Genomic DNA, 72089 nt, shown 5'->3' on the forward strand with positions numbered 1-72089 from the left:
TTGCCATAAGGGTTACTGAGTCTGACAAGCCATCTAAAGGAAGGCTATATTTCATTTGTGAGAAAAGAAATTGTCAATTTTGGAGGTGGTGTACCCAAAATCTGTGACGATGGTAGAGAGGCTGAGGAACTAGAGAATGCTTGATCAAAATCAAAATAAGGAGACTATAGGACTAAAAGTGACGAACCAAATGCTTAAGCAATCCAATGCTTTCATAAAGCAGCTTGTTATGGGTCTGCTCACATTTTGTATTGTTATGTCAGTTGCATTACTCTTCAAATGATGATAGGTGCCGTTTAGAGATATCTGGTGTTTTTATGCTAATGTAGTTTACCATGAACTATTGTACTAAGCTTTGTACCCAATGAATGTTTATATGTTTGACCTAGTTTCCATGTATGGTTATTTTGTACTAATCTAGCTGTTGTAATGCAAGCAATGATGAATGAGTTTGTTTTAAAGAATTTTTTTCTTTCATACAATGAGTACCCAAGAGGAAACACAATCTGAAAATAGGAATAACAAGGGAAAATCAAGTCAAAGTACCATTCGTTAAAGCTCACCGGGATGCAAAATCAAATAAAATTTTTATTAAGCTTTGTGTTGAGCAAGTGAAGGCTAGACACAGACCTGGTACACACTTAGATAGGGTCGGGTGGGAAAATGTGATAACTAAGTTTAAAAGTATGACTGGAAAAGCATACCAATGAATACAAATGAAAAATCATTGGGATGTGTTGAAAAAAGATTGGCTTTTATGGAATAATCTGTTAAGGGATGAGACAGGCTTAGGCCGTAATACATTGACTGGAGCTATATCTGCATCTGATGAGTGGTGGACCAAGAAATTGGAGGTAAGTGAATTGTGTAATGTACATATTCTTTTTTGTTTGTTTGTTTGTTTGTTTCAATAAACCAAATTTTGTTACTTGAAATTGTTAAATTTTCCTTTGTAATTGTTGCAGAGGTATCCTGATGCTGCTAAATTTCAGCATATGCCGTTGCAATTCACTGAAGACTTAGACATGCAGCTGCTACAGGAGAACGGGCATACACCCCTAGCTCAGGGGTTATGCCTTATGCTGATGAGACTCTGAAGGAATTTCATACCCCCACATAATGCTGCTTTGGAGGATGATGCTGCTTTGGAGGATGATGATGATTTGGAGGTGGTTCATCCTTCAGATTTAAATAAAAAACATCCATCAAACATTGATGGTTCATCAACCAAGATCAAGACAAAGAAGAAATTTACTAGTGCAGCTCTACTTAACAAGACACTTGATCGTATAGTCAATGTGGTTGAGTCATCTTTAGCAACTTCAACACAAACCTCATCAAGATATCCTTTAACTGTAGAATGTTTGCCGAAGTTGGAAAGCATCCCTGGTGTGTCCTCGGATGATGAGTTGTATTGGCTACCAGATTATTCTTAAGAGACAAGTGTCATGAGTGCTTCATGAGTCTTCCTACAGATGAAGTTCGGCTGAGATTTCTAAAGTTGGAGATTGAGATGGAGAAGACCACCACAGGTTATCGCAGATAATTGTTGTTGAAGTTAGATGTTTATGAATTTCCTAATTATTTCATGTTTAAGACATTTATTAAGACTTTTATTATTAATTGTGGATGGTTGTGTTGAACTCATTATTTTTTATTTTATTAATATTGAGTATGTTAGACTTTTCTGTTGGACTCGTTATTTGGACTTTTATTAATATTTTGTTGGACTTTTATTAATATTGTGTTGGACTTTTATTATGTTGGACTTTGTTAGTTCAATGGTTGAATGGTCGGTGGGTAGATGACATTTATTCTTATATGCAATTTTTATTAGGTAGATGCCATTTGAATGGTAGGTGGCATTGATTTCAATATTGAATATGAATGGTAGGTGAATGGTTAAGACTTTTATATATATGTAGATGTTCTCCAACTACTGCTATTGTGAGAAATGTTGAATCTCTTGTGAGATTTAGGTCCCATGTTCCCTGATTTGTTTGCCTTCCCTCTCATATAGCCTGATCTTATTTGCTGCTGCTGTACTGCATCTACTTGCTGTGGAGCATTGGCTTCACAAGTTAGTTCAAATTTTGAAGTTCAAGGTACCAAAATGTTTTCCTTTACATTTTTATCAGTTTCTCTGCATTCCATGGTTTTCTTCTGTATTTTTATCATTATCAGTTTCTTTGCCAAAGAACAAATTACCTTTAATTACAATTCTCAGATTTTAATCTTTTAGTTGTAGTAAATGTGCTGCCACCTACAAATAAGGGAGGGCATTGTTTTATTAAAGCACTAGAAACCTTTCACCAATATGTATGTTTTTGACCACTTGGTTCCAGGTCAGTCTGACCACTTGTAGGGTTGCTGAAGTGATTAATTAGTGCCTTGACTTGGATGTTGTTCTCATTTTACAAAGATGGTTCAATATTTCATTATTCCTTACTTTTTTACCCCTTACAAAATGATATTTTGTTCTTCATTTACACTATCTATAGATTTAGCAACATTGAATGTTTGCTATATTACTAAACAGAACTTGGTCCAAACATCTGAGGTTTTTTTTCCTTTTTATTTTGATCTTATATGTGCTTGTGACACCCTCTGATCAAAATCTCAGGAGGTTTGTTAAATCTATGTTTTGAGTGTTATTAAGTTTGTTACTTCTGTATGAGTAAATCCATTTTGTTGTTTTAGATCACTTTGATTATGTTATGAAAGTATGAAATTTTGCATTAGTCAGTAAGTACTATAAGTCCTTGAGATCACTAAGAGTTGTTAAGAAAGAAAAAAAAAATACCATGGTAAATATTTCAATTTATTTTATTGGAAACCTACAATACTATGAGTTATGTTGTGTTGAGGGTGGATGGCTTTCCTAAGCTTTTATTTCTTTCTCATTATTGTACTATTGTGTGTTAATTTCATTATTGTAATAGTAAATAAGAAGTCTTTAAATGACTAGGTATTTTGGAGATAAGTAACAATGGTGACGATGAATAGAATGATGATCATGATGATGAAGATGCTGAAGATGAGGATGAAGGCAACACATCGCAAACTCAACAAAATAATAATATGCTCTTAGCAACAGCGGCAACAGTTGCAATCACATATGCGACAAATTATTTGATAAAAGAACCATGTAAGGCATCTTCTCTAACAGGGTGGAAGTGGATGGTCGAATTACATGAAGGGAATCGAATAAGAATATTTGAAAATTTTCAAATGGAAAGAGAGGTATTTTATCAATTGTGTGATTTTTTACAGAATAACTATGGCATTTAAACTAGACGAAAAGTCTCGATTCAGGAGCAGGTTGCAATTTTTTTTTTGTATATTGTTGGCGGTGACATTCGAAACAGAAATGTTCAAGAAAGATTTCAACATTCCAGAGAGACAATTTAAAAATACTTCAAGCTGGTGTTAAAAGTTGTTACAATGATGTCTATTGATTGGGTAATGCCTCAATTGAGAAATGGTGTGCATTAATATATTAGAAGCAATCGCAGATACTATTGTCATTTCAAGATAATAATTAACTACAAGTAGAACTTGGGTGTTACATATAATTAATGTCGTTAGGATATTTCTAATAATGAATAAATATATTTTTATTCTCAATTTTGTAATAGGATTGTATTGGAGCAATTGACGGAACACACATCAAAGCATATATATCTCCAGATAAGCAACCTCATTTAATAGGTAGAAAGGGGTATGCGACTCAAAACATAATGGCCGCATGTGACTTCGATATGTGTTTCACATTTTGCTTGCCAGGATGGGAAGGAAGTGCACATGATACTCGGGTCTTCTTAAATATAATTAGGAATCCTAGTTATAACTTTCCAAAACCAGAAGGAGGTAACTATTTTATATTTGATTGCTACAGTATATGCACTGCACTCACATCTTCATATTTATTTTTACATTTCTAATTGCTTACTTTAATTTCATTTTGGAATTTTGAAATAGATGAGTTTTATTTGGTGGATGCTGGGTATACAAACATGAAAGGATATCTTGGACCTTACAAAGAAGAGAGATACCATATAGCTCAATTTAAACATGGCCAACCCCCTTAAAATGCACAAAAAAAATTCAACCAAGCACATTCATCACTTAGAAGTGTAATAGAAAGAACGTTTGGGGTTTGGAAAGTAAGATGACCGATGATAAAGGATATCCCACCAAGTGGCCGACCCAAGTCAAACTTGTTCGTGCAACAATGGCAATTCATAATTTCATCCGACGATGTCAATTCCGCAATATTGCATTTGACTCTTATGATAGATTCACGAATTATGTGCCTAATGAAGAGGAAGGATCTTCGTCTCAACAAACACGTCATGGAAATGATGTTGCAAGTGATGACAACGAGATGGAAGTGAGGAGACATAATATTTGTATGTCAATTTGCAAATGAAATTAGGAGTTCTTTAAATATCTAGGAAGTTTTATTTTTATTGTTTTAATAGTAATTTATTATATTTTTATTGCAATGACATTTTCTTGTTCCCTTGTGCACTCAATATTTTTTTTTTACAAAAAAAATATAAAAATAAAATAAGGTAATGGAAAAATGTACCAAATTAGGTACTAATATCAACTTCCAAAAATGAAATAACTTTTTCAAAATTTAAAGTGAAGAAAATGACAAAATTATAATTTTTATGTTCATAAGGACAAAAATGTTAATTACACAGTAAAAAGTTATTTTACAACTTATTTACCAAACATTACTCTGCTGCTTAAATCTATAATCACACAGCTGCACCATACAGGTTACCAGCTTATGTTCACAATTATAAGCTATAATTTACAATCACTTTCCCACAGCTCTATCAAACAAGGCTTTTGTAGTATACACACATTCGATGAGTGTATTATTAAAATTATAAAATGTATAAGATTTAAATTTAATTTGAGCAGTTATATGAGCCAAGAAAAAATAGGCAATTACCCGAAATTATTATTATTATTTTTAAAAGAAGTGACAATTTACACCAATTCAAATATAAAAATACAATGGATAGATATATAAATGAAAGGATAGATATACTCAATCAATTAGACACCAAATTTTCCATTGTGATCCACCAAATAGTGAGGGAGGCTAATAGTAAAAATAGAAGTTGAATTCGTGACCTTTTTAATACCTTGAGATCTAGTATTAATAGATGAGACAAAAATGATAACATGGGACCTCCATGGTAGTGATCAATCGACATCTATAACTCTAATAGTTGGCATGGTGGTTAATAAGGGTTAGCAGGAGGTTGAGCCATGTCAAGTTTGCCTATTCGTTAAGTCCAACATGTTTCTCTTACTAAGTTCATTTGAGTTTACTTTTTGAGTTTTTTCTTTTCTTTTTTCAATTTCTTGTCAAGATCATACATCGAGTTGGCAAGTCATCTCTCATGGGGCCAATCACCTAAGTTGGGCTTCAGGACTTGGACTTAGGCATAGTCCAAGCATTATTCGAGCCAAGTGAGCCCGTCTCAAATATGGATTTGGACCGGTTAAAAGAGCAGAGGATTATGATGGCCCGTAGTAGTTAAGGTGTTGAACATAAGAGATTTAGGGCCAATTTGGGAACATGGTTAAAAGTCAAAATTTGATTTTTAATCTATTTTGAATTACATTATCTCTCTACTTTTTTACACGTTTTTATGTTCAACTTTTACAAGTAGAAAACATTCGGGATTAACCAATACTTATATTTTATTGATTTTTATGCGCATCTCAAATTTATTTTAAATTTTTTTTTCTAAATCATATTGTGAATCGAAGTTTCGTGTCATTAAAAAAAATTGTTGTCATTGTTCCACTGCCAAGTATATCTTATGAGGTGTGAAAGGGGAGCATTGGTATATGAATTTGTTTAGAGAAAGTAAAAAATAAATAAATTACATACAAAATCATTATCCCCTGTTTGGTTACCGTAGAAATACAATGACAAAAAGAATGATGAAGATATTGGAAAATTTTAGTTCAATTCAAGACATAATTTCTCATCATTCTTTCATTATTTTCATTAGTTTTTAGCATTTTTTTAATTTAAAAAAAATTCTAAAAATCAAACCAAACCCACTTTTCGTTCCTTATTGTTCACTTTTTGAATTATAAAACAGCATTAGAAGCAAACCAGAGGCTCTAAAATGTTTTAAGAAAAAAAGGTGAGAGAGAGAGAGAGAGAGAGAGAGAGAGAGAGAGAGAAGGGAAGATCAGGAGTCTTTGAGAAACTTGGTAGGGAGACCCTTCTTTGGGACTGGAAATGGATCATACTCCACACCATTCTTTGGACCTACTACTTCCCACCTGCAATAAATTCAATTTCAATTCAAAACTAGCACATAGGGAACTATCCAATAAATATTGGTTTCAACCCAATTAACACATACATTCTATCCCCAGAAAAATTATCCCGAAGTCAAATACACTCCATTTGTTTTGGTAAAATCTATTTTACAAAAAATAGTTTTAACCTAAAAATTAATGTAATAGTGATTATATTAGTGGTGACGGTAATGGTAGTGTAGAAACCTGATAAGATTTTAATGTGGAAAACATTTTTCAAAGAAACATTTTCTTTTCAAATAGTATATTTTCTTGTTAATTGTGAAAAATGCTTTTCGTTCAATTTCATTTTCTGTAGTGTCAAGTGTTAAAAAACATGAAATCCTCCATATATTCTTAAGCTATCATCTTAAATTTATTATTATTATTTTTATTTTCAAATTTATTCAAGCCCACCCCCACATACCTGAATTTGTTGACAAGATGATGGATGAAAACAAGGAATTTCTAGCTTGGCAACTTCATTCCCTGGACATGAATGTACTCCATTGCCAAATGGCACAAATGAATAAATAAATCATAAAAATAAAATTAAAGCCTGCTTCTGGTTCTATTTTAGAATCATGATTCCAATAAAAAAAAACTATTTTCAAAACTTGTAATCAAACATACAATTCAAAACTCATAACCAAACTCTTTTCAAAACTCTATTTAAAAAAAAAAATATATATATATATTTTTTATTTTGTATTTTAAAATTATTTTTAGAATGATGATTTTGAGTGTAGAGTTGTATATTAAGATTTGAGTTTTGAAAAAAGAATTTGTTTAGTTATGAGTTTTGAGTTGTATTTTAAAAAAAAAAAAATCGGATTTATTTTTTTAAAATATTTAAAAATTTCCTTTATTTTATTTTTTTAGGGTAAATATTTTATATTGTAAATATTTATTTATTTATTTTAGGGTAAGTTACATTGACACCCCTGAGGTTTATGTTAATTGCAGTTTCTCCCCTCATCTTTTGGAAATTACACACCCCTCCCTGAGGTATAAAGTTTCATTACAGATTGCCCCCTGAGGTTTAAAGTTTCGTAACAGTTCCCCCCCTCATCGTAATGATCATCATATATAAAATTAAATTAACAGGGGGGGTCAGTGTAATTTTCTAAATGTGACGGGGTGAACTATAATAAACATAAACCTCAAGGGGTGTCAGTATAATTTACCTTTTATTTTAATGTGCACTGTATTTCATACATTTGTGCGCTGTATTTTTTTAATTTTTTAAAAAATATAAAAAAGTGTTATTTTATTCGAAATATATAATTTTTATTTTAAATATTTTATTTTATAAATATTTTTTTAATATTTTAAATTTGTTTACTTTTTTTAAATAATTAATTTTTTAAAAATTTTAAAAAATTTCGATCATCATATATAGCTAAATCATAACGAATTATTTGGCCAACACTTAAGAAAATAACAAAAATTATTTTTTGAAAATATATATATATATATATTTTTCTTCAAAAATAAAAATAAACAAAATATTTTTTGAAAAAATATTTTTTCAAAAAAATATAAAATAAGAAATAATTTTAAAGAACAGAATAAAAAATATTTTTAAATTTTTTTTAATAGTATTTTAAAAAGAGTTTCAATAAGAGTTTGGGTATGAATTTTAAAAAGAGTTTTTGAATTATGTATTTAGTTATGAGTTTTGAAAATAGTTTTTGAATTGAATTTTGAGTTATGTGTTTAATTATTTGAGTGTGAAGTTGTGTTTTGAGTTTAATAAAATATTTAAAATAATAAAAAATATTTAAAATAAAAAATAAAAACTTTATTAAACATTTTTAAATATTTAAAAAAATAAATCCAAAAATTTTAAAAATAAACCTCAAAATTCGAAAACTCAAAACTCAAAATACAACTTAAAACTCTTTGCAAAATTAGAAAAAATATAAAATAACAAATAATTTTAAAAAACAAAATAAAAAATATTTTTTGAATATTTTTAAAAGAATTTTGAAAAGAGTTTCGATAAAAGTTTGGTTATGAGTTTTGAAAAGATTTTTTTTAATTGAGTTTTGAGTTATGTGCTTGGTTATGATTTGAGTGGAGTTGTGTTTTAAGTTTAAAATATTACAAAAATTAAAATATTTAAAAAATAAAATAAAAAATATTAAAAATAAAAAAATAAAATTGTATTAAACATTTTTAAATATTTAAAAAAATAAATCCAAAAAATTTGAAAATACAACTCAAAACTCAAAATATAACTCAAAACTCTTTTCAAAATTCAAAACTCAAAATTCTTTTCAAAACTCATAACGAAACAAATTTTCTCTTTTCAAAATTCAACTCACAATTCCACTCTTAAATCACGACTAAACCAAACGTAGCTAAAAAAAAACTCCATAATTTAATATCTATGATTAAGATTTACTATTCCACAATAGGAACTATAGATCTAAAATTCTTAACAAATTTTTGAATTATTTATTGGTTCTATAGACTTCCTGATACTCAAATTGTAAGTATAGTCAATTAATTACGTAACTAATAATAATTAGGTTGTGAAACAGTGTCATACCTCAAATCTTGAAGGATTAAATTTTCTGGATCTATGAAGAAATTTGGATTCTGATGAATGATCCGAAACAAAGGCAAAACTTTCCAACCTTTTGGAATCAAGACCCCTGAGAAATATTTCTGATGTTACTACTTGTCCTTGAGGAACGGGTCGGGTTGATCCACGCCTCCCACACAGTTGTTCGATCGCTGGGCTCACTGAGAAACCTGCACAAGAGTCCAACGGGAAACGGGAGTCCCCTAGCGAACCCTCTGACAAGCAAGTTAGAGAAGAGAGACTAATGGAATATAAAGATAGGATGGTGATAAAGAACTTAACCTTCTTTTTATCTTAAAATCCTGCTTATATCATTTGTTCATTATATCCTTACCCACTTCGACCTGTCATGTTGGCCGAAAGTCTATGTTCTAGCTTGCCTTGTTCATGGTGAGGTCGTTCTGTTTTGACGTGAAGAGGTTATCGTATTAAATGTTGCGGGAACCGCATTAATGGCTGATGTGTGGTTGCAATAACTCTGCAGAATCTTTGTCTATTTATGTGGCTGGTTCTTCTCTTGACAGGTGTTTAGATGTCTTTGGTTCTTGGTGCAACGTTGAGTTGCAATGATGTTGGGCTTTAAGTGGTGGGCCAAAAGTCTCTATGGGTCCACCTATGTCAGTAGTCCTCAATTCCCGAGTGCAGCTTCAGTCCAACAAAGGGAATAAGGAAGAAGACAGGGGTTGTGGGTGGTCGAGTGAGAGAAGATCAACCGGGAGGTGGGTCGACCGCGAAGGATGACCGAGTAAAGAGGCCGATGTGGAGGAGGGCCGACCGCGAAGGGTGACCTAGTGAAAAGGCCGACGTGGAGGAGGGCCGACCGCGAAGGGTGACCGAGTGAAGAGGCTGACGGGGAGGAGGGCCGACCGTGAAGGGTGACCGAGTAAAGAGGCCAACGTGGAGGAGGGTTGAGCGCGAAGGGTGACCAAGTGAGGAGGCCGACGTGGAGGAGGGCCAACCGCGAAGGGTGACCGAGTAAGGAGGCTGACTGGGAGGAGGGCCGACCGCGAAGGGTGACTGAGTGAGGAGGTCGATGTGGAGGAAGGTTAACCGCAAAGGGTGACCGAGTAAGGAGGCTGACGAGGAGGAGAGCCGACCGCGAAGGGTGACCGAGTGAGGAGGAAATGGCGGCGCGCGGGGCTCGAGAAGTAGCGGGGCACGTGGTGATGTGAAGTGAAATAGACAGGGTAGGGGAAGAGGGTAGTGGATCGTGGTCATACACGTGGTGTAATCCTGCAATAGAGGAGGTTATGCGTCAGCAAGAAGCGAAATGATAGGGTAATATAGGGCGTTGAAAAGGCGGGGGCGGAAGTTTTTGAAAATTTTCAAACTGGCAAAATTTAATCTCGACCCTTGGAATATAGGCAAACCGTGGGCATTTGGAGTTATTCGCTTTACTTACCTTATCGCAAAAAACCAACACATCCCAGAAGTGAACTCATTTGTTTCGTGTGACACGCCTCTGTAACACTTTGCGAACTTCCTTGTGCCAACGTCTAAAACAATATGCAGACACGTAGGAGAAATGACTCGAGATAAAGTGCTAACCATAAGGCTAAACTCAATGGGAGAAGATGATGCAATGGAGTTGGCGGAACAGTACCGAGCAAAGTGGAGGGAGGAGAGGGGAGCTAGGTAAGCGACGTGGGCTCGCCCGACGACGATGATCATGCCCGCCAGGCCAATTAGCCAAGTGGAGCCGGACCACTGGCACACCAAGGCCGACAGGTCTACATTTACGGTAGAGGAGTTGGAGGAGGTACGAAGGAAGTACCAAATTTCGACGGAGATAGAGTTAAGGCGGCCCACATCTAAGGAGAGGGCGTCAAATGTACGACCGACAGAATTCACCATGTACGAGGAAGTATTGAGGGGAGACCTAAGGTTGCTGATCCCCCAAGTAGTGGTAGATGTATTAAACCGACTGGAGGCGGCGCTGGGGCAGCTGATGCCCAATGCATGGAAAATTATAATGGCCTGTGCGATCACATGGCCACAGGCGACCGATGAGGTGGTGATGACAGTGGAGGAATTCGTTTCTTGCTACAAAGCGTCTGGTCAACAAGAGACCTGGGTGACTTTGCAGGAGGTGGCATGCAGGGGGTTAGTAGCCAGGTTGCCCTCGTCGATGAAGGGGTAGAGGCCGAGATGGTTCTATGTATCGGCAAATGGTAGGAGGGGAGTGCGCACGACATGGAAAGTCCTCACGAAATCGGTGGAGTCGAAGTTGGGGCTGGAGGCAGAAGGTAGGGTGAAAAGGGTGAAGGAGTGGAGGGAGAAAGAGGATGTGTGGTGGAACGACCTTGTCCGTCCTTCAGCTTTGTATGCTTTAGGTTTAGGACCGTAGCTAATGGAAGAGGACCCCATCCTGGAGGAGTTGGAAACGAGACGAAAGGCAGAGAGGCGGAGGACCTTAGCCAGGGTAGAAAAGTATAAGGAGTCTCAGCTGGGGCCTGCTCCTAAGTTGGTGATGAGGGAGAGAGTCCGACCTCACCTGAAGCTGTTAGGAGGCAAAGAGCTGACCGACTTTTCCCCACTGCCGCCCCTAGTAGACTTGCTGAAGGAGAGGGGCAAATAAGAGTTGGAGGCAATGCTAAAGAAATGGAAGAAAAAGAGGGCGACGACAAAGCGTAGTAAGGATGCCCCTGCTCTAAAGAAAATGAAGGAGGGGAGTGCAGAGGAGGCGCTAGGAAGGGAAATTGCCCAAGTGGCGAAAGAAGGCATGAGCCTAAGAGCCCAGGTGCCAAAAGAAGATATAGTTCCAAGCACCCAAGTGCCAAAAGAAGACATGGGCCCAAGTGCCCAGGCGGAGACGACGGTGGGGCTTGTGGTAGAAGTATCTCCCAGTCCTGGTGAAGGGAAGATTAGGAGTAGCAAACCAGAGACAAGTGCCGCGTTAAAGACCGCCATGTACCACGCATACGTGTTGGCAAGTCGGTTAGCAGAACAAGAGTGGGAAGCCAGGGTAGCAGTCGACCGATTTGTTGGAGTGCTAGAGGATGCGGCCGTGCAATTAATGGCGTGGTTTACGGAGGCCGATCTTCTGAGAGGGGTCTGCTCGGCCTAGATGGAGGCAGCGACCTTGGCGGTTGCCCTGATGAATAAAGCAACGAGCACGAAAATGGAGGTAAAGCCACTGAGGGCCCAGCTAGAAGGGGTGAAGGCGCAACTATCGAAACTAAAGGTGGAGGCAGCGGGCTGGAAGAAAGCCGTTTGGAGTGCGTGCGCCAATGGGCTAGAGTGTGTGCAGAGAGCAAAGAATATCGAAGTATTAGTGGTGGTGCAGAGCTATGCAACAAAGCAAGCTGGTGCTAAGCTCCTCGTGACCAAATCAGAGCTGGAAGCGGAACGCCGCAAGGCAGTGTCACTAGAGTTCGAGCTGGTGGGCGAGAAGAAGCAGCTAGAGCTAGTCCAATAAGCCTACACCACCGCCAATAAGAGGTGGGAAGAGGCCCTCACCAACAATGAGGAATTGAAGGACCAGTCGATCAAAGACAAAGAAGAGGCGGATCGACGGATCGCAGAGTTGGAGAAGGCTCTGGCAGAAGAAAGGGCCAAGTTGGCATCTGAGAGGGCGGCGTACCCCAACTTATGCTTGGCGGCCGTGGAGTAGTTCAAGGGGTTCGCCGAATTCCAGATGGCCATTGATGCCGCTGTCGCAAGTAGCTTGGTGAAGGAGGAAGATAGGGGGCCTGGGCCGTCGAGAGCGGCCGCTGGAGTTAGGAGTGAGGAGGAAGTGATCCAAAGCTTCCAGCGGTCTGACTTATATAAGCACGAGATGAGCGAGTTCTGGGGCAGCGACTGGATGACCTTCAAGTTTAAGGTGCAAGAGTTGTTCCCCGACATGGACTTCAGCCTCGTGAAGGTAGGAGAAGACAACGTCGCCCAAACCCCCCTAGATGAGGGGGTTGAAGAGGAAGATCTCGTGTTGAGCGAGGGAGATTAACTGTATAAAACTATTTGTTTTTGTTTTTGTTTTTGTTTTTTTTTTGTAATAAAGGTAGTTTTTGTAATAAATTTGTGTAAAAATACAAGTTTGTTAATAAAACAACAAGTTTTCTTATGCATTGTTGTTGTCGTTATTGCTCTAATTTGTAAATTTGGGATGGTAAAAATGGGCAATCAGGCTGACTTGTATGGATGACTAGTGAAAATGTTAAAAATGGGTAAACCATGATGTACATTGAAATTTCGTAACAATTGAGTAATATGAAATTTCGTAAGTAAACCATGATGTAAAAATGTTAAAAATGGGCAAACAGGCTAACTTGTATGACTAGTGAAAATGGATGGTCATGAACTTGGATTTTAACTAAGTATGGCGACAGCTGAGACTAGCTTTGATTTAGACCGACCAAATTATTCATGTGAGTTCTGACTAAGACTTGGAGGGCTCAGTTGCGCTGAGGCTAAAGTTAACTCGGTGTGGTTGAGCTCCTCGTGCTGAATCTGGCTGAAGCTTAAGTTAACTCAGTCTGGCTGAGCTCTACATGCTCAGTCTGGCTGAGGCTTTAGTTAACAAGTTATTGAATCATGACGCAAATAATGGAGATATAAAGTCATTGTCATTTAAGGCACAACCTGTTGATCACAAGTTTACACCAATGGAATAGTACAAAAAGGAACATACAACAATAGAATGGTACAAAAACATGAGACACCATTTCACTAAAAATAACGTTTCAAGTGCTCGGCACTCCATGGATGAGGAGGTCTCTGCCTTCCATGTCTTGGAGTCGGTAAGTGCTTGGGCGAGGTCTAGCCTTAACAACGTAAGCTCCTTCCCATTTGGCTACTAGCCTGCCCTCGGTGTGATTTTTGGTGGCAAGAGTTGCTTCACGCAAAACTAGGTCCCCCACTGCGAACTCTCTCTGTCGGACTTTGCGGTTGTAGTGTGTTCTCATTTTCTGCTAATATGAGGCCTGTCTGACAGCAATGGTCTCTCGGAGCTCTTCAATCAGGTCCAAGTTAGCCCGACGCAATTCTTCTGTTAGTTTTGGATCCGGATGCAAAACCCTCGGGGTCGGGAGGTCGATTTCCATTGGGATGACTGCCTCAGCATCGTATGTTAAGCGAAAGGGGGTCTCCCCAGTAGGGGTTTGGGCGGTAGTTCGATAAGTCCAAAGTACGTTTGGTAGTTCCTCAGCCCACAGTCCCTTAGCAGCTTCCAACTTGGTTTTGATGATCTTCAGAAGAGAGCGATTGGTAACTTCGACTTGCCCATTGGCTAGGGGATGACCTGGGGAAGAGAAACATGGCTTAATGTGGAGCTCGGCATAGAATTTCTTGAAGTTGGCATTGTCAAATTATTTTCCGTTGTCTGAGACGATGGCTTGAGTGATTCCAAATCAGCATACGATCGACTGTCAGATGAATTTGGTTGTGTTCCGTTCAGTGATTGTGGCGAGGGGTTCCGCTTCCACCCATTTGGTGAAGTAATCAATGGCAACTACAGTGAACTTGGTTTGGCCCCTACCGGTGGGCAATGGACCAACTAAGTCGATGCCCCACTTGGCGAATGGGTAAGGACTGCAGAGTGTAATCAGTTCTGTAGGTGGAGCATGGGGGATGTTGGCAAAGCACTGGCATTTATCACGCTTAAGCACAAATTCAGCGGCATCTTGGTTGAAAGTAGGCCAGAAGTAGCCGGTGTGAAGGATTTTATGGGCCAGTAACCGGGAACCCGAATAATTACCACATACGCCCTCATGGACTTCCCTCATCACATAGGTCGCTTGAGTAGAACTGAGACACCTGAGGTATGGGCTTGAAAATCCATGTTTGTACAGTAGGCCGTTGATGAGGATGTAATTGGACGATCAGGCTCTGACTTTGGTGGCCTACTGTTTATCGTCTGGAAACTTCCCACTTATCAAAAATAGAAGGATGTCTACAACCCATGGAATAGGTTCGTTTTGGAGGAAGTGAACCTCCTGCTGGATTGGCGAAGTAGCCGAGCGGGCTAAGTATTCAAGACGGATGCCATGGCTGAGGTCTGACTGGTCGGCCGAGGCTAATTAGGCCATTTCATGTGCCGTGGAGTTTTCTGACCAAGGGATGTGTTTGATATGGAAAGTATTGAAAAGGCGAACAAGAGGGAGTGCATTATCCCTGTAGGCTAGCATCGTGTCTTCGTTCGCGTCGAATTCCCCCGTAATCTTCCCGACGATCAATTGGGAATCACTGAACACTTGGATATGGTTTACACCAATGTCTTTGGCTAGGCAAAGACCTGCTATCAAGGCTTCATATTTGGCTTCATTATTGCTGGCGTCGAACAGAAAACGGAGGGCATACTTAAAATAACCGCCCTTGGGAGCGGTGAGGATGAGACCAGCCCCACTACCTTCTTTGCGGGATGATCCATCGATATTGAGGGTCCAGGAATGGGGATCTTCTACCTCAGTATTGAATTGCTTTGGCAGAGAGGGCGTGGTTGGAGTGGAATTGGTGAATTCCAAGATAAAATCAGCGACAGCCTGTTCATTGATCGCTATTCGAGGTTAGTAAGAGATCTCAAATTGGCTGAGCTCGACAGACCATTGCATAAGCTTGCCGGACAGCTCTGGTTGTTGCATTACCTTCTTCAAAGGTTGATTAGTGAGGACCACTATGGAGTGAGCTTGGAAATAAGGTCGGAGTTGTCTTGAGGCTATGACCAAGGCAAGGGCCATTTTTTACAGCAGAGGGTAGTTCTGTTCTGCCCCCCTCAGAGCTTGGCTAATATAATAAACCGGACGCTGTACTGAGCCGTCCTCCCTGATAAGGGTTGCACTGACTGCGGTGTTTGATACAGCTAAGTAGAGAAAGAGGGTCTCGCCTGAGAGCGCCTGAGAGAATGGGGGGGTTGGCCATGCACTGCTTCAATTGTTGAAAGGCCTCTTCGGATTCGGTGGTCCACTTAAAGGCCTGTCGAAGGACTTTGAAAAAGAGAAAGCACTTGTCTGTTGCGCGGGAAATAAAACGATTGAGGGCAGCAACTCTGTCGGTGAGCCGTTGAACCTCTTTAACCGTTTTGGGAGACTGCATTTCTATTAGGGCCTTGATCTTTTCGGGTTTGGTCTCGATGCCCTGCTGACTGACTATAAAATCCAAGAACTTCCTAGATCCTACGCCGAAGGAACATTTCTCCGGATTCAGCTTCATTTGATACTTACGTAGGGTTTTGAAGGTCTCTCACAGGTCTGTCAGATGATTAGAGGAGAGTTTGCTCTTGATAAGCATGTCATCGACGTAGACTTCCATGTTCCGACCTATCTGATGGTGAAAGACAGCATTGACCAACTGTTGGTAAGTTGCTTCGGCATTTTTTAATCCGAATGGCATGACACGATAGTTGTAAGTTCCTCTATCTGTGATAAAGGAGGTGTGTTCCTAGTCAGCCGGGTGCATCAGAATTTGATTGTAACAGGAGAAGGTGTCCATGAAACTGAGCATCTGATGTTCTGCAGTGGCATCGACAAACAAATCTATGCGGGGGAAGGGATAACTATCTTTGGGGCAAGCTCAATTGAAGTCAGAGTAATCGACGCAGAGTCATCATTTATCGTTGTTTTTACGGACTAGAACCACATTTGACAGCTATTTGAGGTAGTCTACATTCTTGACAAACCATGCCTTCAGTAGTTTGTCTACCTCAGAAGTAATAAGGGCATTGCGTTCCGGATGAAAGATGCGCTGCTTCTGGCGAAAGGGTCGGAAATAGGGCTCAATGTTGAGACGATGAGTGATGAATGAGGGATCGATACTCGGCATGTCGGAATGGGTCCAGGCAAATACATCATTGTGCTCGGTTAGGAGGGCTGTAAGGTTGCCCTTGGCTTGGGAGGAGAGTTGGCTGCCGATCATGGCTGTTTTTGTTAGGTTGGCAGGGTCGATGGGGACTTCAACAAGTTCTTTCACTGGTTCCCCTCTGACTAACTCGTCTTCGTCTCTAACATCGAGCCCTTCGACGATCATGGCCTCCTTCAGCTTGACCTCTTTGAGTGAAGCGACGTAGCATTTTTTGGCTAACATATGTTCTCCCCTCACGGTGCCGACCCCGAGGTCGATAGGAAATTTCATGGCCAGATGGTATGTAGATGTGACAGCTTGAAAGGCGTTAAAGGCTGTGTGGTTGAGGATGCTGTTATAAACAGAGGGACAGTCGACGACAAGGAAAGTGAGTAACTTGGGGGTTTGCCGTGGATATTCTCTGATGGTAATGGAAAGATCGATGGAGCCTATGGAGGTCACCTAATCCCCTGTGAAGCTGACCAACGGGGTTTGGAGAGGGAACAAACTTTCGTCCCCGACCTTGAGCTGGCGATAGGCGTTCAGGAAGATGATGTGTGAAGAGCTGCCGTTGTCGACAAGCACTCGTCTGACTTTGTAATTGGACAGGAGAACAGAGATGACAAGGGGGTCGTCGTGACGGTAATGGATGCCTGTGCAATCGGCTTCCGTAAAGGTGATGGACTCCATCCACTGTTTGGGGTGTTTGAAGGGGCGATCCAATGTCGTGACTTCTTTGTCGGAGCCCTGTCTGATTTTTCTGAGTTCGGCTTGTTAGGCCGAACGAGATGGTCCTCTGCATGAAAGTTCGCCAGCAATGACTCTGATCTCTCCGACCGGGAGAGCAAGGTTGTCTTGTGCTCGGGGTTGTGGCGGGGCTGATCATTGCCTTGGTTAGGTTGCACGGGTTGTTAGGGAGGGGTGTGTTGGCGGTTGCCCCTAATAGGTTCGGTCCTTGGCCGTTGTTGGGGACGGGCTTCCGTGAACCGACTGAGGCGCCCTTGGCGTATCAAGCTCTCTACTTGGTCTTTAAGGTTAACATATTCCTCGGTGTTGTGGCCGTGGTTGTAACAACCCTCCTCTTGTTTTAGTCATGCTTACATGCATTTGCATGATCCTTGTCTTGAATAAGCTTGCCTATTTGCAGACTTTGGTTTGTTTTATCTAAGTGTTGTTTGCATGCTTTGTTCCTTGCTTGCGTGTGTTACGCCGAGGTCATCTTGAGCCTAGGTCGCACCTTTGAACCTCTTACACCTAGGACCATCTTGGAACCACTTTGGTTGACCTCCACCTTCGCCCTGGCATATTGGCCGAGATGTCATCATCTAGGCCGAGGTGTGCATCATCTAGGCCGAGTTGTTATCATCTAGGCATCCTAGATCCTTGATCCTTGCACCTAGTGATCTTGTTCCTAGACTGGTATGACCTAGACCGAGGTGTGGCACAGCTGGGTCAAGTGTTATCCTTCCTAGCTGAGATCATTAAGACCTTACTTGCCGAAGCCTTGTCCTAACCCGAGATCATTACCTGTAGGAGTGCCCATGTCACCTTACTTGTTGGATACACTTTGTCATGCACTTGTCTTGTCAGTCAGCCACCTTTTTGAGGTGAACCAACTGGTCGTTGCCACATGTCCCAACAAAGGGTTAAGTCTGCTGACAGTAGAGAAACCTACATCATTTTGTTATATCTTGTTCTAGGAAGAGAGAGAAGCTCTTGGAAGAGATGAAGAAGAGTTCTTAGAGTGATAATAGATTTCCAAGCTTGATCTTCACACTTTGAACCGTTAGATCCGTGCTTTGAGGTTAGAATCTTGATGTGCTCTTGTTATTCTTTATGTTCATCTAACTACATTGCATGATCTAGCATGATTCATGAGCCATGCATTGATTTTAAGTTTGTTTTAGAAAGAGAAAATGATGTTCTTGTATTCTTGAAATAAAACCATGTTTTGATCTGAAAGTTTGTATCAAGATCCATGTTTTCGTGTTTGTTTTCTTGAAACCTCCAAGTATGGGTACCCAGGTCCATGTTTTCGAACTCATCTCATGAAATCTCAGATTTTGTAATAACAAGTTAAGATTTTAATATTCATGTTCTTTATGTTCTTCATGTTCCTTGAAGGGAAACCCAGATTTTTCCGACTTCATTTCCTTGAATGTGGTCATCGGGACCACACCTCGGCCAAGACCTGGTTGGTACCCAGCATGTTTTCCAAGATGAGAAATAGTGATTTAACTCCCAACATATGTTTTGCTTTTCCTGGACTTAGTTTTGAAAGAGGTGCCGAGATCATTGACACACATGTAAAGCTTGTCTTAGGGATGCATTCACTACAACAAAAAGCATTTTTGGCGACGTTTTTTAGCATCCAAATTGAATTTAGTTGCCAATTGTATGTTTTTGGCAACAATATACGTGTTGGTCGCCAAAAAATACATTATTAGCAACAAATATCTCAATTGGTCGCCAAAAATGGTTGGCGCCAATTTAATTTTTTGCGCGGGAGTGCTAAAAAAGTTTTGGCGACAAAATTAATATATGGCGACGAAACTGTTTGTCGCCAATTGTGACTTTTTGGCGACGGAATTAAAATAGTCGCTAAAAGGTGAATAATATTTATGGCAACATAATGATTTTCGTCGCCAATAAATATCTTGTCAAAACGACGTCGTTTTGAATCTGTCTTTTTTTTTTTTTAATGACCTTTAGGTGAATAAACAAGATTGACCTAAAATGAGTCTTCTTCGTCTTCTCATTCCACAACTTGAAGCGGCACAACTGAAGTAAAAAAGGTATGTCTTCTCTCCCTCTTCTTCATCTCTCTTTCCCTCTCCCTCTCCTTCTGCTTCTCCCTCTCCCTCTCCTTCTCCTTCTCCTTCTCCTTCTCCCTCTCACTCTCACTCTCACTGTCTCATTTTCCTCTCTTTCTTCTTTATCATCAATTTCATTCTCTTGTTCGGCATTGCAGAACACAACACAACATTGATATTGGGACTGATTTTTCCCTCACTCTCTCACACTCTCTCATCTTCCTCTTTTTCTTCTTTGTCATCAATCTAATTTTTTGGACTGATATTGTGATTTTCGGGACTGATATATTCTAATTTTTGGACTGATTTTGGAACTAATTTTCGGGACTGGTATATTTTGAATTTCGGACTGATTTTGGAACTGATTTTTGGATTTTGGGACTGATATTCTGATTTTGTATTTTTTGGGGACTGATATTATAATTTGGGTATGGATCATCTGGTTTAGGAGGGTATAGTAGTTTCAGGCTCTGAATCTAAATGCGTAGGAGGATAGAATTGAGAGATAAGTTATGTATTCTATTCCATTCTAGTCTGAGTTGAGTTTCTTTTTCCCACCATTTAACCTGAAATTGCTGTTAGAATGAGTGTAGTCTGTGTAAAAGCTTATCTTTCAGTTTTTATTTTTTTGAACTGAATATATATCAGTAAAGTTGTTGAACTGATAGTATGATGTTAGTAAGTGGCTAAGCATTGAAGAATCCAAAAGTGCAACCAATAAGAAAAGCCCATTGTTGAATCCAAAAGTGGTTGGTTGCATTAGAAAAAGCCCTCTTCCAATGATCAGTTAAATTGGTTAGTTGCATTGGAAGAGGGCATACCACTCTGGAAATTTGTTGGTTGCAGTCCTATTAAGTGTTTATAATTAGTTCTTTTCTCGTCACATTGTCCAGGAGGTAATAACATTGAGGATCTGGCTTCTATTGATTCACTAAAATTTTCCTAACTTGATGGTAAGGTTTTGTAATGTGAGCTGTTTGGCGTGTTCTTAAACTTTTGATCAATTATTGGATTTGACAGAAATCTGTTTTGCAGTGGTGTAATGTTGAATCATATGAAAATTTAATAATGAACATTGTGTCCAAATTGTTGCCTGCTATATCTACTTGAATTATTCTTTTTGATCCAATGTGTTGCTACAGGACTATGTTATTTATTAATTACAAAACCATGTTTCCAATTCAGAGTAAAGTCTGTGACTAACTTTGTAATGTTTTCAAATCACCTTTTTCTTCTAGCAATCTATATGTTTTTTGATGACCCTTGGTTTTGTCTGCTGTAACAAATATTTGCCATGTCAGGTCCATCTGCAGGTTGATTACCCATTTAGTGGACTTTATCTTTTATTTGATTTTTTTTTCCCTCTTAAAGAAAGAAATGTATGATTTAAGAGGATAATGTTGAGTTTTACAACAATACTTGTTGTGGGGGTATGAGATGCTCTAGAGTTAAGTTGATTGGAAACTTAAAAAATACTGATTTTTTTTTTTTTTTGGGGGAATACTTACATCTAGTTAACAATATTTCTTCTTCTTTTATTTATTTGTTTTATATCATATATACAATCAACTGAGAATCCTGTTATAGGTCCAGTTAAAATTGATTAGATAAAGTCATAAAGGCACCAAGTAATAGTTATTGCCTGTAAGAAAGATTACTGTAAAATGTGTGTTTTTCTCATTTAGCCCAAATATTAACAATAGCCACTAATGATGATATTCCTTTTCCTTCAACCATCGAATCGCTTAGAAAAGCCCGTTGGTTGCATTGGAAGAATCCGAAAGTGAATCCAAAAGTGCAGATTTATTTACTTTTTATGAGGGCATACCATTGTTGCTCCAAAAAGTTTAGGAGCACAGAAAATTTTCACAAAATCAAACATAGATATCTGAGGTTGATTTTGTGAGTAATGAATGCTACACTTGTCACTTTTTTATACCACATTAATGTGCCACTTCATGGTTCAATACTGTATTGAAAATAAACATGAGTGGTGAGTAGTGGCAAAGTCAGAATTTCAACTTAGAAGAGGCACAATTGAATTAAAATCTTGGTAAAAATTGCAATCTAACTTGATTTTTATTTGACGGTAAGACTAAAAATTAATGAGATTGAAAAGATATATTTAAATATAAATTTAGGTTAACTGGTCATTATCTGTATTATTATATTTAAATATAAGTTTAAGTTAACTGATCATTATTTGTATTATTAATAATTTGATCATATAACATTCATTTCATGTCCACTCTCCATTAATTTCATGTATAGTGCGATTTTAATTTAAACTTTGATTTACAATTCAAATGTTATAGGTTATTGGCTAATGCAAAGAGATAAAAAAAGCTGCAATCATTCGTTGGGGGCAATTGCTACATCAAATAAGCTTTGACTATATTTTAGGGCATTTTTAATTTATTTATCAAGTTAGTCATTTTAGTTTCTAATATCATTCACTGAGTATCCAAGCTCACCCTCTCTACATATATATGTAGGTGACGAGCAAAAAGGCGGTGACGCCTAGATGATTAATTGCAAATTGTTGGATCTATATTTTGTAGCATCTTGAAGATTATGCTTCTTGACTTGGCCATTGTAGTTCGTTTTGCATATGTTGGCTTGAGAAGCCTTTTGATCAAGATGTAATACGTATTTGTTTTATTTGTACTCAAGTTGTAAAATCACGTTTTGTATGACATTTCATTTGATCTATGCACAACTCTTGTGGACTATTTAAATTTAAATTTATTGCTTCCGCACATGTGAGCCCCATATGTATACTCTGATTGTGTGTGACTTTGTAAGTTGGCCTTTGGTAATCTTGGATTACTGGCCATCATGGCACCATTCTACTAGGGGTGGAATGAGGTCGTGACAGATTGGTATCAGAGCACCGGTTCCTTATAGTACGTTATCCACACACTTTGAGTCCTAAAGAGCTTAGGATTTCCCTTAGAATGATATTAGGATTGCATCATATTGCTTGCTACTTGACAAGGTGTGCATTATCTCAGCATAATTGTGTGTTACTTGCATACATGTCTATTTGCTCATTTTGTTTTAAAGTCATATTTTGCATACTCTTAGCATCATGAGAAGGGGTGGACCTCCAGTTGGCCGAGATCATTCCAAGGACAGATTGGACAAACTAGAAAGGTTGGTCGAAGGTTTGGTCCATGAGTTGAGACAACCTAGGCCACAAGGCACTAGTACTACCTCTACCCAGGCCGAGCAGACAAACGACCGACATGCAGTTCCGCCTCCGCCTCCTCCAGTGCCGCAAGTGCCTCCACAGCCAACTTTATATGGGAACGGCATGATAACTTTGATCAAGGAGTTCAAGAAAATGAACCCGCTGAGATTCGAAGGGGGTATCGAGCCGATGAAAGCCGAAGCATGGGTTTTGGAAATGGAGAAGTTGTTCGAGATTTTTCCCAGCACCGACGCCCAGAACGTGTCATTAGCAGCATTCACGTTGACGACGATGCTCAAAGATGGTGGATGATGATCCGAGAAGGCAATCCAGGTTTAACTTGGGCCAGATTTTTAGAGTTGTTTTACAACAAGAATTTTTCCCTTAGTGTCCGAGATCGCAAGACCACGGAGTTCCAGACTTTGACACAAGGCAACAAGACAGTGGCAGAATACGACCGTGCTTTTACCGAATTGGCGAGATATGCGCCTCATATGGTCGATGACGAATATAGAAAAGCTAGGAAGTTTGAAAGTGGGTTGCGTGGACCGATACAGGATCGAGTTAACATGCTCAACTTGCCGACTTATGCCGGAGTGTTAGACAAGGCCATCCTAGCAAAAGCTAACTTGAACTGATACCAGAGTTCAGCAGAGAGCCAGAGGAAGAGACAAAACTATGAGAATCACCGAGTATTGTTTAATGCCAAGAAGAAGGCGAATATGGGCAGTTCCAGCAACTCGAATCAAGAAGGTGATACTAAGCCGACGTGTGCAAGTTGTGGGAAGCCACATTTTGGGGTCTGTCGTTGGGCGTCAGGAGCTTGCTTTGAATGTGGCGAGATAGGTCATCGTGTGAAGGACTGCCCGAAGACAAAGGCTAACGATGGTAAGAAGAATGGGAACACTTCGGTCTCTACACAGAAAAACAACGTCAGAAGGGCGCAAGCGAGGCAGGGCAGAGTTTTTGCATTAGTGCCAGGAGACACCCAGAGTGCCGAGACAGTAATGTCAGGTACCCTTCCAATTTGCTCTCAAGATGCATACATATTGATTGATTCAGGTTCTACTCATTCATTTGTATCTGCTAAATTTGTCGAGAAGTTGAATAGGAAACTAGAACCCCTTGGTTATGTGTTATTTGTGTCTACTCCATCTGGGAGAACTATGACTGTTGCATCCATTTATAGGGCATGTGTTGTTGTGATCGAGGATGTAAAATTATTAGTTGATTTGATGCCGTTAAACATAACTCACTTTGATGTCATATTGGGAATGGATTGGTTAGTAGGAAATCATGCATCCATTAACTGTGTTTCCAAAAGTGTCACATTGAAACCCCCAAACCAAGCCGAAGTTACATTTCAGGGTAAAGAAGTAGTATCCCCACCTTACTTGATCTCATCCATGAAGGCCTATAAGTTGATTCAAAAAAGGTGTCAAGGTTATTTGTGTAGTATACTAAGCAATCTGAATGGAAATGTTGAATTGGCCGACATCCCAGTTGTTAAGGAATTCCTCGATGTATTTCCAAATGACTTGCCCAGCTACTTAGTCGATAAAGAAATAGAGTTTACTGTTGACGTCATGTCGGGAACCCAGCCTATCTCCAAAACACCCTATAGAATGGCCCCAGCCGAGCTTAAGGAGTTGAAATTGCAATTACAAGAGTTATTAGATAAGGGCTTTATTAGGCCGAGCACTTCACCTTGGGGAGCACCAGTCCTATTTGTGAAGAAAAAGGGTGGTGCACTCCGTCTCTGTATTGATTACCGAGAACTGAACAAGGTGACCATTAAGAATAAGTACCCATTGCCGAGGATCGATGATTTACTTGATCAACTACAAAGAGCACGAGTCTTTTCTAAACTTGATCTCAGGTTGGGATACCATCAGCTGAAGGTTAAAGCCGAAGATGTTGAAAAGAATGCTTTTCGGACAAGATATGGCCACTATGAATTTTTGGTAATGCCTTTTGGAGTGACTAATGCTTCTGCAACATTCATGGATTTAATGAACAGAGTCTTTAAGCTATACCTAGATGAGTTCGTGGTTGTTTTCATCGACGATATATTGATCTATTCCAAGGGTAGTGATGAGCATGAGAGACATCTGAGACTTGCCTTACAAATTCTGAGAGATAGAAAATTATATGCCAAGCTTAGCAAGTGTGAGTTTTGGCTTTCCAGCATTTCATTTTTGGGACATGTGATTAATGAAGAAGGTATTTTGGTTGATCCTAGCAAAATTGAAGCCATTGTGAATTGGCCGACACCGACTAATGTGTCTGAGGTTCGTAGTTTTCTGGGTTTGGTAGGTTATTACAGAAAATTTGTGAAGGATTTCTCGAAGATCGCAGTACCATTGACACAGTTGACTCAGAAGGGAGTGACATATGAATGGACCGAGATTAGAAAATCAGCCTTCCAGGAGCTCAAGACGAGGTTAGTTACAGCACCAGTTCTTGTACTACCATCAGGTAATGAGGAATTTCAGATTTATAGTGATGCTTCACATAAGGGTTTGGGTTGTGTATTAATGCAAGAGGGTAAAATCATAGCATATGCATCTCGTCAATTGAAACCTCATGAAAAGAATTATCCTACCCATGATTTAGAACTAGCAGCCGTAGTGTTTGCCTTGAAAATTTGAAGCCATTACTTGTATGGAGCTTCTTGCCAAGTTTTCACCGACCACAAGAGTCTGAAGTACTTGTTCACTTAGAAAGAATTGAATATGAGGCAGAGAAGATGGCTTGAGTTATTGAAGGACTACGACATGTAGATCCAATATCATCTAGGTAAAGTAAACTTGGTAGCCGACGCATTGAGCAGGAAGATAGATGGGAATTTGGCATGTCTAGCAATGATTTCAGTGGAGCCGACTATTATCGAGGAGGTGAAGACCAGGCAGATGGAGGATGAATTCTTCAAGAAAGTGATTGATGAGTTTGTCACCAAGCCAAGGTTAGGGTACACCATTGAGAATCAGGTACTTAAGTTTGAAGGAAGGTTGTGTGTGGCCAACGTCTCGGAGTTAAAAAGGAGAATTTTGCAGGAATCTCATGGTTCCAGATTTGCAGTACATCTAGGAAACACCAAGATGTATCAAGATGTGAAGCAGACTTTTTGGTAGCCAAATATGAAGAGAGAAATAGCCGAGTTTGTATCTCAGTGTCTATATTGTCAACAAGTGAAAGCAGAGCATCAGAGGCCAGCAGGACTTCTTCAACCTTTGTTAATTCCTGAGTGGAAATGGAAACATATCTCCATGGATTTTTTGATTGGCTTGCCGAGGACACAAAAGGGTATGGATTCGATTTGGGTTATAGTTGACAGATTAACCAAGTCAGCACACTTCTTGCCTGTTAAAACTACATTTAATGCCGACCGAGTCGGCGTTCCATGAGATTGTTAGACTTCATGGAACGCCGATGTCCATCGTGTCAGACCGAGATCCAAAGTTTGTTTCTAGATTTTGGCAGAGTCTACAAGGAGCTTTGGGAGCTGAATTGAGGTTTAGCACAGCTTTTCATCTCCAGACCGATGGGCAAACAGAAAGAACAATTCAGACACTTGAAGATATGCTTAGATTATATGTATTGGATCTCAAGGGAAGTTGGGAAGAGCATTTTCCATTGGTAGAATTTGCCTACAACAATAGTTATCAAGCTAGCATTGGCATGGTGCCGTATGAAGCTCTGTATGGAAGGAAGTGCAGATCGCCGATATGTTGGACCAAAGTAGGAGACAAAGCTTTGATTGGTCCCGAACTGGTTTAAGTGACGACCGAGAAGATTAAGCTCATTCAGCAAAGAATTAAAACTGCTTAGAGTCGACAGAAGAGCTATGCCGACTAGAGAAGAAGAGAGTTAGAATTTGAAGATGGGGATCATGTATTCCTGAAGATTTCGCCGATGAAAGGGGTTGCAAGATTTGGGAAGAAAGGTAAATTAGCACCTCGTTATATTAGACCGTTTGAAATTCTTGAAAGAGTTAACCCCGTTACTTACAGACTTGCTTTGCCGCCAGAACTAAGTCAAGTCCACAATGTGTTTCATATTTCGATGTTGAGGAAGTATATTCAGGATCCATTGCATGTGATTGATCATTTTGAGATTGTGATTAATGAAGATTTGGGTTATGAGGAGAAGTCGATACAGATTCTTGATAGGCAAATGAAACAATTGAGGAACAAGTCGATACCGATGGTGAAGGTTGAATGGAAAGAGCATTATGGCGAGGATGCTACATGGGAAATGGAAGAAGAAATGAAAATCCGTTATCCGGAGTTGTTTTCGGGGCAAAGTAACTTAAGTTTGGGGACCAAACTTCTTTAAGGGGGGTAGGATGTAATAACCCTCCCCATGTCTTAGTCATGCTTGCATGCATTTGCATGATCCTTGTCTTGAATAAGCTTGCTTATTTGCAGACTTTGATTTGTTTTATCTAAGTGTTGTTTGCATGCTTTGTTCCTTGCTTGCGTGTGTTAGGCCGAGGTCATCTTGAGCCTAGGTCGCACCTTTGAACCTCTTACACCTAGGACCATCTTGGAACCACTTTGGTTGACCTCCACCTTCGCCCTGGCATATTGGCCGAGATGTCATCATCTAGGCTGTGGTGTGCATCACCTAGGCCGAGATGTTATCATCTAGGCATCCTAGATCCTTGATCCTTGCACCTAGTGATCTTGTTCTTGGACTGGTATGACTTAGACTGAGGTGTGACATATCTAGGCCGAGGTATGGCATAGCTGGGCCGAGTGCTATCCTTCCTAACCGAGATCATTGAGACCTTACTTGCCGAAGCTTTGTCCTAACCCGAGATCATTACCTGCAGGAGTGCCCATGTCACCTTACTTGTTGGATACACTTTGTCATGCACTTGTCTTGTCAGTCAGCCACCTTTTTCAGTTGAACCAACCGGTCATTGCCACGTGTCCCAGCAAAGGGTTAAGTCTGTTGACAGTAGAGAAACCTACATCATTTTGTTATATCTTGTTCTAGGAAGAGAGAGAAGCTCTAGGAAAAGAGGAAGAAGAGTTCTTAGGGTGAGAATAGATTTCCAAGCTTGATCTTCACACCTTGAACCGTTAGATCCGTGCTTTGAGATTAGAATCTTGATGTGCTCTTGTTATTCTTTATGTTCATCTAACTACATTGCATGATCTAGCATGATTCATGAGCCATGCATTGATTTGAAGTTTGTTTTAGAAAGAGAAAATGATGTTCTTGTATTCTTGAAATAAAACCATGTTTTGATCCGAAAGTTTGTATCAAGATCCATGTTTTCGTGTTTGTTTTCTTGAAATCTCCAAGTATGGGTACCCAGGTCCATGTTTTCAAACTCATCTCATGAAATCTCAGATTTTGTAATAACAAATTAAGATTTTAACATTCATGTTCTTTATGTTCTTCATGTTCCTCGAAGGGAAACCCAGATTTTCCCGACTTCATTTCCTTGAATGTGGTCATCGGGACAACACCTTGGCCAAGAGGTGTGAGACCTCGGCCAAGACCTGGTTGGTACCCAGCATATTTTCCGAGATGAGAAACAGTGATTTAACTCCCAATATATGTTTTGCTTTGCCTTGACTTAGTTTTGAAAGAGGTGCCGAGATCATTTACTCACATGCAAAGCTTGTCTTAGGGATGCATTCCATATCCATCTTTGAGCATCTCTTCTTGTCTTCTTGAAATGCATTCAATGGGATTTGTTATGTGCTTGTAGGCCTTGGATCCTTACTTGTAATCCCCACACCCGAAGAGCTATGTGAGTGGTATTTTTAATAAAGCTATATTATAAAGTTTTGATTAAGCTTTGCTTTACTTTGGAAAAGTATTTGATCAAGCATGAATGACTATCCCTAGTTTCGTATCAAGTATTATATTTGTTTTGATGACATTTTTGGAAAGTCCTTAGTGCTAGGGGACTATAATGCAACTAGTACCCTTGTTTTGAAAATCCTTAGTGCTAGGGGACTATAATGCAACTAGTACCCTTGTTTGAGATATCTCCCTTGTCTTGCCACCGGCGGTTTACCTTCGTGGGTTTGTCCGAAATGTCATCCCTTGTATTATATTGATGCTAGTAAGCATCCCTTAATGTTTTGAAAGACTTGATAGATGAACTTGATTCATCCCTTGATTTTTTACAAGTTATGATACGTATTGTTTTGATAAAGATCTCAGATATCATTCATTTTAAACCTTTATTTCTAATATCATTCACTAAGTATCCAAGCTCACCCTCTCTACATATATATGTAGGTGACGAGCAAGAAGGCGATGACACCTAGATGATTAATTGCAAATTATTGGATCCATATTTTGTAGCATCTTGAAGATTATGCTTCTTGACTTAGCCATTGTAGTTCGTTTTGTATATGTCGGCTTGAGAAGCCTTTTGATCAAGATGTAATATGTATTTGTTTTATTCGTACTCAAGTTATAAAACCACGTTTTGTATGACATTTCATTTGATCTATGCACAGCTCTTGTGGACTATTTAGATTTAAATTTATTGCTTCCGCACATGTGAGCCCCGTATGTATACTCTGATTGTGTGTGACTTTGTAAGTTGGCCTTTGGTAATCTCAGATTACTGACCATCATGGCACCATTCTACTAGGGGCGGAATGGGGTCGTGATAGTGGTCTTGATGGAAACGGCAGTATTTGGATTGGTCTCACTAGTTTGAAGGAGACCGCGAGGGTTGTGGCCATTTCAAGTTGTAATCTCGTTGGATCTGGTTCAAGACTTGTTCCATGGAGAAATTGAGGGGTGTGTACCGTTCGAACCGACCAGAAGGTCGGGTCGGTGCCGATAGGTTAGCTCGAGCAGTTCGGTTGATATATTGAGGTGTTTGTTGTGTGTATTGAGTGGTTTTGGTTTCAGATTCCTTTCTCTTTTCTCTGAGGGTTGGGTTTTTGGTTGTGGAATCCTTGTGGGCGGCCAGAGAATCTTCGGCATTCATGTATTTTTAGGCTTTGGAAAGGAGGGTTGCCATGGAGGTTGGAGGGTTTTTGAAGAGGGAAAAAAGGAAGTCGGATGATCCTAAACCAGCCATGAAAGCCGTGAAAATGACCTTGTCGTCGTTTTCCGCCACCTGCAAGGCTTTGGTGTTGAAACGGGTGACGAAGCTACGTAACGACTCCCCCTTCGTCTAACGGATATTATGGAGTTGGGTCGTCGAACACCGCTGGCGCTGGGCACCAATGAAATGGCAAAGAAAGGAATCACTTAGGTGCTGGAAAGTAGAGACGGAGTCCGTCAGCAACTGACTAAACCACAGTCGGGCCAACCCCTTAAGCGTTACGGGGAAAGTCCGACACGTGATCTCATCAGGGAATGCATGGAGGACCATTAGGGTCCTGTAAGTCTCCAAGTGGTCGACTGGGTCTGTTGTGCCATCGAAAAAGTCGATCGAGGGCATTTTGAACTTAGAAGGTAGGGGTTTATCCCTGATGGAGGCGACAAACAGTGAATCGACTGTTGTGGAGGGTTTATTCTACATGTTCTGCATGACTCCTTGATGCTGAAGTTTCATGGCTCGGAGTTCCGCATCCTAGATAGGAACGTTGTCACCACCAGAATGCAATGGAGACTGAACACTACTGGCCTCTCCCTCGGGAGCAGGTGCTTGGGTTGATTGATGTAGGCCCCGAGGTGGCGGGTTCATGTCTTGGGGAGGAGGTCGCAAACCCTCCAAGTTGGAGGAGTGGGCTTGTTGGAAGAGATGGCTCGGGGTTCGTTCTTGGTTAGGTGGGATATCTTGTGGTGGTGGAGGAGGCACATGGAGGTCTCACTGAAGCAAAGCATTGATCAAGGCTTGGTTTTGTTCGGCTAGGTGGTTAATGCTGTTGGTGAGTTCAGTGAAATACTGAGATGGGTTGTTTGGGTTAGGAGGGTCGGCTTAGGGGTCGGCAACGCTGAGTTGAGAAGCCATAGATCTCGTTGTGACCATCCACCTTGGTGGGTGGCAAGGAGCAATTATCAGGAATGGGTCTCTTGCAACAATAAGCACAATTGTCACACGGAGTGAAAGATTCCCACAGATGGCACCAACTGATGTTACTACTTGTCCCTGAGAAACGGGTCAGGCTGATCCACGCCTCCCACACCGTTGTTCGATCGCTGGGCCCACGAGAAACATGCACAAGAGTCCAACGGGGAACGAGAGTCCCCCAGCGAACCTTCTGACGAGCAAGTTAGAGAAGAGAGACTAATGGAATATAGAGATAGGATGGTGATAAATAACTTAACCTTCTTTTTGTCTTAGAAACCTGCTTATATCCTTTGTTCATTATTTCCTTGTCCACTCCGACCTGTCATGTTGGCCGAAAGTCTATGTTCTAGCTTGCTTTGTTCATGGTGAGGCCGTTCTGTTTTGACGTGAAGGGGTTATCGTATTAAATGCTGCAGGGAACCTCATTAATGGCTGATGTGTGGTGCAATAACTCTGCAGGATCTTTGTCTGCTTATGTGGCTGGTTCTTTTCTTAACAGGTGTTTAGATGTCATTGGTTCTTGGTGCAACGTTAGATTGCAATGATGTTGGGCTTTAAGTGGTGGGCCAAAAGCCCCTATGGGCCCACCTATGTCAATTTCCAATACCAATCAATCAATTCAAAAATTTGACTAATTTTTTCTTAGATTTCCATTAGATCATGTTAGTTTAATGCTTTTCGTGACAGCTCTAGAAATTTTTATTAATGGGTTGTGCAAAAATTTAAATAATAATTCTCAAATCAATATTATAAATAAATAAAAATTTAATATAATATTGATTTTGTCAAATATATATATATATATATATTATTGTATATGTAGAGCATAATAACCTCATTATTGAAAAAAGAAAATGACTTTTGGATGTAAATTCTTGAGAAACCAAACTTTAATTCAACCAAAAAATTCACAATTGAACCAAAAAAATCCATTGATATTGTAATATGTTTTGAATACTTTGAATAAACTAAGTGGTTGTTTGGAATGTCCTAAATAAGTGTATTTTTTGACTTTTTTGACTAAAGTAGAGGAAAAAAACATGGTTGTTTGAGATAACTTTATGACATTTTACGAAAAAATGTATATTAAAATATTGTATAAAATAGCAAAATTACCATTTTACCCCTAAATATATACTTGCCTACTGACAGTGAAGGTACCGTCATGTATACGGTTGGCAGCAGGATATATAGGACCAGATTGTCTACAGTGTTGTTTCGACTGGACGGTGCTGTTCGGCCCACCACTAGTCCCGTTTTGATAATCGGAACCAATCAATGTGTAGAACTCGTCGAGTACTATATTCTTATAAAAAATCATGTTGATCGGATATCGATAGCTATCTGACCGGATTAGTTTTTTTGTCAAGCGTTACTTTGTGCACCGTCCATTTTTTTATACAAACTGATTTGATTATATAGCTATCGATATCCGATCAACATGACTTTTTACAGGCATATAGTAATCGACGAGTTCTACACATTGAACGGTTCAGATTATCAAAACGAGACCCGTGATAGGCCCCCACGGGCCGAATAGTGATAACTTTTTGACTTGCACTTTTTTGTACCAGTAGTACTGCAGACAGCAACACATCACTTCAGACCATCTTTTTGACTGGTACTTTTTTTTGTAAATTTATTTATTTATTTATTTATTTATTTTGTGAATAATGATAACTTTTTGACTTTTTAATAATTTTTTGACTTTTTATCTTTTTTCATAAATGTCAAACCAACCCTAAGAAGTTGTGGATTTTTTTCCCTTCCAACTACTAAAAAAAATTGTGGGATTAGAGTAGGAGACTGCAGAGATGAGTACAATAACAACGACTAATGGGTGCAAAACAAGTAAGTGCAAATAATTATTAAATAATACTATTTAATTAATTTTTTTATCAACTTTTATTGGCTAATGTGTTAATTAATACTTCTCATTGTCCCTAAATGCCTTGTTTTCAAGTGTAAAAAATAAAATAAAAAGTACTTTTGGATTTAATAAGATTGAGCCTTATTAGGGTAGGATAATGCTATATCCAAGAAGTAATATCTATACAGAATTTTTTAGTTGGTTTGAAACATTTTACTTCAAAATAAAAAGCTTATCAAAATGACTCATAATTATAAAAATGTCATCAACATATCTGTGGGGATATATTTTCTAAGTCCCAACACGTGGCCAAAGTGACGCCGACGTGTCAGCCGAGGTGCCACGTGTCCAGGTTATGACACCGAGGTGATCTCAGTTAGGCTGAGGATATCTCCGAAGATATTGAAATCTGAGATAAGCGGATAAGTCACAAGAGTCCTAGAATGAGGAAGGACTTTAGCATGGATAAGGATAACACTCTTAGGGAGTTTATCTTTATCTATTAGAGAGTCCAGGATAAGCACTAAGCAGAAGTCCATTGAAGCTAGGCTTTTATGGGGACTAGGATTGAGGTAACTATAAAAGAAAGGCACCCCCGATGGGTCTAAGGTACGCAATTTATATTTTGAACAGTGAGTTTAGCACTATTAATTATCTTTGAGAGATATATTGACTTGATCGTCGAAGTGCCCCCGGGTGGACGAACCACCGCCAAAATCTTATCTTTCTGTTTTAGGTCAAACAGATGCCATCTATTCTGCCAGTGCTCTCCAGCTGAATACTGAGTTGGAAGTGTGATCGGAAAATCACTCACACAATTTGACGCTGTTTGTGGGAAAGAAAGGAGAATAGATGGCCAGCGACGGACAGAAGGATAAGGTTGGGGACGAAATCCCTGCTGGGAGTGGAAAACACGTTGACTCAAACGTGGAGGAAGATGGTTGCAATGAGGAGACTCAGAACCAGAATCACGGCAAAAAAGACGTCGGCTAGGACGGCGGCGTGCTAAAGAAACCAGATCGAAGTGGATACCACAACAAGGACGACCTCCAGGTATAGAAGGATAGATGCCTACGGAGGAATGAAGAAGTAAAAGAGATGGCGAACAAATTGGCGGACCTACAATCGGTCGTCAATTTCATGATGCAAAATAATGTCATGCAGCCACCATTCCCGCTGCAGGATACGCCGATACCAGCGGCCAGTGCCTAGAAGGGAGGACAAAAAACTATCCTTATAGCCCCCCAGCACCCTAGAAGCGAAAGACATTCTCACCGGCCTTCAAGGGAGGTCGGGCGTGAGGAGCCAGGAAGGGAAGAGTCACGAAGGACACATCGAACTAAAGAAGCAGACCCCAAACTGTGCTTCGACACAACTCATGGAGAAAGGTCGAAAAGGGCCCACAACAAAGCTGAGAGTAGTATGCCGAAAAGACTGAAGTCGGGAGATAGCCGAGCTCCTGGGTGGAGCAAGGAAGACCTGAGAGATTACCTCAAGAGGAAACAACATAATGCCGATGCCGAAGTAACTTCACCTGTTAAGTCGAGAACACCATTCTCGGTAGAATTGGACAAATTTGAGGCACCGAAGAGATTCAGTATGCCGAGATTCCAAATATACGATGGTAAGTCAGACCCCAACTTTCATGTTGGATTATACTTGAACTCAATGGCATTGTATAGCGGGAACGAGCCGTTGCTCTGCAAAGTGTTCCCCTCATCCTTCGAAGAGATTGCATCAGATTGGTTTCACAAACTACCGAAGGGAAGCGTGAAGACCTGGAAAGGCCTGGCCGAGATGTTCGTGGCCAGGTTCGTGACAAACAAGCTGCAGCCATTAAGGGTGGATGCATTGATGGCCCTGAAGATCAGTAAGGATGAAGGCCTTAGGGCCTATGCAAAAAGGTACTATGAGGTGTTCAACCAAATACCAAAGTGTAATCAAGAGGTGGCGGTCGTATCTTTCAAGAATGGCCTAAAAGACGACTGTCCACTACGAAAATCTTTGGCAAAGACATTGCCAAAAAGCATGGAAAAGCTCATGGCTAGAATCGAGAAGTATGCCAGAGCTGAGGAAGATACATCAGGGACTAAGGAGACAAAGCAAGAAAAAGGAAACGGCTCGTCAAAACGAGGTCGAGGTAACAACGGATCCAGCAAGCAAGAGATAGGATTGAGGGCTACACAGGCAGTTACGACTGTGGTCCGAATCCTAATCCAGAAAGTCCTGGACAAAATTTAGAACCAACCCTATTTCAGAGCACCAGCAAGGGCACCGGGAGAGTTTATGGGAAGAAACCTTGGTAGACATTGTGCTTACCACAATGAAGATGGGCACATGACTTAGGGTTGTAGAGCCCTGAAAACACACTTGGAAGACCTGGTGAGGCAAGGACATCTGAGAGACCTTGTCGATGAGGCCAGGACAAGGGAAGAACATGCAAGATTGCCTTAGGCGACAGCAGCTCCACCTGCCCCAACACAGCAACCTCATGCAGGAGGACCTCAGGTAATTAATGTAATTCACTCAAAGGTCAACAAAAATGAGATTCGGGGGGAGACCCAGAAGGTAAAACACCTACAGCATGTTTACCAAGTCGGGGAGAAGAGACATCGGGTAGAAGAGTGCCAAGGACTAGTAGTGTCCTTTACTGAAGCCGACCTTGAGATAGTGCAACATCCACATAACGATGCCTTGGTAGTATTCCTCCAGGTTGGGGAATGCCAAGTGAAGCGCATCTTAATCGACCAAGGCGGCTTTTGTGACATCATGTACGTCAGATGTTACAAGGAGCTTAGCCTTCACCCAGACGATATGGAGCAATCCAATAGACCAATGGTTGGGTTCAATGGAACGCCGACATGGCCACTGAGAACGACGAGCTTGGAGGTGCAGGCTGGCACCAAGAAGATAAAGACAGAGTTCACCATAATCGACACACCCTCCCCTTACAATATCATCTTGGGAAGGCCATGGTTGCATGCGATGGGGGCTGTTCCCTTAACATTGCATCAACTATTGCGGTTCCCAACAGAACATGGGATTGAGGAGGTCAGGGAAGATCAGCTACAGGAAAAAAATTGCTCCATGGCAGCAATGAAATCCACCTGCAGCATAAAAGAACCAGAGAAGGAAGAGATCTAAGACGAAGACGTAGAGGTCTTAGAGGATGTCAGGAAGGAGCCAACCGAGAAGAGTGAAGAAGCACTAAAGAAAGTCCTCGTCCAGGAGGGGGATAAAGAACGTTTCTTTCTTCTCGGCTCGGGCATAATTGAAGAAGAGAAAAAAGAGATGGAAACTTTTTTTAGAGCAAATATTGAGGTGTTTGGTTAGACGCCTTACGAAATGCCTGGCATTGACCCCGATGTCACTTGCCATAAATTGAATGTTGATAGATCGGCAAAACCTATAATCCAACAAGCAAGAAGACCGACGTTGATACACGTCGAAGCAGTGGAAGAGGAAGTAGACAAACTTCCAGAGGCAAGGGCCATTCGAGAGGTAAATTACCCGACATGGCTATCAAACACAGTGGTGGTGAAGAAAAAGAATGGTAAATGGAGGGTCTGCGTGGACTTTACCAGCCTGAACAAGGCTTGTCCCAAAGACAGTTTTCCTCTACCCAAGATTGACCAGCTGGTAGACGCCACTTCGGGGCATGAAAGGATGAGCTTCCTGGATGCCTACAAGGGATACCATCAGATAGCCATGCATCTCCCAGATGAGGAGAAGACTGCGTTTATCACCCCAAAAGGTCTGTATTGCTACAGAGTGATGCCTTTTGGGTTGAAAAACGTAGGAGCAACTTACCAAAGACTGCTAACCAAGATGTTCAAACACCGATGACCTGAAAGTAGTCTTTGACATCTTTAAAACATATCGGCTCTGACTCAATGCAGCGAAGTGTGCATTTGGAGTGGGATCTGGTAAGTTTTTAGGATACCTGGTGACTAGAAGGGGCATTGAGGCCAGCCTAGATCAGATTAAGGCCATCCTGGAATTGAAGGGCCCACGTCGGCAAAACAGGTACAAATGTTGACTGGAAAGGCCGCAGCCCTAAATAGGTTCATAAGCAGAAGCTCGAACAAGTGCAAACCTTTCTTTAACTTAGTGAAGAAAGCCACGAATTTTTTATGGACAGAAGAATGTGAGGTCGCCCTAGCCGACTTGAAGAAGTATTTGACCACAGCTCCAGTTCTTTCAAATCCAGAACCTGAGGAGGAGTTTTTTTTGTACTTAGCAGTCTCAAAACACGCAGTAAGCGCAGTAGTAATCCGAGAAGAAAAAGGGGAACAAAAGGCCGTTTACTATGTAAGCAAAACCCTGGCCGACGCAGAAACAAGGTATCTACCCTTAGAGAAACTGGCACTGGCTTTAGTAATGGCTTCAAAGAAATTGAACCATTACTTCCAGGCCCATAAAATTGTGGTGCTAACTGAACACCCCTTGAAGTCCTTGCTGCAACAAGGAGACCTGACAAGAAGAATAGCCAGATGGGCAGTGGCCTTAGGACAGTATGATTTGGAGTACAGACCCAGAACAGCAATCAAAGGCCAAGTTCTGGCCGACTTCGTGGCCGAGTTCACACCAGAATCCATCATACATCGGGCTCCGTTGAGCCGAGGTGAACGATGTCCAAGCAAGCAAGGAGAAGCCCAGCCAAATGCGACAGAACAAAGGAAAAAGGAAAAACTCAGACCCTGCAGCATTTACATCGGCGACTCCTTTCGACTGTTTGTCGATGGGAGCTCAAACCGACAAGGAGCGAGGGCAGGAGTAGTACTGGTATCTCTAGATTGAGAGATATTGGAACAGTCCATTCGATTAGGGTTCAAGGCCTCAAACAATGAAGCAGAATATGAATCATTGATTGCAGGACTAAAGCTGGCGGTAGCAGCAGAAGCAGATGAAATGATAGCCTTCTGTGACTCCCAGCTCATAGTCAACCAGACAGCGGGCGAGTTTGCAGCCCGAGATGAAAGGATGTCAGCCTACACAAAAAAAGTTAATAGGTTAGTGGCCTTGTTTTAGAATTGCCGACTACATCAGGTTAGCCGAGATGATAACAGTCACACTGATGCACTGGCCAATCTGGCTAGTGCAATACAACCAGGAAAAGCAAGGACGATAATGGTCAAATACCTGTCGGGCCCGAGCATTGAACCACCAATCGCAGAGCACGAAGCAATGTGTGTGGATATGGGACCAAGCTGGATGGATGCAATTGTAGCCTTCTTAAAGGAATGGAAGCTACCAGATGACCACAATGAGGCGCACAAGATCAGATTGAAGTCAACAAGATTCAGTCTGACAGCAGAAGGACATCTCTACAAAAGATCCTTCACTGGACCTCTTTTGAGCTGTGTATATCCTTCACAAGTTGAAGATTTTTTATATGAAATACATGAAGGAATTTGTGGAAGCCATTCTGAGGGCAGATCATTTGCCCATAGGGCCATTACGCAGGGGTATTGGTGGCCCTACATGCAGAGAGATGCAGAAGCCTATGTGAAAAAGTATGAAAAGTGCCAAAGGTTTGCACCCCTGATACACCAACCAGCAGCAGACCTGAACCCAGTATCCAGTCCTTGGCCGTTTGCCCAATGGGTCATGGATCTCGTTGGGCAATTGCCCCAAGCAACTGGACAAAGGAAGTACTTGCTGGTAGCAACAGATTACTTCACCAAATGGATAGAAGCTGAGTCCCTGGCCAAGATCCGAGATGTGGACGTGAAGAACGTCATATGGAGAAATATCATTACCAGATTTGGGATTCCAAGAGCAATAGTTACCGACAATGGAACACAATTTGACAGCAAGCTAATCAAAAACTTCTGTGCAAAATTCAAGATCAAGAATTATTTTTCAACCCCAAGCTTTCCTCAAAGCAATGGACAAGCAGAAGCATCCAAAAAAGTTATCCTGGATGGAATAAAGAAGAGGCTACAAGCAGCGAAAGGAAAATGGGTGGATGAGTTGCCCAGTGTACTTTGGGCATATCGGACTACGCCGAGAAGATCAACAGGGGAATCCCCCTTTGCCATGGCTTATGGCACAGAAGCTATCATTCCACTGGAGGTCGGCATCCCAGGGATTAGAACTCAGGGAGTAGAGAATGGGACTAATGATGTACTCTTAGCTTGAGATCTAGATCTTTTAGAAGAAAGAAGGGAGAAAGTTGCAATTCAGCTCGCAGCATACCAATAGCAGTTTGCCAGGGCCTATAATAAGAAAGTCAACCCAAGGGAGTTTCAAGTCGGCGACTTGGTCTTGAGAAAAGTCGTCGGTAACAAGAAGGATCCCAGAGAGGGCAAGCTTGGCCCAAACTGGGAAGGACCCTACAGAATCACTTTGGTATTGGGCAATGGGACATATTAGCTTGAAGATAATAAGGGCAAAGAGTTGCCAAGACCTTGGAACACTTGCAATTTGAAATTTTTCTATCATTAGAATTTTTTTTTTCTTTTGTCATTTGCCGAAGTACATAAATAAAGTTCTCGCTTGTTTATATGTTTATACACTTGTGACTGATAAAGATACATAACGCTGTTTCTGGAATACATGTATAATGAGAACCCAAGTGGAACTTAGATTCACATTAGGGGGCAGAGAGAAGAAAAATGGTTTTAACACTTGTTGAAACTTGAGAAAAGTTTACAAGTTGAAGTTAAACCGAGATGATGTTTAACACTTGTTGAAACTTGAGAAAAGTTTATAAGTTGAAGTTAAACCGAGATTATGTTTAACACTTGTTAAAACTTGAGAAAAGGTTACAAGTTGAAGTTAGACTAAGGTGAAACACTTGTTGAAATTTTATGAAAAAATTTACAAGTTGAAACCAAGGTTATGCTAAGAAAGATACTTGGGTACTTGCCGAGGTTAATCGTTAGTTTGTATAGCCGAGGTGTTCCACCTCGAGAAGGTTGCACAAAGATTGAAGTGTATATTAAAGATATGCAAAATATTCTAAGTATGGAATAACACAAGAGCAATACAGAGAAGACAAAGATACAAGCATTCAAAAAAGAGAGTTATATTAAAAAGCTGACATATCGGCCAGAGCTTACACTGTTTTAAAGGAAAAACAAAAGTACAGAACACAGAAGAAAGAGAAAAACATGAAATTAAGACTCTTTAGCATCATTAGCAGGCTGGGTTTGGACCTCGGAGGACTGCTGAGAAGACATCTCGGTGGCCTTCTCAGCTGCAAGCTCAGCATCAATTTCTTGAAGGGTTACATCAAGGCTCTTATCGGCGAAAGACGCATCAGATAATGCTTTCTCAGGAATGATATCCTTAGGAACTTCTTCACCCTCCTCATCTTAAGTCAAGTCTAGGACTTGCTCATTTAGAGAAGGGGACTTGGTCCCAGCAGCCTCCTTTGATTTCCTCACCAAGGTCTCCTCCTTAGACTCAGATTCGTCGTCGGGTTGACTAGGAGTTGGAGGGAATGGAAGAGGAATGACGTCAGCATTTCTGAGGGGCGAGTCCTCAGGGACTTCAAGCTTTTTTAGCAATGTCATCCAACCAGGGGTAAAACCCTTGTTGCATGCTTGCTTTACTTGCTTTTCATAATCTACCGTGACATCGGCCACCCTTTCGATATAACCCTTCTCATCGGCGGCCTTGACTTCGGCCTCTTTTGTTGCCAGGGCTTCTTGAAGTTCCTTCTGGGCCTGGGTCATTTTTTCTTCGGCGTCTCTCTTTTCTGACTCGAGAACCTTCTTAATGGCCTCGGCGGATTCTGTCTTTTCTTCGGCAACATTTTGGGCCTTGACAGCAGCCTCGGCCTGGTCTTCCAACTTCTTCATTTTTGATTGCAAGCTTTTGTTGGCCTTTTACAAACTGGCAACTTCTCTCTTCTTATCAGCCAGTTCTTTTCGGTTCTCAAATGATTGTATTGAGAAGGAATGAGCGTGTTGGATGGCCTGAAAGTGGACAAGACAAAAGTTATTAGAAAATTTTCTAAGTGCAAGAAAGAAAGAAAAATGACCAAATGAAGACACTCACTTGGACAGAGCGCTGAAGCATCAGAGCATAGTTCTCATATTCACTCAACTCGGCGTTTCTGTCGAGATCGCCGGGAAGAAGTAGAGCGGTACTAAGGGCAACACCAACATTAATATCATCGGCGCTATCGCTGGCCATAATTGGCTTATCTTCCAAAGTGATTTGGGGAGCCCAGGGGGAATCTTGCTTTCGAGACCCCGATGTGGTTGTATTGGATGACCTGACTTCTTTGATTTTGGGGATTCAGGTGGTTGGGCCTCGGCACGCCTCTTCTCAGCAGCAGATTGGGACTTATCGCTCTCAGTTAATTTAAAAATTGACAAAGTATCCTCAGTATCAACCTGAGTCACCTTCACCTTTGGTTGAGCCTTCTTTATTCTTTTCGGCTTCGGAGCGGGCTGAGATTGCGCTGGTAGAGCGTCAATGGTTGATAGGATACTGGCCAAGAGATCTTTGGCAACTGCTTTTTGACAGCCCATCTCGGCAGAAAAAACGGTTCGTCGCCGGCGTTGGCGTTGGGATATCGGGATCAGATATGGAGTCGAGGTTGACGGCTGCTCGGCTGGATCAGAAGTTGATCCTTGATCTTGCCAAGATGTGGAGGCAGCTTGAGGAGTTGTGACGAAAGGAGGAGACAGACTTTTCTTCTTCTTTTTCTTGGGGACGTCGGGAAGAGCTGACTTGTACGTAGGAATGAAATTGAGCAGAAGAGTGGCCTTTCGTTTGAGAACTGGCAGATCCAAAAGTTTCCTCAAGTCTTTGCTGGGAAAGAAAGACTGACGGGAGCCCTTTGGTGGCTGAGGAAGAGCTGCAAGAAAAACAGACGTTAGAAACAGATAAAGTATTGAAGACTTTGAAAACAAATAAGTATGAACGCAGGGCTCTTACCATTGCCCTCTACAAAAACTGTTCGAGGAAGAGGATAGAGATGGAGGTCCTCGTCTAGAGCAAACTCCCAGTTCCCCGAGGTAATGATGTAATCGTCTCCAGCTCCCTTGTTGGAGTCTGGGAGGTCGGCTACGATTTTATACTCTATAGAACTCGGCTTCAGGTAGTAAACGTAGCCCGTATCTCTTTTGAGGCCACACATGGTATAGCAAAACTGGATATCGGCTAAGGTAACCCTAACATTTTCTTGTTTGGCTAAGGCTATGATGTCATTAATAACTCGGTAGGAGTTGATGGCAAGCTGCATTGGGTTCAACTTATAGTAGTGAATGATCTCATGAAAAAGGATATTGAGTGGGAGCTGAAGTCCCCACTCAATGAAAGCTACAACAGGAAAGGGCATGGAATCAGTTGTGGGCATGATGGAGTCATCCTCCCCAGCCAACCTCAGATGAACGTTGGCCGGGATATCAAACTCCTGCCTAAAGTGCTCTAATTTGCTCGGGGTATCTACCCTATGTTTTCACATACCCATGATATCGGCCTTACTAGGAGGAACTAGGTTTCAGAATGAAGATGTTTTAAAAGGGTTATTGGGACCTCGGCAAAAACCTAAAAATTTGTGGGGTAAGAAATTGTGGGGATCGTTCTCAGTTTTTCCTAATAATCGTGGGTTCTACAAGCAAATCCCAAACCTAGATCTATGGAAATGAAGATTGAAGGCGCAAAATCTGGAAAAATAGAAAAGCAAAAATGCGCTTCAGAATCAAGAACAAATATGGACTATCAAGAACATTGTAAGTACGAGGGGTATAAGGTCAAGAACAGTGGCAAAAGTGCAGAAAAGTTGTGAGCAGTACGAGTATTCAAGACATGGGCAAAGAACAAAATCGTGAAATAAATACGCTCAGATGCATGATTCATGAATCAAATACTTGAATAAAACGACAATGGCGATTAAAAATAAGGCAGAACTCCTTGGAGAGCAACAAAAAACTGAAAGCAAAAGGAACAGTGGCTTACCAGAGAATGTCAGACCGATGTGGGGATCACCGAAGTCGAACAAACGATTGCAAAAGTGACGGAACGGAAAAAACCTCACCGGAGGAGACGAATGAAAACGGTTATAGAGCTTGCAAGACTGAAACAATGGCGTATTCAGAAGCTAGTGAGAATTGAGAGCTTGGGGATACAAAAGTGAGAAGACGGAGAGAGAGGAATTGATTTTTGTTAAAACACAGAAACGGCGGCAAAGAGGACATTAATGAGCCTAGAAGAACGTATGCGTCAGACGGCGCACGCGAAAATGATTCGATTTACAGGTGCGTATCTAGTACGATCTAGTGAGAGAAAGACGCGTGGCTGAAACAATTGGGTTGTTATGCACGACAGCTCATACGCATAAAAGAGCACTTGGAAATTCTTAAAAAGGCATGTCGGCCTGAATGACGATCTCGGCTGAGAGACTTTAAACCGATGTATTTCTGGTATAGGTTCCATCACCTCAAAATGCCGAGGTAATAGAACCTAGGGGGCAGTTATGGGGATATATTTTCTGAGTCCCAACACATGGCCAAGGTGACGCCGACGTGTCAGCCGAGGTGCCACGTGTCCAGGTTATGACGCCGAGGTGATCTCGGTTAGGCCGAGGATATCTCTAAAGATATCGGAATCCGAGATAAGTGGATAAGACACAAGAGTCCTAGAATGAGGAAGGACTTTAGCATGGATAAGGATAACACTCTTAGGGAGTTTATCTTTATCTATTGGAGAGTCCAGGATAAGCACTGAGCAGAAGTCCATTGAAGCTAGACTTCTATGGGGACTAGGATTGAGGTAACTATAAAAGAAAGGCTCCCCCGATGGGTCTAAGGTACGCAATTTATATTATGAACAGTGAGTTTAGCACTATTGATTATCTTTGAAAGATATACTGACTTGATCATCGGAGTGCCCCCGGGTGGACGAACCACCGCCAAAATCTTCTCTTTCTGTTTCAGGTTAGATAGGTGCCATCTATTCTGCCAGTGCTCTCCAGCTGAATACTGAGTTGGTAGTGTGATCAGAAAATCACTCACACAATATCATTTTAAGACTTATGTTGTAAGATTGTACCGTATTCAAGAATTATTATTAGTGTTTGATCTTTGGATTGGGACATAGGTTGTACTTGATAGTCTCCAATAATGAATATGAAACTCTTTGATTGTCCTGTGATGTGAGGTGGAATGAATATAGTAGTATTGTGTACTCTTTGCCTCCATTATATGCATTGTGTTGGTGCCCAATCAAACAGATATATAGGTTATCTATAGTTTGGTGTAGTGTAGTGTAGAGCTTACCATTATATATGACATCTTCAACAGCTTCCCTGTAAGTGTAGGATATGATACTTGCCATCCTCAGGCTCTCCATTACCATACCACCTGGTATCCACACTAACCAACAATTAGTCCTTTTGCAGACTATGTGTAAATGAAATACCCAAAAAATGATATGTCATAAAAGCATATCCCAAGGTTAATGTCAAAATCGAATTTTGATTTTTTAATATTATCACAAATAAGAAATTTGTTAATGAAACCAAAAGAATTATATTAATAAAGGCAAAAGAAGTGTGAAAATTGCATTATTTATTACTCGACTCATCTAAACTAGTTTGATACAAGAAGGATCGGAAAATGATATATAAATGCCTCCAACAGAAGAAATAAAGGTTGGCAAGAATTCAACAAAAAAAAAATGAAAATTTTCGACATGTTGTACACCAAAATTTTTGGTTGGTAAAATATTGTTTGTTTTATTTTGCTCACAAAATCAAATAAAACATTTATGAGTCCATCATGAGAAAGTAAAGAAAGAATTGTGCCAAATTTGTCAAATTTTTTTACACACAATTGTAAAAGAATTTTTTTAGAGAACTTGTCAAATTTTAATTTTGGCATAGATTATAGCATGTCATTATAGATGTTTAAGGATATATATTTATTTATTTGATTAGAGAAAATAAAAGTTGTTGGTTGATGTTGGGAATACTTTATAAGTGTACGGTATATTTCTAGTTTGAGCCCATGTTAGTGGTTGGTTTTCTCCATCATTTGATTCATATATTGTCTTCTGCTCTTTCTAAAATACCAAAATATTGGATTAAAAATACACTCACTATACATCCAAGCAAATTATTTAAATCCCACATTAATCCCTTATTATAAATATCAACATTTAGAACAAATTATAATATCAATTTTTTACAGGTTCTCGTTTCATGACATGACAAAACCAGTTAAAAATAAATCATTTTAATAATATAGAAATTAATCACATAAATAAATATGATGCTCTCATACGAGATGAATCCTATATTTTTTTTGTAGATTCTACACCAATGTAAAAAGATTGTGCTTTATTTTATAATTAGTTTATGTACATGTAGAAAAAAAGGGGAGAGTATCCTGTCAAACACTTTTTTCATCCAGCAGTTGATCTAAAGGCGACAGTTTGAATTAACTGCTATATGATAATTAGATGAAGAAAGTGCTAAAGATGATTTAGATCCCAAAAAAAATACTGAAAATGGATGAAATCTTACCCTAATAGCATCTCGAAGGAATGGGTAATCGTGAATGTACTTCATAACCCTAGTTAGGGCACTAGCAGTGGTGTCTTGAGCTGCAAACAAAACTCCGATGTTGTTGTCGGCGATTTGATCGGCAGTCAGGATTTGTCCGTTTTGATGATCATGGTAGTTCAGTAGAGAACTTATAAGATTCTTTTCTGTTAATCTCTTCTCCCTCTTTTCACTCACTATCTCTCTTTAGTATCTTCCCCAGCCGCCTTCTTGCCTTCATCCATTCATTTATCATAAAACAGATTATAAATTAAGCAGATTTAATTAACAAGTAAATTTAATAAAATTAAAATAAAAAAAATATTTCCAACGGTTACATAATGTAACACAAATGAAAAATAATACTACCCCGTCCCACAATAATAGTCTCTTTTAGGATTTTAACTTTTGAAGAATTTGAGATTTTAATTATGACTTTTTTTTAATTTTTTTAGTTATAACTCATCAAGTATAAAATTATGTTATTTTCTTTTGTAACTATAAGATGTATATGGTATATATACCATTTGAGGGGTAAGTACCATAGTCTTTCCCCTTTTAGTGGGGGAAATGGGATCACTGTTGTGCCTCAATTTGAAGTGTATTATAGGCTTATTTTTATAATCTAAACAGTTCATTTTGTAGGGTTTGTTGAGTGTTTTATGCCTACCAAAAATCATATTAATCGGATATCAATAACTATATGATCGATAACTAAAAAAATAAACAATAAATTTTTCTTTTGAGAAATAGCATAAAAAATAAACAATAAGTTTTTCTTTACTTTTTTGCACGTTTTTTCATAATAAACCCAAAAATAAATCACTTTCCAAAATAGGCCTAAGTTCAATCATTTTGTCTTTTATTTTTTGATTTTTTTCCATATACATAGCACAACTAATTTAGGCTTCTATACGAAAAATTATCACATATGTCTGCTCTATATTCTACGTGGTATGTCCTTGTAATTCTATTGACTACATATCTACTATTTCCTATTTTTTCTCTTATGTATTATATAAAGCAAGGGATTTTTCTTGATAAATCCATTTTGGAGTTGTTATAACCCATTAGGTCCACAAAAAATATTATAACCTGATTAGTCTCATATACTTTTCTTTTTATTCTATAAGGTCCATTTTGCTAATTTTATATTTGTACCTGGACTATTATGCCCTTATATATATATATATATATATATTGTGTTAATACACATAACACGTTGCCTCTTTTTTCGTTGATTCAATATTGGTAGTTTCTATCTTTATCATCATTTTAATTCAGATGGATACGTTTCTATTTTGCATGCTTGTTCGAAGGCTTTGATGTGCTAGGGTTTCATTGTTGCTGTTGTAGTATGGTTCGGTGATTTTCGAGTGAAGACGACAAATTGGACGGTGTTCAGTTTTCACATTTTCTGGAGTATAACTAGTTCAAATCAGTTGTTTTTTAGTTACAGGACGATTGTAGGATTGCATGATTAATGTTAGTATAATTTTGATTATGAATACATGTTCAGTTTATGTTTTGATTCGTATGATGGATCAGATGCTCTATTTTTTTATTTATGTGGATCGGATGCTTTGTTTGTTTAATTATATGCATTTTACGTGGTCCCGTAGATGGGAGGTCATTCAGATTATTTGAAGAATGTGGATTTTCCCATTTTACTTCGTTGTTTGCGTAATGAGGCTCTGTGTGGGTGATATAATTCAGAGTATATGTATCAATGTGAATGTGCACATCTTGTTAATATTATGTGAAGAATATGGATATTCTCATTTTACTTTGATGTTTGCGTAATGAGGCTCTGTGTTGGTGATATAATTCAGAGTATATGTATCAATGTGAATGTGCACATCTTGTTAATATTATGTGAAAAATGTGGATGTTCTTATTTTACTTTGATGTTTGCTCAATGAGGCTCTGTGTGGGTGATATAATTCAGAGTATATGTATCAATGTGAATGTTCACATCTTGTTAATGTGAAGTTATAGAGGGTTGCTTGCATGTTGTGTACTGTCACCTTAATGTGGTGGTGTCATTTTGATATTGTTAAATGTTTTATGTTGTGTAAAGATAGTAGTGATAGTTTTCATTATGGATTTAGCACTTGCACTATACACATAGGCATCTAATTTTGCACAATGTAAATTTTCATATCGTTTTGGATTATTGTTATTTGTTGTATTGTTGTGTTTTTACAGAAGATGGATACCTTTATGATGTTGGTGTGTACATATGGTTGCAGTACAACTATAATAAATATTACCCGCGCATTGTGTTATTCGCATTTGATGGAGTGTTTGTGTGAAAAATGGGTTGAGTTGTCTGCTGGTTCTATTTCATTGTTCTGTCGGCTACCTGGGATTAATAGGTGTGATTTAGACAATGAGGAAGAATTTCAGAAAATGTTATTGCTTGCTAAATTAATGGGGGTACAACATGTAGAAGTTGTCGTTGAGTTGAAAAGTGATATTGGTCAGTCGAGTAGCTCTAGTCACTGCGTGTGGGGGGTGAGGAAGAAATTGATGCACTACGGAGATTTTGCCATCATAAGGAGAAGGTGTTATTGTCAACCTCTTGGGCAAATGGTATTACGCATATGGGACAATGGTTTGTTGGAGGTGCACAAGAACTTCGTGATGTTTTATGTAAGTATGCCATCTAATGTAGGTTTCAGTTTATGTATGTCAAGAACGAGACAACAAGGGTTACTGTTGTGTGTGTGATGCGTGAGGAAAGAGGCTGCTTGTGGGCTATACATTATAGAGCACAACGAGCAAATAGTTTTTTCTACCTCAAGAGTTTTAGTGATGTGCATAATTGTGGTACAGATGTCCGAACATCGAAGAATGCACGAGTTAGTTCTGATTTGGTGTTGAGTACCATATCTGAAATTGTGAGGGACAAGCCGTTGACTCGGCTATGTGAGGTAATAACTATTTTGAAGAGGGATTGTGGGCTAGATATGAGTTACCACGTGGTATGGTTGGGCGTGGAGAAAGCAAATGCTGTTATTCATGGTGATCACTCATTATCGTTTGACCAGTTGCAGTGGTATTGAGATGCTGTGATGCGTTACAATCTGAGGAGTTATGTCAATATTAACTATAATGCGAATAGTCAACAGTTTTGTCGTTTCTTTGTATCATTCGCTGCGTGTATGTCTGGGTTCAATTCTTGTCGGCCTTTATTATTCCTAGATGGAACATTCCTCAAAGGAAAGTACAAAGGTCAGCTACTTGCGGCAACGGTGAAAAATGGAAAAAATGTTTAGTATTTTTTTTAGCTGTCTATTTATGTAAATATTCACATTAAGCGGCATAGTGTGGAGATATGACAGACGATTACACAGTGTGTTCCACATTTACACTGGTGTCAATGTTTACATTAATACAAATTGATGTGAACAACAACATAATATGAGTGATTTAGAAATTAACACTGATGTGAACATTCATATTAGTATACACTGATGTGAAAATGTTAGTTTATCCATTAATGGACATTAATGTGAATGTTCACATCATTGATGTTTACGAATCCAAATCCAAAAACAATAATAGTAACAGGGCAATGTAGATATAAACATCCACATGACCTGTTTCCTTTGTATTGTTTTTTATTCACTTTGGAATATTGTGAACAGTTGTTTAATGGTGTTGTGTTGTAGATCTATTTCCTGTTGCATTTGCGATTGTTGATTCAGAGACCACGGCCAATTGGTCATGGTTCTTGCACGAACTTGGGAAGGTTGTCGATGGTAAGCACCTGATTACTTTTATTTCGGATCGTAATCTTAGTCTGTTAGAATCTATGCCAAAGGTGTTCCCATCGACTCGCCACAGCTATTGCTTACAACACTTGAAGAGCAATTTAAGAGACCGGATGAAAGGAATTGATAATGGATTTAGGGATCGCCTAGTTAGTAGTTTGAGTGGCTGTACTTACGAGCCAACTGTGGTAGGGTTCCATGAAAAGCTTGCGAAATTAAAAGAGGAGGGTAAACAACGAGCACACAATTTTTTCAAGGACTTAGCACCTGAGCACTGGGCAAATTCATACTTCAGGTAATAGTAGTTTCCTAATGCATTCCATTTCTCAAGCTTAGAATGGTAGCGATGTGAATTTTCATTTATGTTTTGTGGCAATGTGAAATTTCATATTCAGTTTCGAAGAAATTAAATTCCGTATTGTACAATGTTTGTGATGTTGTGCAGGGGCATGCGTTATGAGGAGATGACATTCAATATGGCGAAGTTATTTAATAATTGGATTAAGAAGCACGCAATCTTCCTATCACTCAAATGATGGACACAATTCGCACGCAGTTGATGAGGCAAATGTCTGCACGGCGTGACCAAGCAAACAAATTGAATGAGCTTATTTGTCCTACATTTGAAACAATGCTTATGCATTCGTTCAACGACAGTAGGTCTTGGCAAGTTAGCAAAGCCAATGAGGATGTATTTGAAGTTCATTCGATACCATCTGTTACAGTTGATATTGCAAGGCGTACATGTTCTTGCTTCAAATGGCGAATCAACCAATTCTCATGTGATCATGCTGTGATTGCTATTCAAAAGAGTCGCTACAATCTCAATGATTATGTGGAACATTATTTTCATGTAGACACATATCGTGCAGCCTATTCGGGTGCCATATTCCATATAACATCGGTGGAAAAGCCGCCTTTTGATCCCACGAACTTCATTATATACCCGCCAACTGTGAAAAGACCACCCGGAAGGCCGAAAAAGAATAGAATCCCATCAAAGGGTGAGAAACTGAAGCAAATAAGGTGCAGGAGATGTGATAAGTTAGGAAGCCATAATCTGAAATCATGCAAGGAGCCGATATAGGATGTACATTTTTCATTTCAACATTGTGTTTTACATTGGATTCTTATATTGATTTTTGAAATAAGATTGTGTTGTATTGGCAAACATTGTGTTGTAATAAGATTACGTTGTATTGGCAAGCAGAATAATGGTTTGGCAAACTTAGTATTTGATTTGTGTTTTTTCTTTTTCTTTTTGGGTATGAAACTGATATTTTGTTAAAGTTTTAATGATGAATACATGATGTGGACATTCACACTTGCGTAAACGAATCATATTATGTGAAAAGTCGCACATGGGTTTAACTTTTTTACATTATTGTTGTCAATGTTGACATGAATGTAAACTGTGATATGAACTTTCGCATGCATAGAGATTAACATGGGGTGAATATTCACAACTGTTATGAATAAGAACAAATGTGAATATTCATACGTGTATGTCATTCGTAATGATGTCATGTAGACAATGTGTACATTCATGCACAAAATGTGTATTACAGAAAAATCGGGTTCAAAAAATTGCATAAATTATGCTCATCACAACACAGCAATATGAATATCATAAGTGAATATGAACATTCACATCAGTGTTGCAACTGTGAACATTTACATCTATAAAACATTAGTGCATATGAATATCATAAGTGAATGTTCACATTTGGCAGAGAAGAATAACATTCACAACTATTATGAATAAGAACAAATGTGACAATTCACACATGTGTATGAGATCCGTAATGATGTCATGTAGACATTCTTGCAGAAAATATGTGTACTATAGAACAATCTGGTTCAAACAATCGCATAAATTATGCCAACCACAACACAGCAGTATGAATATTATAAGTGAATATGAACATTCAGATCAGTGTTGCAACTGTGAACATTCAGATCTATAAAACATTAGTGTATATGAATATCATAAGTGAATGTTCACATTTGGCAGAAAAGAATAACATTCACAACTGTTATGAATAAGAACAAATGTGAATATTCACACATGTGTATGTGATCCGTAATGATGTCATGTAGACAAAGTATACATACCTGCACAAAATATGTGTATTATAGAACAATAGAGTTCAAACAATCGCATAAACTACACTCATAACAACACAACAGTATGAATATCATAAGTGAATATGAGCATTCACATCAGTGGTACAACTGTGAACATTTACATCTGTAAAACATAACAACACCAAAGGTAGATCAAAATTCACAGGTGGCTTTTTCCCATTAATAGATGTTGTATCATTGTTTTACAATCAGTTGTTGTGTCAAAATGTCAAAGCAATTGATATTAACATTCATATCGAGTGTTGGTCAGTTTGTAGGTGGACACCCCCACCTATAGGTTTTAATGACGCTCTGATTTCTTATGATTCAAAAAACTATGTACTAACAAATCTCGTAGTCCACACCATTCAGAACTAATGAGGCTGCCCACAGTTTCTTCATGGTATATGTACGCCCGCATGATGTAACATATTGCAGGTCCGCAGTCCATTCTATAAATGCAAAATGGTTTTGATTAGCAGTTGACATGTATGTTTGCATCATGATTATAGAGGATTTGTAAAAAATGTAGTGAGGCTTACGAGTCGTCGCGCTGCCGAGGACAGACATCAACTGATATGATTGGTTGTGATGGATATTGGCCTACTAACTTAGTGCATAGCGGTGATGACTGGCCAATAACGTGCACAACGTTCTCGATGTACTTCCTCTGTGTAGGGAATTTCAAATTAGGCACCAACAAACAGATGTGTGTGTACATTCATTTAACGCATAACAACAAGTCATATTTGTGTACAAAAAGAGTCACTTACAACTTCCTGTGCTTGGTCGATATGTGGGTCATGTATGCCTGTCCTTGGCCGCAATGAGTTGTAATGCCTCCACAAATTATCTTTAGCATCATACACAACTATCGTCTAGTAGAAGTCATGGTGCAATGGGAATAATAGGTATCTCTCTCCTTGGTAGTTTTTGACATGTGCATCAATGTGTTTATTCCTTTTGCGAGGATGGTACTCTCGTATCACTTTCTGTACACATTGGACAAATAATTAATGGACTGTGAAGTTTCACATTCACATTAGGAAAAATGGAATGATAGATTTTACCAAGCATATGCTCGTGAAGATGAATGATGCTTCATCTGAAGTTGGGTTGACCACCGCTTGTTGTTCATGTAATAATTCGACATATGCATCTATGAGCTGCACAAACATAGGGTCATATTATATTATTTGTGGTGAGTGAACAATGTGTGTTTGTGGCTGTGGGTGTGTGTGTGTGTCTCTGTGGGTATATGCATGAAAAGTAAATCATCTTCGTAATGGCATACATTGCTGTGTATCGATTCCTCCTTGATAAGGTTCACAATGTCAGCAAAATACACGTGTAGACTTCAAGTCTCCTTTCCACACAAGCAGTCTGTGCATTTTAAACAAACCAATGTGAATATTAACATTGCAAAGTTTTAAACAAATCAAATAAATAAACATAGTGGTGAATATTGACAATTATGGAATGTGAATGTTGACATTAGATGTTTGTACATTCACTTACTCATCGCCTCCACTCTTTTGTAAAGTCTGGACCTTTTGCTTGTCTTGTTTGGATATCTTGCTCCAGACTTTGAACTTGTTGCTCAATGTTAATTTTTTTGGGTGCTTCGCTGGTGGGTGTTTGTCCACATCTTCAACCATTTCAACTGTATGGGGCTGTTTTTGGCCAGGTAAGTCTGGGTACTGGAAGTCAGGCAAGCGATGTTCTTTTCGATCTTTTTCCTTTATACACTTCACCCTAGAAGGTGGGCTGAGATTGTGTTACATTGGGCTAGGGGGTTGCTTCTGTGCCTCAGCCTGTGTGACAATGTGGACTGACTGGTCATCATAAAGGTCCTGAAGAATTGTTTTCTCGCATTCTAAGTCGATGGCCAACTGCATTAAGCGCTTAATTTCTTTATCCTTCTGCTCCATGCACTTTTTTATTTCGGTATTCATGTTGGGTGGGCTTGACTGGTTGAACAATTTATGTTCAAGATCAGCTATGACTCTTGCCCTTAACTCCCATGAGAATTGAAGGTGTTTGTATTTTGCTTCCCATTGCATTATGATGCTACAAGCCTTTCGATTTTATTTGATAAGCACATCAATGAAATCAGGTTGGTTTGTGTTTGCTATGACAATAGCTCTCACATCATGTGGGCTACTAAACGGAATCTGAATGTCCTCATTACTGTCCTTTAGCTCAACTCCATCCCGAGAAAATTGGGAGTTGCTGCCATTGTGTTGTTTTTTCTTGATGTCAGATAGGTTGGGAGATGTTGTGGCTGGTTCATAAATTTTAGGCTCCACCTTCAATGTTGTACGCCTGAACTTTTGTAATTCTATTGGGGTTGCAAAGAGTTCGCCAGCATTAACCTGAAATGAAAAAGTTATGTTACTTAACGTATATATTTGGGTGGTGTTATAATGTGAATGTTTTGATCAATAGTTGAAGGTTCTACCTCATTAAAACCAATATCAGCCAAAGAGGTGGTTTTCATCTTCTTTTGTAAAGCAGTCAGATCCCACTTGACACAACGAGGAAAGGCATTGGGCTTGTGTGGTTGTAGGATGGTTGTGTGCTCACACAACCAATACTTCAATAAAACAACAAACACATATGTTATTTAGCATTTGCATAGTAATGTCAACATATGTGAACATTAATAACAGTGGCACTATTGCGAACATTCACAGTAGAATATCATGAGTGAATATGAACATTCACATCAGTGGTATAGATGTGAACATTCACATCTGTGAAACATAAGTGCATATGGACATTCACATCAGTGGTACAGATGTGAATGTTCACAGTTGGCTTAGATGAACAACACTGAAGGACGTATGGGTGTTATCATTTGACAACATGGGTACTTACCATCAATAACATGACACAGCCGGTGACTTCTGTCGGCTTTTTGTCGTTTTGGGAAATGGAGGATGTCAACGTTGTTCTAATTTGCTTAACCCAATCATATTCTTGCATGCTTTCCAATGGGACCATATGTGCGTAGTAGCCCCATCTTATTGTCTCGCCGCTTGTTGAGAAAAAAAGTTTTTGGCAAGCATACATGCAGACTAGTCGGGCGACTTCTTCGTTTTCATCTTTCTTTTTGTCTTTCAATGCCTCAGTCAAAAGGGTGCGTATCCATTTTGAAGTCAACCGGCTAACATTTTGCACATTTTGTTTATAATGCCAGTCTTTGGTTTCGCACCATATGATATGTCCATCGGCTTGATGCCACAGTCCACACCAAAAATCAGCTTGATGTCGTTGTCGTGTATGTTCATCTTCTTCTCCCCAATGTAGAAGGCATCTTTTAAAGTTTTGTACATTTGTAGGACATGCACAACAACATCATCGTACTTCATGCATTTGTCAAGGTCGATCTCATTGTTTCTCAATGCATCTAACAAATGCCAAAAAGGTGTTTGTTGCAGGCAGCCAAGCTGTGCTTATGTGAATTTGGTGCTTTTCATTAATTTCACCAGTCCGATCATGTTAGATATGTAGTTCACACGCCGCATGTCAACATTGCTGCTAGTATTTGCTTGTGGGCTTTCTTCCTTGACATGGTACTCATCTCTTTTTCTCTATGAGGTTTTCTTCTGTGCAAGATCTGCAAAATGGAGCATTTAAAAAAAATTAAGTCAAGGCTCATGTGATTAGCATCGTGGAACAGATGTGAACATTCACAGCATTGCCACTGATGTGCGTGTTCACAGTTGTGTGCATGGGTGTGAATGACCACAGTTTGTGTATGGATGTGAATATCCACATCTGTACATGGATGTGTATGTTGACTATGTCAGCACAAACACAATGTACATATTGTGTGAGTGTGTAAAAATCAATGTATTTTTATACAACCATGAACAACATTCAAGAACAAGTGGATGTTAACACAAACATATAAAAGGATGTTGTGACAGTCCTAATTCGTATGGCAATGCACATTCTTACTACAATCATGCAATGCCAATCTTATAGAACAACCTCAAAATTGAAATACAATTTGAAACATGGGATAAAAAAGTGATATATTTCCTCTAAACACAGTGGTTAATATTCACAAAGTGTCTAATTAATTTACACATGTAATGAATGTTCACAACATAATTATGTATCACAACAACATCTAACACAAGGAACTTTAAATGTGAATGTTCACTACGGTTAATAACAACAATTTGATAGAGTGGGGGAAAGATAGTGCTAATATTTGCAGGGACTTCATTTCATGCCATTTTCATGTAAAATAATCAAGAATTGAAGGTTCAACTTATTGGATCACCATTAACAGCCAACAATACCAACAAGGCAAACATTCACAAAAGGGGGAAAAAAATCTACAATATTACAAAATAATGATTGGCCAAACATTTTCAATCCATGTGAATGTTCACATCATTGAACAACAACACCAATAATATCCAGAATAATTTGATTATCCAAACATTTTCAATCAATGTGAATGTTCACAACTTTCAACAACAACAACAAAAACAATTTGATTTGGCTAACATCTTTCCAAACCATTTGAATGTTCACAGTTGTGAACACAACATAATGGCAACTGTAATGTTTTTGATTGAAAAAATCAATATAATTAGGGATTATTATTGAGGGGTTCAAATTAAAGGTTAGGGTATGAATAATATGGATTCCTATATATTGTACGAATAGAAACAGGGGATATTTGTGAAAATTCACAATGTTGTTTGTTGAAAAAGAGATTTAGGGTTTAAATACACGAATGAGTAGAATGCTTACATTTTTTGCCCATTTCGACGGTTGCGTTGTCACAAATAGTCGTCGAAGGTGATTTTGACGAAGATAGACCTTACAGATGTTCAACAATGGTGATTCCACGATTTCAGCGACCGACGGTGGAGGGACGATGAAGAAGATGATGAGACGATGCAACGATAGAACAAAGACAATCTTCTGGGCGTTAAAGCGATATGGAATACGGATTGGGATTTCTGGAATGGTAGAGATACTGTGCGTGATTTCCTGCGCAAGAATAGAGGGGAAGAGAGACGGTTATTAGATTCAAAGAGACACTGCTGGAAAACAGACTTTTAGTAGCGTTTAAAAAATGCCGCTATGAGTGCCAAAAACGCCGCCAATTCCTTTTGCGACGCTTAGCACCAAACACCGAGGACGTGGCCGTCGCTATAGCTTTGTGGCGTTTTAAAAACGTCGTGATATTAGTATTAAAAACGCCGCCAAATATCCTACTAAACACACCTGACGATATTTAGCGACGTTTTTCTTTTTTTAAAAATATGACCGTTAGTAGGTAGGGTTTAAAAGGCGCCATCATATATCTTCTTTTTTTTTTTTTTTTGAAATTGTGCTAATTTTATTTGATTGAACTAAAAAAATACCTGTAATGAAACATTAATTCACTTTCTCATTCAATTAATATCCAATCACCATTACCCACAAAATTAACATATTCAAAATCTAAAAATCATGTCTTAACATTAACCACAAACTAATATATATCCAAAAATCATGTCTTAACATTAACCACAAACTAACATATATCCAAAAATCATGTCTTAGCATTAAATTTGTAGTATTCACTGGTCTACATGCCTGCATCAAAACATAAACTCCAATCAGATTCACCAAAATAAACACAAATTAAAGAATTTGTACCAAATACTTATAAACAGTACTTGAAGAAGCACTAACAAAAAGATTTTATCACATACCAAGAAGCACTAACAAGAAGATTTTATGCATAAGTGATCACATAAATATGGGAGAAATTTATAAGTACAATTGAGAGAAATCAGAAGAATGACGACCAAGAGTTACCTAAGATGGCAAAGAAATTAGATGTGAAAACTGCGGAAGGGTCTCGAGTAACACCAAAACCTGAAAATGGGCTTCAAATTATCACTAAAATACTAACTACAAAATCCTCAAGCTCTTTGAATGTATACACCTAACATGGACAGGGACGAAGGGAACCCACTGCGAATGCAATATCACTGAGCTCAATAACTGCCACTGTCAGAAGTAAAGGTGTGGCCTGCCAAAAATGATTGATGCCCATTAAAAGTCAATTTAAACTATAATTTAACACAATCAATGGCCTTTAAATTTCTGTGCAATAAAAGAAGTCATCTGCTGATCCAGAGAGAATTTTGAAGTCCTTCCATGCAATTAAAAATTATCTCTTATTAAGTATGTTGAATAGATGATGCAGGAAAGTTGCAAAAATATTGCGCTAAGATAAACCCATCAACGACTTACTTTCCACACACCATCCTGAATGGTTATGAATCGATTTCCGTCATAGTTAGCTGCAATATCAAGAAAGAATGATAGCAGATGAGGATCTTAAGCTACAAAATAAGCAATGCGTACTAAAAAATGAATAGGTAAATTAAACCATTAACCACCAGTCAAATGATATTTGGAGTGAAAAGACCCCAAAGATGGCTTAGAGACACAAACATAGGATTAACACAATAATAACTAACTTTTCTCAAATGGTTTGATTCTAATATTCCACCCTTCATCCAGTTAATTTTCCTTCCCTTGGCAGGCTTGTCATACCTGCAACATGCGAAGACTTGTCATAACTTGACAAGAGAAAAAAATTTCTCAAACCATACTAGTTGGAAAATTCCATCCGATGTTAAGACATCTCCGGTAATAGCAATTTCAAGTACTCAAATCTGCATACATACCCATCAATAAAATCAAAAGAGCCCTTAAATTGTTCCGGAAGATTGAGAAGAGAGGAGTCTGCGAAAGGAAATCTCCCTTGGTAGGCAATGTTATGGATGCCAAAAACAACCTGCCATCATTTGTCAGTACTAGTGTTAAACCCCAACAAATAGTCCTTGTCATTTGGCTAAAATTCTTCTGTTTTAATTTTATTCTTTGCCTAAAATTCTTAACGACGTAATTGAGCAATCTTACTCTGGCATTCTTGTAGATCCCCATAGGCTTGTACTTGGTCTTCAAATAACATGGAAGAAGAGAAGTGTGCCAATCATTGGCAATGAAGACAACATCCTCCCCTGCATTTATGTAAAACAATGATATACCACAGGTGGTCATTATGTAAAACAAACAAGAACATAGATGATTGACTCGTGTTGAATGCAAAACCATGTAAATTTGGAGCACAATGCCAACCTTTTGCCTTGACAGCCCATCGACCGATTACTTCTCTAATATATAATGAGCAATGATATACAAAAAATATATATATATATTCCTACCAAGCACTATGGTTTATAATTTCAAAAAATTTCACTGCCACAGCATTTTTAGTGAGTTTTCAGTATAAAATTTCTGCTTGACAATCATTTTCCATATATAATATAGTAGGAAGTTACGACAAAACAACTGCACTTTTTTATTTTGAATCAAGTGTTCACAGAATGAAAATCATTCATGGAATTATGGGCTTGAAACTACAGGTTGCATCAAATAACTTACTTGGCACAATATACTGAATCGAATTTGGTTGTCCTGGTAATCCTCCCCTGTCTTAGGCCCATAGATCTTAGATCCAGTTTTACCCCAAACCTTTGAAAGTTCAGAAATTCAAGCATCAGAACTAAAATCAAGCTGACTATTACAGCTAAAGTATATATAGTATACCAAATGCTTTAATGGGATTCCAAGAAAGTTTGCATTCTTGAATCTCATTCCTATACCTATGATACAATGGGACCTAAGGTCGTGTTTGGTTCATGAATTTGATAAGGAAGGAGAAAAAGAAAATGCAATGAAAACCATTACTCCTTATTTGGTTACAATAGAAAACAAGGAAAAGAAATGCAACTAATATATAAATATTGTATTTTTTCATCATCTTCACCATTAACATACACTCGTGATATCATTCATTATCAATTAGCTCACTTCATTGTTTTCTCCATTATACTTATTTTTCAAACTCAAAATATTCTTGACTTTAAAGATTTAGACTTTATAACATTGAAATCAATTAGTTTTGAAGATTTGCACATCATAGATGATACTAAGATGGTTGGTTCCAATATAAACATTGAAAACGTTGATTTGAACATTGAAAATGTTAATTTATGACTTACATTTATCTCGTTCGTATATTGGAAAAATGAGTTTGTTCATCATATTTAGATAATCAAAATTGAACTTTTACACAATGTTTGATTATTTATATTTAAATAAAATAATTTTGTTCAAATTATTAAGATTGACCAAATATTAAATGCTCATACATAAAAAAATGAACATTTTAAGTTAGTTCGGTTAAAATGAATTAAACTTTTATTCATTGTTAAGATATAAATGTTTAAACACATTAAGTTTGTTCAATTCTGTATTTATAAAGTATGTATTCAAATAGTTAGTAGTGTGTTAATATATGGTTAGTAATAGAAAGTTAAGGTGTGAATAAAGATATTTTAAGAGTGCTGCTATTAGCACCTACCTAATTTCTTTAGACCCCCAATTCTCACCTTTTTTTTTTATTGCAATTATACACTGAAATAAAATTATATTAAAGGATAATTTTTAATGGAACACTCACCCACCAAATGAAAACAATTAGAATGATACTTTACAATATTATACACTTACCTCCATCCCCATCTATACATATTCTTTACCAATCTAAAGCCTAATTCTTCTTCATCACCATCATAAACCCACAATTCATCTTCAATGAAAAACATTTGAATCCATCTAATGAATTAACATTTTGTTCTGTGGTTTCAAATGTGTTCGATATTCTAAATCAGTTAATGTTGCAAACAATCCTATTACAGACTATGAGTTTATGCATTTGTGGTCCGTTTCACCCTTCATCGATACCTATAGAGTAAAGGATGACAATGACAACAGCTTTGATGAGGTTGGTTACATTGGTAAGTTTATTATCTTGTATTTACGATTCTGGATCATTTTCGGTTCAATATTGGTTTGCCAACTGTTAAGATTCTGTTATGTTCAGTAAAACAATGTTGAACAAAAACATTTAGTTCAATAATACAGTGCTAAACAAAAACATTTTGTTCAGCTTTGAAATGTTGAACAATTCTATTTTGTAGGATTTCCCTCCTATTTATGTTTTTTTTTTAAGGCTTTTCCCTTTAAAATCCTTGTATCAAGGGTTTTACTCCGAAATAAAAAATATATGTGTGTGATGAGGAATTGGAAGTTACTTGAGAGAAAAAGAAAGAGATCGTCAAAGAGATTTTCCACTAAGATATTATTGTTCACGATGATAAGGAGAAAGAAACCATCGTATATGAGAGAATGAGAAGAAAGGAACAGTCGATTCGTTTCTCAATCGTTCATTGTTTACTAAGAGAAGAAGAAGAGAGAATGTGTAAAATTAAGTGGGTGTATACTTTGAGGTGTTGATATTATGAATATGGGTAAAATTGGTATTAAATGAAGTGTTCAAAGAAATTTTATTAAAATTTAAGATTTAAGATGAAAGTTTAAAGAAATAAAGAGTACAAAGAAATTAGATAGATGTTAATAGTAATCCTCATTTTTAAACCTTAAAAATTATTTTGTGTATATACTAAGTAATGATAAGTACCAAAAGTATTAGTGGTGTTAAATAAAATGGCGTAAATTTCTAATATCAAAAGAATGGCGGACCTCCATTGAGTGGGATTGGTGAAAAAGTCACATCCCATGCATCAATCCAAATTAGAAAGTAGAGAGAACGAAATATCCAAGGGTTAAACACTTTATTTGCTGTGTTTAAATCATGAATTTAGGTAAAAATTTAGAAAGGAAAAAAAAAATCGAACAAAATGTGAATAAAATATAACTATATATCACTTATGATTTATTCAACTTTTCCCTTTTTTCTTTCTAAATCTCTACCCAAATCCATAATCCAAACACAACCTTACAAATCTAGGTTCATGTAATAGACTAGGAATTCTACTGCATAACAATTTCACAAACAGGAGCTATAAATATAATCTGAATTCTACAGCTTCATAATTTATCCAAATCGCCATTCTTGTTTTGTTCCTATCTGTGAACCATGCTAAAATAAATAAATAGAACCAAGAGCAATTTGTCGTCATAGGTTGCAAAATAAATGTAAACATCGTACAGAAATGTCTAATTATATTTTAATGTCCATAGGAAGTTCTCCTCATCATCCTCATAAAGTCATCCACACTTACTTCTCCATCACCTGAACATTGCAAAATATACACTGAATTAATAAACATGGTAAAATTGAGAAAAACCAGGTTGGGGAACAATTTTGAACATGAAGCATGAAGTCATGCACTTCTTCTACTCATTGACATTGTGACATTTGGCAGAACCATAAAATGTGAGTTTTTACAATCAAGTGTCGTGCTTCTGAGAAGATGAATAAGGTGGGCGAAAAAGGAAGAATAAAACTGGGGGAGGGGTAGTAGCAAGAATGCCGGAAATTTTAAACACTCTCTGACCGCTAATAAAAGTACTTCCCCTACAAGTTCAGTGAAGATGGTTTTGGCGCCTCAATACAATAAAAAAATAATTTACTAAACTAATTGAATTAATAATTTTAATTGAACTATAATTTATATTATAAAAAAAAAAAAAAAAAAACTAATTTTATTTTGTTTCTAAAATTATATGGAATTCAAAATGTTATTTTCCTTTCCTGAATGGGGAATCTTTTTAGATTTATGTATTAGGAACCAATGGATATTTCATTAATATTTTTGTTTCACCAACTACTGTGCCCACAAGTGCATTGCACACATGAGAGAGAGAGAGAGAGAGAGGGGCTCATTTGGTCCATAATGAAGATTTTAACTGGTGTTGGGTTAATGATGCTTGAATATAATCATCATGTGATGATGACATGGAGATGCTGGTGATTGCGATGGAATTCAGGTATGAACAGAAGTTGAGGTCGTTAGTAAGACTTGGACAGAGGTTGGCAATGTCATTTAATTGAATTAATAGCTTGGAAAGGGTAGAGCATAGAAAGGGCAACTAACAAAGGGAAGAAGGTTAACAATGAAGTTAGTTATTACACAACTACTAATTCTATTAAAGAAATATTTAGGCCAGTACAATTGTGTGAATCAATTCAGCATATGTCCATTGCTATTTTTGAAAGCCACTCTTAACAAAAATGGCCAGTTTACATAGCAGAAACTTCAGTTCAACAATGAATGCAGATCACATGAAAAAGGGAAAAAATGTTTGATAGTGGCACTAACAAAACAGTTCTAAAATATAGTGTCTGGAGGTTCAAACAAATACCTGAAGCACACAGCATAAAGAATAATGCAAATCACAATAAAAAGAGGCGAACTTACGATCACGATCTGCTTCCTCTATCATCTCTTGAATCTCCTTGTCAGTAAAGCTCTCGCCCAGCTCCTTTGCAATTCGTTGAATGTCTGTGGCAGATATTGTTCCCTATATTCAAATGACAAAAAAATCAGTTAGTCAAAAAAAAGGGACAAAATCAGGCAAGCATAATCATATTTTCACACATTTTTATCTTGGTCGATAATGTGGAATGCTTTCATAAGCTCTTCTTTAGTGTCCCTTTCTCCAATCTTGGCTGTCATCATATGCACAAACTCATCAAAATCAATTGCACCACTACCATCCTTGTCCACATCTGCAATCATTTGATTGATTTGCTGCATATGAAATAAAATGACATATCAGCTGGTATTCATGTTTTATCAAATAGAATGTCAGAATTGCACAAAAATCAATCAGTTGAGAGACTATGCACTCTTCTATCAAGAAAATCAATCAGTAAAAAATATACTGTCCTAATTTTTATTGGAAATGAAACTTAATTAGCCAGTAAAAAGATCACAAAGGTGAAATCATTTGTAGCAAGAACAGCATTTGCAGCCTATAAGTAAAAAAATGAGCAACAAAACTGAAAAACACGACAAAGAAAATAGGCCATTAACAGGGAAGATATTTGCAAATAAAAATAAGAAAGTAGGTTTATATTGCCAGTTTGGCATACAAATGAAGCAACCTGCACATGAAAGAAAAGTTTAAAGTCCATTAGAAATGTCCAGTTCAATAGCCCCAGCTTTATGGCTTTTGTAAGACCACATTGTCATTCTAACAGCTTAGCCTAATTTAACCATCAGTTATAAACAATTACAAAAAATTAAATCCAAATTATTAACACTAACCCTTCCAATACCTATTTGATGGTGATGATCTAAAGTTAGTGTAGAATTACAATGGATTAAATTAGCTAATTCAGATTGCTTTAGAAATCCCCACATTGGATTAGGTGACCAAGAGATTCTAATCAGTTTCAAACTCCACTGACATCAGACAAACCATATCAGCCTGTCAGTCAAATCACCAACTAGTTCACCTAATTAGTTAGGTTAGAACTCAGGTGAATAAAGCATCAATTTAAAAAAATGAGAGTCCCAATTAGTGGACACAAAGGCTAATATCATCAAATAAAATTAAAATCTCAAACTGATTCATGAGAATGCAGTTTGATTACACACCATTGTGTCTTGAACTCTGTTAAAAGGGTGAGAAAAAAAGCCACACGGATAAGAACAAATGACTAACTACTTGAAGGAAAGAGAGAGAGAGAGACTCCCTTTGAATTGTAAGGCAGGTGCCTCTCCTTTGGCACCAATTCGTGTACATGTTAAAAGATACTATGCAGAAACCTATATTATTTTGGAGTACATCAAGTTGAGGTATTAGGATTTAGATAGTACCTCCTCCGTCATTTCAAAGCCCAGTGCCCTGCAAATTATATAAGTTTAATATTTGCACTACTCATCAACCTAAAAGTCAATAGTGCTCAAGACAAAATATTCGTACCTCATTGCAACATTCAGCTCCTTGGCATCAATTGTGCCTACATGACATAAACAAATAAATTATAAAAAGTTCAAGAGATATATGTGTTCTCGTACAGAAGAAAAGATATTTCAATACCTGAGCCATCAGTGTCAAAGAGCTCAAATGCTTCCTTTATCTCTTGCCTCTTCTGTTGAGTTAAACCATGATGACGTCCTCTGGGTTTTTCCTTCCTAGATGCACCTCCATACGCACTTACCTGATGAGGTATTAGGATCCAAAGAAAATTTTCAGCAAACAAGTATACATCCCAGAGAGCTTCAAAGAAATATCTAATTTACTGGAAAGGCAAGGTAAAAGCTATAAACCAAACCAAACCAAGCCTTAAGTCTCATCAAATGGGGTTGGCTACATAAATCATTCTTCTCTACTCGACTCTATCAACGGCCATTTGGTTAGTCAAATTAAGGAGATACATATCTCTATTTACTACATTAGCCTACGTCAATCGAGACCCGCCCCTTCCCCTACTACTTCTATCTACTGTCACTATATCGCATCTCTTCACTACTGTCCCTGTTAGTCTCCGTTGTATATGATCAAACCATCTATATAGAGTTCTCTAGCTATATCACAATGAAGTTTAGAAAGTGACGAAAAATTGATCACGCCATACCTATGAAGCATGGACACTCCAAAATTAGTGCCGTGGCGGTGTCCGACACGGGGACACGCCGGGGACACGGGGACACGCCGGGGACACGTATGGGACACGCCAGATGGCGTGTCCCTTTAATTTAATGATTTTTTTGCAGGGGACACGGCAGGGACACGGCGGGGACACGCGTGTCCATATGGGGACACGGCATGGGACACGGCGGGGACACGGCAGGGCTATTTTTATTTTTATTTTTTTATTTTTTTAATCTTTTGCCTCTCTTATTTAGTGCTTTTGTGAAAAATATTGTTGAATGTTGAATGTTTTCCCCTTCTCGTCTTAGTTCTTGTTATCGTTTATTCTGACTTTTTTGTGAATTTTTGTGAATGGATGATCTATTAATTTGTTTAAATGTAATGGTTATGTTTATTCAATTAATGTTACTATGTTAGTGTTTGTTAATTTTAATTTACGATGAATGTAATATGAATCTACATAACACATAAAAATATATAAAATAAATAAAATAAAATTCGCCGTGTCCCCCGCCGTGTCCGTGTCCCCATTTTTTGAAAATTGCCGTGTACCGTGTCCGTATCCGTGTCCGTGTCCGTATCCGTGTCCGTGTCCGTGCTTCATAGCGCCATACAGTTCAAGCAGAAAAGTCATCAATTCTATTGTTCTTACTTAATCAAGTAGGACAAAATCCCAAGTATGATGATCAGTGTATAAAACATAGGGTGTTAGATTTGAAACAACTACAAGCAATTCCTCTTACAAAGGCTTAATAATTAGAGCAACCTGAAATTCCAAAGACAAATACTAAATTATAATTAGCAGAGATGGAAGTGGGGAAGAGACAGTATTGCCTGGTTTCTAATTTAAATCATTCACTAATCGAAGCAAATCTGAAACACAATGCCCTGATGAATACATTTAAGCTATTAAAGTGGTCAAATGATTCAATCTAATCCAGAGATGAGGAACCTTTGATCACATTTCACACCCAAGGTTGAGCAATTATTGTTTCTAAGCCACATAGTTGGATCTCACACAAAACTGGGCAACCATAAAGTAAAAGTGAAAATACATCAGCATTAGTTAGTTGCCAAATTAGTGTAGTATCTAAGGGACTGTTTGGTCTTACATTGTTCCATCTTGAATTAACTAACGCAAATCCGTGAATTTATAAATGAGTTAATTTGGAAAAAAAATAAGCTGTGTTGTGAACAGAGCAGATTTTGAATCTCCCACTGTTAGAATAGAAAATTCAATTTTTGAAAAGGAACAAGAAAAAATTTATAATTTTAATAAAGTAAGTTATAGAATTTTGAGTTGTTTCATTACTACATCCTATGAAGCATGGACACTCCAAAATTGATGCCGTAGCAGTGTCCGACACGCGGACACGCCGGGGACACGGGGACACGCTGTGGACACGTACGGGACACGCCAGATGGCGTGTCCCTTTAATTTAATGATTTTTTTGGAAGGGGACACGGCGGGGACACGGCGGGGACACGCGTGTCCATTTCTGGACACGCCATGGGACACGGCGGGGCTCGTTTTTGAATTTTTTATATTTATTTGGGGTCAAAGTATAATATTTATAAAGTAAAAAAAAAAAAAAAAAAAAAAACAGGAACCCTAATCAAACAAGTGAGAGTAAAGGAGTGAAATCAAACCTGAAAAAGACTCTCTCTCTCTCAGTCGAAGCCCTCTCTCTCAGTCGAAGCCTCTGAAGTTGATCGAAGCTCTGTCTCTCACTCGCAGCCCTCCGACGTCGATCGCAGACCTCTGACGTCGATCTAAGCCCTCCGACGTCGATCGAAGACCAGTGATCCAGTCGTCTCAGTCGCGGCTTCAGTCGCTCCAGTCGTCTTCGAAGGTAATCTCTTCTCTGCGTCTCTGGCTCTCTCTCTTTCGCCTCTGTCTCCTCTGTCTCCTCTCTGCGTCTTTCGCTCTCTCTCTCTCTCTCTCAGGTTTCGACTGAACTGATTGATTTTTATTTATTTTTTATTTTTTTATGTTTATATATGTTATACGTAAACTTTTTTTTTTATTTATTTTTTAGTTTAATATATATGTATAAGACTCTTTTATTTATTTTTTTTTTATATATATTATATGTAAGTTTCTTTTCTTTTTTTTTTTATTTTTATTTGTTTATATGTTTATATATATATATGTAAGAAATTTTTTTTTTAATTATATGTTTATATATATGTATATATATAAAATTGTATTTAAATTTTGTTTTTTTATTTAAACTCTTTATTTAGATGAGACTGTTTTTTTTAATTATATGTTTAAATTCTGTTTTATTTAAATTTTATTTAAGCTCTTTTTTTTGTTTTTTTTTTATTTTTTTATTTTTTTATTTATCCTTCTACTGTTAATGTTAATTTATAGGAAAAATGTCTTGTTAATGTTAATTTATTCCCCTTATATTTAATGTTGGATGTTGGATGTTGAATCTTTTGCCTCTCTTATATTTATTGAATTAATGGTACTATATTAGTGTTTGTTAATTTTGATTTAGAATGAATGTAATACAAATCTACATAACACATAAAAATATATATATATATATATAAAAAAAAAATCGCCGTGTCCCCTGCCGTGTCCGTGTCCCCATTTTTTGGAAATTGCCGTGTCCCGTGTCCGTATCCGTGTCCGTGTCCGTGTTCGTGTCAGTGTCAGTGTCCGTGCTTCATAGACTACATCCAAACATATCATGTTATAAATGAGCAAATTCCAAATCGTCTCCATTTTCTTTTTGGTAAAATTTAACTCAAATACCTTAACAATCTAGTGATCTATCATACAATTGAGTTAATGTATTCCTTTTTTTCTTTTTTCCTAGGGGCTGGTATCTAGGGCTCTGCTCTGACTCACCCGGACCAGGTACATGCAATCCCCCATCCCACATATACCAGGTAATTACCACAGGCCTTGGAGTGGACAAGCGCTTCTTAAGAATCAAACTTGTAATCTACGCTTTTTGAGGCACTTATCATAATTCAACTTGCCACTTGGCTAACCCCTCGGGGGAATTTGTTTGCCTTTCAAGTATCAAAACAACCTGAATTCCTAGCTGCATCAAGTTTCACCTAAACTGAAATGGATCAACCCATCTTTAGCTCAGATACGCTTTATTGTCCTCCAACTTTAGATTTGAAAATTACTCTTTATATCTAGGGGTGATAAACTCATTAAAAACTCATTCAAGCTCAGTTCATTAAGTAAATAAGCAAACCTTAAATACATTTTGGAACTCATTAAAATTTTCAAACCAAACTTGAACAGTCAATTGCTTATTTGGCTCGGTTCGATTGGCCTAAAACTATAATAACAAATTACTCCTGCTCGGCTCGACAAAAGCTCATTTGAAGCTTGAACAGATATATAATTTTCAAACCAAGCTTGACCAGTTAACGTATATCACCCCAATTTATATGCTTCATCATTCAGAGGATCTTAATGTATAATTACATCATTTCCTTTAGCCCAGTAATTTTACAACTTAACAAACCAGATCTCATAACTGATTCTACATCAATTCATCATCCAAAACACAAACCTCATCAAACGAGGCGCAAAAAAGTACAATTATCCAAAAAATTAGGCAATAAATTTCCGATCATCAATATCATATTGGTAGAAAGAACACACGAATCAGGGGGAATAAAACAGAACAAATACGAAATCGTGAAAATGAAATTTTCAGCAATAACTCAACAGATATGTATATATAATATATGAAATGAAACGAATCAGGAAACGAACCATTGTTCGCTTCGATGATCTTCGCGACGATCTCTATCCCCGAAAGTTCTTCGATGATGATCTTCAACGTAGACTGGATATATGATGATCTGGCGCTTGTTTTTGGTCAAACATCGGTACGTGTATATTTGGGCCTGGTGAAATGGGCTGACCAAGCTTAGGAAAATGTTAAGGCTGGCCTAAGGCTGGGGATTCTATTTACACCTTAAAAAAAACATTAAGTACTCTATTTTTTAAATATGTTTTTGTTTAATTATTTAAAATTTTATTATACTCTCCTTATATCTTATTATTTTTTTTTCAAATTACTCTCAAGATAAATTTAAATAATAAATAATAAATGAATTAAAAAAATTTAATTATTTCAAAAAAAATTTAATACAAAAAATAATTTTAAAATACAAAAAAAAAAAACCAAACTTATAAGCGCATACACATTATAAATACAGAAAAAAAAAAATTTACATTATAAATTATACACAATAATGCTCGTAAAAAAATCAAAACCAAACTTATAAGCACATAAGAATCAGACACTAATAAGAAATAGTAGTTCTCAAGTAATGTATTATTTAAATGACAAAACAAAAACAACTCCAATAATATGATTTTATTAATCTAATTACTGGACCCTTTAATTTTTGTCAAAAAAATGATATAGAAAATAATTGATGGTACTCTACAAAAATTGTGAAATCCCTTTATATAAATACTTACATCCTTATTGATGGGTTGCTTCAAAAAAACTATTTTAATTATTACTCTCATCCATTATTTGATTTTGTTCAAACTTTCTTCTAAGTTTAAGTTTCAAAATAATAATAAAAAAACAAAAAAAAAAATCAGTGTGTTTGGTTTGAATTTTCTAGATTAAGTTTTTTGAAAACTGAGTTTTTTGTTTTTCGTGATTTTTTATCTTTAGTGAATATTTTTAAAATTTTAAACATTTTTTTTTACTTTTTTAAATGTACCTTACTTAGATGTATCTAAAAAATAAAAAAAAATATGAAAAAATATTTTAAAAAATTAACAAATACATAAAAATATACTAAATTTTCATATTTTTTTTTTGTATTTTGGGTATTTATTGAATTTTTAAAAGATTTTTTCACAAAAATTATACTTTTTATGTATATTTATGTTAAGTGTGTCTAAAAATTAAAAAATTTGCTTAAAATATTAAAAAAAATCAGTAAAAACAAAAAAATACGAAAAACAAGAAAGTAAAATTTTCTGAAAACTGTTTTCAAAAAAACGAAACCAAACAAGCTGAATGATATTGATGATGATGGTGAGTTTGGTAGGGTGGATTGAAGTTTTGGAGGGAGGATGAAGAAGAAAAAGAAGAAATAACTTTGATTTCCTAAAGGAAGAAGATACAGAGATTCAAAAAGGAATAACTTATTAGATTGTACCATAAGAAAAAAAAATTATTTTAAAATTTAATAAATGTTGTCTTTATTAATAAATTTATATTAAAATATAATAAGAATTAAAATTTATAAATTTAAATTAGAGGTATTGAGAAATATTTTGGGTTAGAATCCCCCCTACGGCTGGCCTTAAGCTATTGGAACCCCTCTAGGGCTTGAGTGTCTTTGAAGCATAACTCGGCTGCTCTGAAATTTCTAGATTGAGCAAGGAAATTAAAAAATTTGCAATTCAAACGGGTCTAAATTGATTCGGTAGGTTTGGTTTGACTTTTTTTAATTTGTAGTTAGGTCCTGGTTTAGGAAATTGAGGAATTCGTCTTCATGAATTGGTTCTGGATGTAGATCTATAATTCTAGATTTGAACCGAACTAAATTATATAACTTAAATCATATATATTTATTTGTTTGATATTATATTTGTTTAAATTAATGGAAGAATAATATGCATGTGCATGTTTATGTTTTGAAAGTTTATGTTTCAAAAAAATTATGACAAATTAATGTTGAACAATGTTTGTTTAATGGTATGTTTTTGCTTAACTGATGAATATTATGAGAGTGGTTTGTTTGATAGACATTATTATTTTTAAATTTTATGATAGGTTGAATTTTTTTGAAAATATTATATGATTCTTGTTGTGAACAGATTATGTGAAACTGTAGTTCCAAACCAAACCGAACCGAACCGTGTTTAAATGGTTTGGTTTGAATTGATTCCATGATTTCAACTATTTGAAATATGGTTGGATATCCTATAAAAATTGGAGATTATTTGCTTAAACTCTACAAAAATTGAAAAATAACATATGTTTTTTCTCATTGTTTTTTGTCGTTACATTTTTTTTTCTTTTAGTTTATCAATATTTAGCACATTTTGCTATATTTTTTTGGTTTAATTTCTCCATTGGTTCTTTTTTTTTTCAGCAATATTTTGGACATTCCTTTGAGTCTCTAATGATGTTCTTAACGTCTAGCGAACGTTATGGATATTCAGGCAACTTCCATGGACTTTCATAACACTTCGGTGAACTTCCGGCGATACTTCGGCGACTTCCCGGTGATATTGAACATTTCGCCGAGTCTTCAGTGACTGTCTGACGGAAGTCCGACGGTATTGAGATGTAACAGTGTCTGTAAATTTTTTTTAAAAAAATAATTTTTTGGTAACAATTAAAAAATATAGAACTAATTGGTGCAAGTGTTTTGTTTTGGGATTAAATAGGTTTTGAACTTTGTATAAGGGACTTATTGATAAGTTCCCTAAAATTCAATATAAAACTTAAGGGCTTGCAAGCCGGACCTAAGCCCATATTGGATTGAGTCAAAAATTTCAAAATTGACTTAGTTTAGACTGATATTTGGCGGGCTCAACCAACAAGAGAGCCTAGCAAAGCCAATCAGAAATCGGACTAGCCCGTTTTACAGAGTTGAGATCTTCTCCTTGAACTCTCTCCTTATCTCCCTACTTGTAATGGTGTAGATGTACCTTAAGTTGATCTAACGGTCCAGATTTGGATGGGAAAAACAAATTTGTATTTGTTTTATTATTTTTTTTATTTTTAAATAGCCAAATATAAATTATTAGATCAACTCAAAATGCATTTTCACCTTTACAAGTAGGGAGGTAAGGAGAAAGGCAAAGGAGAAGATCTCAACTCCGTTTTACATGCTAAAACAAATGGAGAAAGATATATAGATTTTTTTATTATTATTATTTTTAAACTTAAAAATGTCACAATTTTTTTATCATTATATTAATAGAATTTATATTTTTAAAATCTACTCAAGATATATCAAACAAAATTATATTGGATATGAAATTATGTTTAAAAAAGTGAGAAATGTCATAAAAAGAAATTGTGTGCATAATTACAAAATTTCTCAGTTAACAGTAATATTACTTGGTTAATAACTTACAAGTTTCTCAATTTTTTGCAGGAAATTTTTAGTTATAGATCTTGTTTGACAAATATTCCCGAATAAGTACCAAAAAAATGAATTTTGTGAATAACAAATATATAACTAAAGTTGGGAAAAATAAAAGTATAACTACTTTTAAATTGTTTATGCGCATCTCATGTTCTAATAATATGAGTGTTTCAATCAAGATGGAAGTAACAAAAAGTTCATGAGACTTACAAAACTGCAGATTATGGGAGCCATCAAAAACTTACCCTTGTTTGTTTGTGTGAGAGAAATGAAAATAACCACAAGCAACTTAAAAAAATAAATAAATTTAGTTAAAAAGTTAAAAAGGTAAAAAAAAATCATAAAATTGATTTGTCATCCATTAATTTTTTCACTCAAAAAAATAAATTTCTATAGTAACTTTCCAAATGCAATAATTTTTTTTAACTTTTAAAAAGCCAAAAAACAAAAAAAAATTCCCAAAC

The 72089-nt window shown here is 37.8% G+C and overlaps 2 protein-coding genes and 1 pseudogene across 3 annotated transcripts; all 3 read right to left on the minus strand.

Annotated features, from left to right (window-relative positions):
* Nucleotides 1-6233: 6233 nt before the first annotated feature.
* On the minus strand, nucleotides 6234-45338 carry LOC114307618 (abscisic acid 8'-hydroxylase 4-like; annotated as a pseudogene).
* A 5814-nt stretch (nucleotides 45339-51152) lies between these two features.
* On the minus strand, nucleotides 51153-58612 carry LOC114307607 (granule-bound starch synthase 1, chloroplastic/amyloplastic-like). Of its 2 annotated transcripts, none has more exons than XM_082867254.1 (14): nucleotides 58480-58612; nucleotides 57955-58055; nucleotides 57720-57829; nucleotides 57510-57585; nucleotides 57280-57329; nucleotides 55780-57055; nucleotides 53884-54625; nucleotides 53465-53599; nucleotides 52522-53378; nucleotides 52298-52386; nucleotides 52074-52169; nucleotides 51777-51995; nucleotides 51546-51673; nucleotides 51153-51455 (listed from the first exon to the last, which is right to left on the minus strand). In XM_082867254.1, the coding sequence occupies exons 7-9, from the start codon at nucleotides 54076-54078 to the stop codon at nucleotides 53091-53093; spliced, it is 618 nt and encodes a 205-aa protein (XP_082723380.1). In that variant the 5' UTR covers nucleotides 54079-54625; nucleotides 55780-57055; nucleotides 57280-57329; nucleotides 57510-57585; nucleotides 57720-57829; nucleotides 57955-58055; nucleotides 58480-58612; the 3' UTR covers nucleotides 51153-51455; nucleotides 51546-51673; nucleotides 51777-51995; nucleotides 52074-52169; nucleotides 52298-52386; nucleotides 52522-53090. Both variants share the same exon structure in this region, with proteins under 2 accessions (XP_082723380.1, XP_082723381.1).
* A 2341-nt stretch (nucleotides 58613-60953) lies between these two features.
* On the minus strand, nucleotides 60954-68469 carry LOC114307633 (caltractin). Its single transcript, XM_082867257.1, has 7 exons — nucleotides 68264-68469; nucleotides 63955-64075; nucleotides 63838-63874; nucleotides 63732-63759; nucleotides 62505-62657; nucleotides 62325-62427; nucleotides 60954-61195 (listed from the first exon to the last, which is right to left on the minus strand). The coding sequence occupies exons 1-7, from the start codon at nucleotides 68264-68266 to the stop codon at nucleotides 61131-61133; spliced, it is 510 nt and encodes a 169-aa protein (XP_082723383.1). The 5' UTR covers nucleotides 68267-68469; the 3' UTR covers nucleotides 60954-61130.
* Nucleotides 68470-72089: the final 3620 nt, after the last annotated feature.

Source organism: Camellia sinensis, chromosome 4 (assembly GCF_055761805.1).
Source record: "Camellia sinensis isolate YWXY chromosome 4, ASM5576180v1, whole genome shotgun sequence".
NCBI lineage: Eukaryota > Viridiplantae > Streptophyta > Magnoliopsida > Ericales > Theaceae > Camellia > Camellia sinensis.

Bases quoted from the DNA above. Each gene is read 5' to 3' on its own strand.
- LOC114307607 (XM_082867254.1), bottom strand. From the start codon at position 54,078: ATGTATGCTTGCCAAAAACTTTTTTTCTCAACAAGCGGCGAGACAATA. The intron at 53,600-53,883 runs GTAAGTACCCAT...GTTTTATTGAAG, and splicing joins GCTGTGTCATGTTATTGATG to TATTGGTTGTGTGAGCACAC. The intron at 53,379-53,464 runs GTAGAACCTTCA...TTTTCATTTCAG, and splicing joins CTGATATTGGTTTTAATGAG to GTTAATGCTGGCGAACTCTT.
- LOC114307633 (XM_082867257.1), bottom strand. The intron at 63,760-63,837 runs GTACGAATATTT...TATAATTTGCAG, and splicing joins GAGCTGAATGTTGCAATGAG to GGCACTGGGCTTTGAAATGA. The intron at 62,658-63,731 runs GTACTATCTAAA...TTTCATATGCAG, and splicing joins GCTTTGAAATGACGGAGGAG to CAAATCAATCAAATGATTGC.